Source organism: Pinus tabuliformis, chromosome 5_1 (genome assembly GCF_031772625.1).
Source record: "Pinus tabuliformis cultivar Carrire ecotype Pingquan chromosome 5_1, CPIR1, whole genome shotgun sequence".
In the NCBI taxonomy this organism is placed as follows: domain Eukaryota; kingdom Viridiplantae; phylum Streptophyta; class Pinopsida; order Pinales; family Pinaceae; genus Pinus; species Pinus tabuliformis.
In genome coordinates, this window is record NC_142305.1 from 70,959,216 (window position 1) to 71,031,304 (window position 72,089).

Consider the following 72,089-nt stretch of genomic DNA (forward strand, 5'->3'; position numbering starts at 1 on the left):
ATTTCGCTTTGGATTTTCCATTGGGAGGTTTGAACGGTGGCTTTCTGGACTGATCCTCTCTTTCATTCTTACCCTTGTTCCCAATATGAATTGCTTTCACGCTGGCTGAATCAATAGGGGTTGGTTCAAACAATAACAATGAATGGCTAATATAATTATGCAGTGAGCCAATATACTTAGTTACAACTTCAGGTGCATCAAGTGCAATACCAAAATTCAGTGCTTGCTTCCTAAATTCTTGTGTAAAACTCTGAACATCCTGCCCTTTGCCTTGCCTTAAGTATTGCGAATTCATTAAGGCTTTCTCTTTGTATCCTAAGGGATAAAATTGTTCCTTTAATGCATAAGTGAAATCAGACCATGAGGAAAAGAGCTTACCCACATTTTTACTGCTCCGCAATTTGCTCTCCCACCAAACGAGAGCTGTGCTGCCCAGTCGTAGAGAGGCCAGCTAGATTTTTGCCTCATCCTCTATGATTTGGTGAATCCTACAGTAAACCTCAATCTGCCTGATCCAATTGCTAAGCTTCTCTATGTTACTTTCACCATTAAACACAGGAAGATCAAATTTAACATCTAATTTAAAAAAAGGTTTCTTAGATGCATCCTTTGGATTTCTCTGATTATGGTGTTGAGAGGAAGAAGAACCTTCACTCTCAGAAAGAGGAGGGGCTCTTCTCCACCATTCCCATGTGCTGACACTTGTCCTTTTGGGTTCCTCTCTTCTGCTTTTTCCAGTTTTATAACGAGCTGACTGATATTTTCTGCCCTTGAATAGAAAGATTTTCTAAAATTACACTCCTCTTCAATATGAGCTTCGTCTTCAACCATGTTTCTTCTCCGAGGTGCATGCCCTGCTTTTGGATCGAAACGTTCTAGATTCCCTTCACCTCTTTGAAGCCTGCCTCTTGTTAGCATAAAAACATGTAATTCACATCTAAAAATCCCTGCTCTGATACCACTTGATCCAGGATGTTTTCGCTTATAGATGTGTAGAAAAGAATCACATGTAAAATTGCAACTTAACACAAAAATGTGCACATAAGAAAAGAATAATTAAGCACATAAAAGGCATAAAAGAAGACACCAAGGCTTCATAACGAAGTTCGTCCAATTTGGACTACATCTCTAGGCCTAGCTCAACAATGGGGAGGCCTTTCTTATTAAATGGCATGAAAGAAAAGAGAATTACATTCATCAACTGTCCACAAGAGGCTTATACCTCCAATCTGCAAGATGGCCTATGAAATGGATGCCTGATATGGAGAGGTAAGCAGCACCAAAGCATCCGTAGAAATAAATGGGGCTAGATTCATGTAAAAACTGTCCCAACAGACAAGTATGTGCTCTCGGCCTCCTGCCAATGAAACAACGTGCTCTTCGAAATGCCTCTTCTCGTTCTCTTTCCATAGATCATGTATTATAATGGGTTCTTTGGATAGAATCCCATTCAAATCGGGGCTTGCATGGTTCATAATATAGGTCAATGTCATGGAATGATCGGCGGGTGTAACCGCCTCTTAAAATGGTCCTTTTATCGTTGAGGAGATAAGGCCTTAAAATCCCAAAAACACTAAAAATCTACCCCAAAACCATTTATCTTGACTTCAAAAAACATAAAATCGGGCACACATTTCTTATCGAGTCCGAGATGAGGTCGCAATTGGCGTATCGAGGGTGTAAAGTCCTGATTATCAGGAATGACTGACCACTGATTGCAGATCGTCAATATCGGCGTCAGCCGATTGCATCGGTGTTCCCTCATATATCGGCCCGATAATTATTCCGCTAGTCGTGTTATCGTTGATCGCACCCTACCACCGCCGATATACATATATGTAAGACCTCCGATACAGTTGCCCGCCGATCTACCAATTCGATTTAATCGAAGATCGATGATTGGGGTTTCCTCAGTGCCTTTCCTAAGTCCACCTTTATGCAAACTCCGATTGTGATTTTGCGTAAAGGCTTAAGACCCATTTTCAAAGGAAAATCCTCATTTTCTTAACGATCAAAGAAACCTTCCCTGTGCGATAACTTCATCATCCGAATTCGGATTGAAGTGTCGTTCACGTCGTTGGAATCAGGATGACGAGACCTACGCTCTGATCTTGAGTTGACTTCCTTCCAATAATTTTGATTTTTTGAGTTTTTCCATGCCTGTGGATTTGAAGATCCACCTGGATTAGTCACATAGTCGAACTCTATAGTTTATATTAAATATACTTGTGAAATGGTACGACAATATTTAATGCTCACTTATCCTTTCGGGTGGTTTGTTGCCACCGCTGATATACATATATGTAAGACCTCCGATCTGGTTGCCCGCCGATCCACCAATACGATTTAATCGGAGATTGGTGATCGAAGTTTCCTCAGTGCCTTTCCTAGGTCCACCTTTATGCAACCTCTGATTGCGATTTTGCCTTAAAGGCTTAAGACCCATTTTCAAAGGAAAATCCTCATTTTCTTAAGGATCAAATCAACCTTCCCTGTGTGATAACTTCATCATCTGGATTTAGATTGAAGTGACACTCTCGTCGTTGGAATCAGGATGACGAGATCTACGCTCCGATCCTAAGTTGACTTCCTTCCAGTCACTTTGATTTTCTGAGTTTTTCCGTGCCTGTGGATTTGAAGATCCACCTCGATCAGTCACATAGTCAAACTCTATAGTTTATATTAAATAGACTTGTGAAATGGTACAACAATATTTAATGCTCACTTATCCTTTCGGGTGGTTGGATGCCATTACCAATATACATGTATGTAAGACCTCTGATCCGGTTGCCCACCGATCTGTCGATCCGATTTAATCAGAGCTCGGTGATCGGGGTTTCCTCAGCACCTTTCCTAAGTCCGCCTTTATGCAACCTCTGATTGCGATTTTTCCTTAAAGGCTTAAGACCCGTTTTAAAAGGAAAATCCTCATTCTCTTAAGGATCAAAGCAACCTTCGCTATGCGACATCATTCAAATTCGGATTGAAGTGTCGTTCGCGCCGTTGGAATTAGGATGACGAGATCTATGCTCTGATCCTGAGTTGACTTCCTTCTGATCACTTTTATTTTCTGAGTTTTTCCATGCCTGTGGATCTGAAGATCCACCTAGATCAGTCACATAGTCGAACTTTATAGTTTATATTAAGGAGACCTGTGAAATGGTACAACAATATTTAATGCTCACTTATCCTTTTTGGCAGTTGGTTGCCCTAGAACTGGGAAAACACTGGATCTGGAGCCTTCATTATGCACCATAGCTAGCCCTCCATGTATTGGTAAGTCTGATTCAACCACGACTCTCCGACAGTCTCCATATCGAACAATGTATGTGGATGCCCGCTGATCTAAGATTCTTTGCGGTTTGGTAGTTGGTCATTTTTTGCATCTCTGAATTAGAGGGTTACATTCCAGTCCACTGTTAAGCTTCTTCTCAGGTGAGCATTCCTACATGGTTACTCCTTTCTTTCCATCACGGATTTTTCCTCCTCTGTCTTTTTTGCAATGGAACTTATGAGTGTTCCAATGTTCCGCGGGTTTCCTTTCGGTGTTGTTCCTACTTCCGGGTGCTGCTGGATGGTTATTTACACTTGGAAAGGTATGAGTTTCCCCTCATTTAGCTAGCTTGTTGTCCCTATTCTCGTTTTCAGTTTAATAGTTCTTTAACTAGCTCTTACTCTTATGTTGCTTACCTGTCTAGGTTTCACCGGGGTTTTTCAAGCTTTTCTTGTTTGTTTGGTAATGGATTGGAGCTTCTTCTCAGCCTACCGGACCCTGCAGACTTCATGCAAGGAATCACCAGGTAATGGCATAGACAATTCGAGCAGTTGTTGAGGGTTTAGTTTTTTTGGAAGAGGGCTTTAACAATTTTCTCCGGTTATGCGTAGATTCTGACTGTATAGATTTTTAAACCGGTCTTCTAGTTTGCGAAACAGCCTTAGGCTGTGTTAAATGTTAATGGCCTTGGACCATATTCTTGAGAGAGGAATTATTGTTGATTTTTTGTAAATTTGAAACTAAATTGTTAAGGGTTTGCGACCAAGAGTATTCTGGGTTGTTTTTTCTTTAATTGCTGATGAAACTAATTTAGGAATTTTGTGGAATTATAGAGAATGGTAAGTCCTATGAGTCTATCTATATATGATGAAACGCTTGGTTTCGAAGATATTGTCTTTGCTTTATTATTCGTATATATTTAACTGTTTAGCTCTTATATATCAAACGATTTATTTCTATATGGTTAAATGGATTCACCTTATATGTATGTTTAATTGGGATTCTTTGTGTTGAGGTTTATAATTTTACTCTGGTTGTCATTCTGGATTGTATTAATCCTCACCAAATTTCTCTAAGGATAAATTCTTGTTTAAATATGGTAAGACTCCATGAATCTTTCCCTATAATGAGCTAGGTTGTCCTATATAGTTTTTGCTCCGGGTTCTATACATTTACATTTCTCTTTTAATATTTTTGCCTCTGTTATGACTTATGTACCATGGGTGGTCATGAGCATGGTTTCCATACAATATTCTTTGCTCAATTAGAATTCTAACCAGCATCTTATAGATGTAGACTACTATTCATTTTCTGCCCTATTTATAGGGTTATTCAAGTTCTTTATTTTCTTCTACATCTTTTTATGTCTGTAGACTACATTTCATATTTTAACCTATCTACTGGGTTTCTCATGGTCTTTACTTTTTCCTCTGAGGTTATAAAATTATTGTACAATTATAGAAATAATTACTTTAAATAAAAGGACAAACAATCGTTCTAATTGATAGAATAAATCTTATAATTGTTCCTCTAGTTAGTTCCAGAGTATACGTATCTGTATGTCACTAATATTATTATTGTCCACACGTTACATACCTTAATTTTCTTGTTTTCCTGCCAACTGTGAGACTTGTTGCTCCATCCTCACTATTCAACTTGAGTCTCCCCCGTGCTATTGTCTCACAGGATTTCTCCTTAACACTTATAGTTTTGAATAATAACAACTATCTGTTCTTAACTAGACTTAACTCCTTCAGCCTGTCTGTCCTTCTAGCACAATGTACGTGTTCTCTGAATTAAAATCCTTCTTTGATCTCACATACACCTATCCTCTTGATCTCTCCCTTGGGAATAAATCTCCAAGGAAGTAGTTAGTGTTAGGTAACCACCTAGCCTAAGTACTTGTGTTGTGGGGGAAAGTATCCAACTCGGAATGACCCTAACCCACTCTAAGGGTGACAGTTCCTTAGCAACAGCTGAAAGCAAAGCTATCTAAAGTTTCTTCTTTATGGCATGCAAGAGATAGAAGGAAGAGATCCACTTACCGATGTCTTGCGCAAATGGTCGATCCAATCTCCTTCGTTTGCCGCTTGCTCCCAGATCCAAGTCTTTTCACGGGCCCAGCTACACGAGATCCTGCAAATAAGACAAGAAAAGGAAACTACAAGAGGCATACATTCATAATCGATTCAAGGATTAGCATAAATCAAAGACGCAAGTAAGACAATACACCATTGAAACGCATGCGAATAGAAGAACCTCAGATGCTTTATTAATATATGGAAGTAAGGTTCAGGCGGTGATACAACCATGAAAGGTCCAATCCAGCATCACCTTCCCGACGGAGAGAAATCTCTTCTTCACCTCCCTCAAGCAATCACCCAATACTCACAACTGTAAACCAACAGCAATTCTTTGCACAAAATTCCGGCCTCCAGATCCCATGGGATGAGATCCTTATATAGAGTTTTGGAGTGAAGATAAGTCAACTTGATGTGTGACTTGTTGTCCTCTTCAACTCCAGTTGTTCTTCAGTTCTTCACTCGGAGTTTCCACCTTCCACTGGGAGTTTTAGAAGCTCTTAACTCATCATTAGGCGAATCTTATGATCAAATGTCTTTTTGGAAGCTTCCTGGGCACTGGCACATTGAGAAAAAGATTCCTCCACATGTCAAAGTACGCCTAGCGCAGGTAGCCTTTGTTGCACTTGCTATGCAGCGCAGGTACACCATAGAGCTTTTGACATTCAGCGCAGATGCTTAGTGGAGCAGCTGCTTTGATCCAAAATTGACCTGTTTTTGAGTGTTTTTCAGTGGAGAACTGATTTGTAGTGCTGTGGTTTGCTGACCTTGTTCCTCTAGGGGTAGGAACAACATGTTTAGGGACTTTGGATCCCTCAGATTATTGACATTTCATGCTCTATGCTGTAAGGCACAAAAATGTCTATAACAGTTGCCCCCTAAAGTATGAGGTCGTTTATCGGGTGAAATGCTTTATTAGGAGGATCCGAAGTTCATTCAATCGTCGGGAGGTGACCTGTAACAAAATACAATACAATACATTATCTTTTCATACTTTCTTTTCATGATCTAGCTGATGCGGGCATTTCCCATGCTCAGCTTTATAAATACATTTGTTGTACATAAACAGACGATCGTCTGATAATAAACTGATAATTCTCTGCTTTTAATTATCATTCTTTTAGTAGGATGATCATCTGCTGCACATGTCTATGTTTTTATCTCCTCAATATATATCGCAGCCCGGATGGATGAAACTAGATCCGGGGTCTTCAAACTTGTCCAACCTTCACTCTAGTACAAGTCGATCCATGTGAGAATTTCTTGAAGTCGAACATGGAAAGACATCGCTTGATTACCAGTCAATAATGTAAACTGTTAACAAGCGCGAGAGGAATCACCGATAATGATGATGACCCTCAAGGTACTGCAGCACAATTCACGTGGTGTGAATATAGGATCTAACATCGAACACCACGCAAAGTCTCCTGGTCGAAGGTCATTAATGTATACCTATCGCCGGGAGTGAGAAACTTGCCATTGAGGCATGCAAGCTTCAAAGTACTGAGGGGGTGTTCCTAGATCAACTTCTTGGATAATGAGCTGATGTCGACAAGAAGTGATCCGTCAAAGGAGGGCCTTAATGAATCCCACATCAGTGACACGGAACGGAGCTAGTGATGATGGTGAAAACGATTTGTGAAATATGATTCAGGGTGGCAGTCATGGAAGGATGAAAGATGATGTACGGTAGTGGATGGGACCCGGTTGACACTTTCTGAATGAAATCTCTTGAACATATAACGACACTGATGTTATGGATCGGTAGCATTACCCCATGTATGGATGGTATGGCGAGACCATGGTGAAGGGACCGGTGAATGATAATAACCCAACCCGATATTTACGGAGGCAAAAGTGTCATGTTCAAGAGCGAATTGCTACCATTAAGCTTTGAGGTTCTTCCCAATTTTCCCCAGTCATTTCTGACCAGTACCTCTTTATTTTTGTCAAGCTTGAGGAGGATAACATATGCTTGTTCTATAACCTGCCCTTCGGGCAAGCCCATCGCTATGTTTTAACGAGCCTAGCGATAGGGAAACTCGTTCTCGTCTAAAGACAGGTTTGTCGCTATCTAATATTTTTAACGAGCCCAGCGACAAAGACAACTCGGTCCTTTTCATTTTTAGAGAGTCTGAAAAGGGTACATAAAGTGGACTCCAGGGGTCCTTTTCCGTCATTTAATCCCTTAAGTCCGAAAAAGTATAAAACAATACAGAAGGGATGAATGTTCGATATCTTTATCGAGCCGAACTAGACAAGCGCTCGATCTTTTTGTGCAATAATCCCTCAGGTCCAAAAAGATTAAAATCTAGAGGAGGGATAGCTCTTCCGGTCCTTTTAACGAGCTGGAAGGCCAAAACTCGGCAAACTTTTCATATTTTACGAGTCAGTGAAAAGAGCTCAAAGAAGACTCGTATTTTGAGGAACGAGTGATAAACAGGGATAGCAGCAGATTCCAGGTACAGGTTGGAGTTTTCCAATCACGGCAGTGTCACAAGGATGGCTAGGTGAAATCACTCTTCGCAGCTGTTCCTCAAAATAGGTAAACAATCAAGTGGAGGTGAATGATCGGCCAAATGAAAAGTGGAGGTGACGGTGCAAACACGACCAAGGCTTTTATGGCTGATGGATTTATGGTCTCAAATGGTCATTTACCGGTTCATTTTTTCTGGATGAGCTTGAACTCTGGGGGAAGCTTGCTCACAAGTTATGTTTATTTTTTAACGAGCATGAACTATGCGCTAAAACTGCTCGGTTTTGCGTTTATTTTTTAACGAGCATGAACTTTGCCAAAACTGCTCGTTTATTTTGCATGCCCCCAACATCATAATAACGCATGTCAAAGGAGGGTGCCCCCCAAGCTTCATTGCATTCAACTTGGTGGTTGGAATGAAGGTTTACCTTTGAATTTTGAAAAGGGGATTTGTTTCATTTTTTAATGAGGTTGACACAATAAAAGAACTATCCTCATGACTCCTTGTTTCATTTTTTAACGAGGTTGACACGAGATAAGAACCGTCCTCGGAGCCCACTGTATTTATAGTATTTCCATTAGGGCGATGATCCATGCTGACAAAATATTTAGGAATCTTCCGAATCCATTGGATATAGAAGATTTCATATTGTAGGTTTCCACTGTGGCTACTTCCGCCAGATTACCCGCCGGCGGTAGGGAAAAAGTACCCATTAAGGCAGGGTCTTTTAGGAGACCTACTCCAATATTTTGGAGCGATTGATTACTTTCATGGATCATTGTGCTACTTCCCGTAACTTGAGAACTGTTGGGGAGAAATGTTTGTTGGTCGACGATTGTAATTTTTCCTTGAAAAGGAAATACAATCCTCCTGAAGTAGGTCGACACAACTGCAGCCATGGCATATATCCAAGGCCTTCCCAGTAGGATGTTGTAATCGAGGTTTCCATCGATTACTTCCACATCAACTTCTACTGTTTTGCCCCCCAGTTCAACTTGCAAGTTACTTAAAATCCCGTATGGAGTGTATGATCGTCCATCAAATGCTTTTAATGTCGTTGACGATTTTGACAAGGGTGGTGAGCCTAAATTTTTCCAGCAACTCATCGACATAAGACATGTAGATGCCCCCTCATCAATAATTGTTCGATGAACAGTTTTGTTGAGGGCTTTCACTTGAATAAGGAAAGCTAGTTGAGCTGGTAACTGAGGGTCATATCCTTTATGATCAAAGGCCACAAGATTGGAATCCATTGGGCCAATCCCACTTATCGCTGATAGTAAAGCTTGCTCTTGGGAGGGGCAATTTTGCGGTACCTCAAGTGTCGACATAGCGGACGACGATTGGGCCAGGTCCTCTACTATATTATAATTCTGTGCTATTTTTGCACGAGGATTAAATTTCGATTTGTGTACTACTCCCTTTGGCGACTTTATCATTGGTTCAGGAATGATGGGTGGCACGACTTTGGTCAAAGTTGTTGTTGAACTACTAGGTTGTTTGTTCGCCTTGTTGTTCAACTGCTTTGGATTCCTGTGATCTTTATTCCTTGTCAAAGCATTATTTTGCTGCTTTGAGGTGGACAACATAAGCACTTGGGATCGGGAAGCATTTTGATTAGCAACCAGATTTTGTCTTGGATTAGGAAACGGATCAGTCAATACTGCTGGGGTTTTGGAACTCTTGAAGAGTTTCTTAACTTCAGCTATATGTGGACAATCTTTCGTCCAATGATCCTCATTGCATATATGACACCCTGTCGAGGGTTTCCCTTTCCTTTTCTTTTTCTTCTTGCCCCCTGGTTGCTTCAGTTGTTTGCCCTTGTCGGTCGACATGGCATTTAATTCTGAGGCAAGAAGTTCCTCATTTGCATTTTGACTAGAAATTTTACGTTTTCCAGTCACGCCATTACTGGCGTGAGAGTCAGTATTCGATTTAGGAGGGGGAGGAATTGAAAATTCAGGTCTAGGGGCATCAGGTATTTTGTCATAGAGCGTGCCGGACTGAGTATATACTAAGTCTAAATATTGAGCGCGAGCAATGACTTGCTCCTCTGTTACGACTCCTCCCTTGGCCACATCTTCCGTTATAGGCGGAAGTAACGACTTTATAAACCATTCAGCTAATAGCTGATCAGGAACGTATGTTTTCACCATCCTACGACGACGACGCCACTCATGTATATGATCGGATATGTGAGTAGCTGTCGTCTGTTTGAAGTTGGTTAGTATTTCGGTCCCTGTTTCATACCTGATTGGCAATTGAAAATGGGTTAAGAAAGTCGTGGCTAAGGAGCTGAAATTGTCGAAAGAGGCTCTTGGCAATTCAATGTACCATTTAGCCGCTGGACCTGTCAATGTCCTCTGGAAGAGGCGAAGTCTTATCGAATCATCATTTAGAGTGTTCGATGAACACCACAGATGAAAAGTCATGACGTGATTCGACGGGTCTTCCCCCGGATTTCCATTGAATTTAGGAATGTCCGACGGAAGTTTATGCGGAATTGCTGGCCACCAAGGGGCATAAGCAATTGGATCATTCGTCAGCCGGTTTAGATCTGGTAATTCTAGAGTTGCTACAAAGGGCAACTGTTGGTTCAGGTTAGGTGAAGCATATCCAGGATAAGATGGTATCGCCTGAGCAATGGGTCTTTGCAGACCAGCATAATGCTGACAACTTTGACAAAGTTGATGGGCATAACCATTATAGCATGGTTGCCCATTACTTACAAAGACTTGTTGCTCAGGTCCTTGATATGATTGCTGGAATGGCGGTTGTTGAGATTGAACCAGCTCTGGTTGTTGGACCATTTGCTGTTGACCAATATTGGATGATTGACCAAGATGAGGAGTCACAGTACTTGTTTGAGCCTGAGTCGCTCCAGATAAGGAGGCACTACCCTGAGATTGTGATTGAGCCGCTAAGACAAGAGGTTGTTGTATTACAACAGGTAGCACTTGTACTTGCGACGCATTCACCATAGCAGGTGTGGTGGTAATATTCGACGCAGGGTGTACTGGTTGCATTGAATATACAACTCTTGGTTGTTGGGGCAGTATTGGTACCCAACCGCTGGATGTAATTCCAGTTTGACCTGAACCTTGTTGTAAACTCCCATATGGTTGTTCTCCGGGAGGGAACAATGAAAGAGCATACTGCCCTCCATATGGTGGAAATCCAGTACTTAAAGGGTAAATTGGCCTTTGAAGACACATTGGATCAATTTGTTGAGTTTCAACATAAGAAGTACCAGATGATAATCCGGATGGAGAAATAGGAACTAACCATATTTTCGTCCCTGATGGGACTCCGGCTTGTTGTTGACAATTTGCCGGGACAGATGGTATACCAGCGAACATCGTTGGAGTAGCAGCAGGAGGCTCTGCTGTTGCTGTGTCGGACGACACAGTCCTAGATGTCGACGGTTGTTCAGACATATCTAGTCTATCCGAAAGATTTCTTAGCGATTCTACAAGAACTTACGATGCTAAAAGACTAACTTCGAAGATCAACGCAGGAATAGGAGGTGATTATGTTCCGTTTAAAATGAATTTTATATGACGACGCTTTAGACACAACTTGCTTTTTCACTTTTTAAGAGTCGAGAAAAAGCTAAAGATGACTCTAGTCTCCTTCGATGTATTAACGAGCCCGAAGTGACAAATGCTCGGATGGACTTTTTCAGTTATAGAGTTTGAAAAAGGCCAAAAGAAACTACTCTGGAGTTCTAGGCAGAGGGTGTGCCAAACCTTTCGCGAAACCACAGAATACGTTTTACGGTACGAGTGGTCGATCTTCGTGAATGCTGTGTTCACTGCATCGCGATCAGTAGGGCGGCCGACACGGCTTCCTATGGATAAAGGCTTTGTCCCTATAGGGGTCCCCCAATATACGCGACGGTACGTGGGGGCACAAGTCCGTATTAGTGCTATCGTCCCTCAGGAGGAATCACCCACCTTCGTAGAGATCGACAGTCACTATGTTTAAAGACGCCGGTTCATGTCTCTACCTAGACCTCTACTGTGTTTCGTTATGTTTCAAAGCGTTGTTAGATAAATTCAGTTCTTTTTAGGTTGATCTTGCTTAGCAGTTTGCCTTTATGGATCACCACGTGATGTATGATACAACTCCTAAATGCAGTCTAAGAATGATAAGCAAGCTTTTTCAATTCTTTCAACTTATGAAAACCTTAACTACTGAAGGAAAAGAAAGACGTCAACTTTTCAAACAGATCATAGAGCACACACTGATGCACTTTTCCTAAATCGAAATGCAAACTGTCAAAATGCACATGCACAATGCAAGTATTTCTTTTCTTCTTCCTTAATGTTGATGTATTACAAAAAGAAAGTTTTTGTATGATTTCGAATTCAATTTCAAGCGAAAGCAAACAAGTTTTGTCCAATAATCAAAAGAACACCTTAAGATTCACTCGTTTCAACACAAGAAATACTGAAATTCGAACCATATAACGAAAGCAAATGCTCAAGCAGCTATGAACAACAATAAACTAACTCTTAGAATCACAACGACACTTTCTCATAGGTCTAGATCCAAGAGGTCATAGCAAGACTAGTTCACTTTCGCTATGGGAAACTGTGAATGACAGCAAGAAATACAATAAGAACAATCACGGTTTCTTCATACAACTGAGGCAGAATGAAGGCAAAGAGAAGTGGTTTCAGCTGGGTATACAGGTTGACAACAGGCTGCAAAACAATACTGAAAACTGGGCAACAGACAGTGGGGAACCCCAGTTGCACAAGGCAAAACTGGATTAGCGCAGGTGCTGCATTGTCAATCTGAGATGCAGCGCAGGTAGCCCCTTCGGGACCTGCGTTGCAGTGCAGGTAGCCTTTGTTGCAGCTGCACTGATGAGACAACTCTCGTCTCTCTCAGATTCCGGGTCACAGTTTGCTCAAAAATCAATGGTTTTTGGCCAAATCAGAGGCTATCAGCCAAGTATACACTAGAGGATGATTAAGGAAGATGAACACTATCACAAAGGGCTAAAAAGAGTCCTTGTGGATCAGCTCTTCAAATCATAAACATGCCCAGCACTGAGCTAGAGTAGCTGCCCTCTACTTTGCATTCGAAGGATTCGAATGCAGTTCGATTCGGTACTCCCTTTGTTTAGGAAATGAATAGCAAGAAACATAAGCTACCAACAAGACACGATCCCCAGCAGAGTCTCCAGTCTGTTGTGGGGGAAAGTATCCAACTCGGAATGACCCTAACCCACTCTAAGGGTGACAGTTCCTTAGCAACAACTGAAAGCAAAGCTATCTAAAGTTTCTTCTTTATGACATGCAAGAGATAGAAGGAAGAGATCCACTTACCGATGTCTTGCGCAAATGGTCGATCCAATCTCCTTCGTTTGCCGCTTGCTCCCAGATCCAAGTCTTTTCACGGGTCCAGCTACACGAGATCCTGCAAATAAGACAAGAAAAGGAAACTACAAGAGGCATACATTCATAATCGATTCAAGGATTAGCATAAATCAAAGATGCAAGTAATACAATACACCATTGAAACACATGCGAATAGAAGAACCTCCGATGCTTTATTAATATATGGAAGTAAGGTTCAGGCGATGATACAACCATGAGAGGTCCAATCCAGCATCACCTTCCCGACGGAGAGAAATCTCTTCTTCACCTCCCTCAAGCAATCACCCAATACTCACAACTGTAAACCAACAACAATTCTTTGCACAAAATTCCGGCCTCCAGATCCCATGGGATGAGATCCTTATATAGAGTTTTGGAGTGAAGATAAGTTAGCTTGATGTGTGACTTGTTGTCCTCTTCAACTCTAGTTGTTCTTCAGTTCTTCACTCGGAGTTTCCACCTTCCACTGGGAGTTTTAGAAGCTCTTAACTCATCATTAGGCGAATCTTATGATCAAGTGTCTTTTTGGAAGCTTCCTGGGCACTGGCACATTGAGAAAAAGATTCCTCCACATGTCAAAGTACGCCCAGCGTAGGTAGCCTTTGTTGCACTTGCTATGCAGCGCAGGTACACCATAGAGCTTTTGACATTCAGCGCAGATGCTTAGTGGAGCAGCTGCTTTGATCCAAAATTGACCTGTTTTTGAGTGTTTTTCAGTGGAGAACTGATTTGTAGTGCTGTGGTTTGCTGACCTTGTTCCTCTAGGGGTAGGAACAACATGTTTAGGGACTTTGGATCCCTCAGATTATTGACATTTCATGCTCTATGCTGTAAGGCACAAAAATGTCTATAACAACTTGACATATGAGAAATGTAAAACTGTCATCATTCTAACATTTCACTTTCCATGTAACTTTAATAAAAAATAATTACTGCCATCATTTTGACATTTCACTTTCCATTAAACTTCTAATAAAAAGTAATTAGTTATATAAACTTTAATAGTATTCAGTTTGTTCAAATGCAGTAAATAAATATTTACATTCACTGGGGACATCACACAATTTGACATTTATTCCAATTTAGATTGAACTTAACTAAGAAGAAAAAAACATTATTGAATAGAAAAATATTAGTTTTTTTAATATTATAACTAATAATTTTAATAACTTCATAAATAATTTAAGGTATTAAAAATATAAAATATACAATATTTAAAGTTATTCATATTTAAATATACCTTATTTAGTAGAATTTGAGAAGCCATTTTTATTTAAAAATGAGAATCAAGAATTAAACCTACTTTGCCCGAGTTTGTGTTTAAAGATTTACATTCATTCATTTGTATATAATATGAAATTAAGAAATTTAGTTAAATTTTGCATTATTTTTTAAAGTTTAATAAAAGTATTACTTTTAATTATAGAATGATTGGGATTAGATCCAATTTATTTTAGTTTTATGAAATTATTTGGAAAAGAAGATTATCATATGGTTAAAATGTTATGATTAAAGAACTAAAGATTATGTTGAGTTTAGGAGATATCATTCAAGTGTGAACCACATTGTTACTCTTAAGGTCATTGTGAAGGAATGTCAATAATAACAAAATTAATCTTTCTTGTTTTTTAGTTGACTTTAGAAAGCCTTTTCACACAGACAAACTTTTGGAGAGGTTGGAAGAAATTGGTTCCTTTTCAGTTAAGGGTTTCTATGACAAGGTTGTATGAGAATTTTATCTCCAACTTTAGGACCGCTAAGCATTGGTTGGAAGAAATTAGTTGTAATATTTGAGTCAAGCAACGATGTCCCTTGTCCCCTATACTTTTTAGCATATACATTGATAAGCTAGAAGAGGGTTTGGAAGAAGTAGATTGTGTTGAAATCACACTTATTGGTATAGTCATTCTTCTTCCTTTTTTATGTTGTTGATAATGTTCTTTTAGCAAGGAGACCTTGTGGTTTTGGAAAGCGACTAGTACCTTCCAGTTTTTGTGCGCAAGATGGGTATGACTGTTAATACTCAAAAACTAAAAGTCAAGATAAATAAATGCAGAAAGATCACATATGATACGTTTATATATGGAAAAAAAACTTATAGGGACATTCTTTCCAAAAATATCTTGGAATTGATATATGTCACAAGCTCAACTATAATTATATTGTTGATAAAAGGATAAACTATTATTTTATTAAGGATTTGAAAATAATTGCAAGTTAGTTGATCTTTGAACATGAGAAAATAACTATTCTTTGAGACTTTCATGACCCTTGTTATTTAATATGGATATGAAATTTGGGCATGCAATATTTCTAACGAGCCATGGAGGAAAATAGAATAGATCTAAAAGAAATTTATAATATATAATCCTAAAAGGAAATACACCTTATCCTATCCTCCTTATTGAAGTACCTTGTCATTCACCCTTCCTCAATTGTTTTTTTTTAAGTATTCCATAGTCAGAGTCCTATTAATTCTTAGATGCATCAATGATATTTCTTTATTATACAGCTTGAGTGCTCTGGGTACTAGGGTTCTGTAAACCCTACGACTGCGCTGCCTACATTCCCTGCACTCCTCCAGATCCTTGCAGAACGATCAGCTGCCATCAACCAACAAACCGCCTTTGGTTCTCCGCCAAGGCAATGGGCTTCACCCAAGGGGGGGCCTCATCGCCCTCCCCATCATCCACTCATAAGCCTCAAGGGAATTCTAGCTCTCTGACTTCTGAGCTAGGGCACGAAGTAGAGAACAATGATCGCCTTCAAGGGCAGAAGAATACAAACCCATCCACGCATGCGACAGAAGAAACCAACGGGAATTTGGAGGGATCCCCAGAAACAGAGGATAGGCCCACGATCACATCGAACACCTGCAAGCCAGTGGCTGCTGTACGGCCCAAGATCGAACTGCCAAGCCATAGGGTCAATGGACAAATCCAGTTCATGAAGGACCATGCGCTTATTGGAAAGTTTATTGGCTTCTGGCCGACGGAAAAGGCTCTGCATGGCTGGATCTCAGCCAAATGGAAGCCTAAAGGCCATGTTACCCTGCAACTAGGACCCAAAGGGTTCTTCACGGTGATCTTTCTATGTATAGAAGATAGAAACCGTATCATGAATCAAGGGCCCTACTGCTTCAACTCAGTGGACCTCTACCTAAGAGTGTGGGTGGAAAGGTTCAACCCAGACAAGGAAGACCTTAGTTGGGCTCCAGTATGGATTAAGATGTACTCGCTTCTGGCGGAGTACTGGGATGAAGATTCTCTCAAGGACATAGGAAATCGATTGGGGGAGTATGTAAAATTGGCGGAGGAAACGAAACTGCGCAGATACACCTCCTACACCCGTATTTGTGTCTTCATGCGTCTGGACAAACCCCTCCCGGACTCGGTAAGTCTTCTTCATGATGATTTCGAATGGGTTCAACCCTTAGATTATGAGCATGTCCCATTTCACTGCCATAGATGCCATGCATTGGGTCATCTCTTCAGAGATTGTCCTCTCAATCTCAACTATGTCAATGCTGCACCGTCAGGGCAGACAGATCAAGAAGGATTTACTAAAGTAGCCTCCCGTAAAAGATCTCACAAGAAGCCCCCCTCAGGGAAAAAACCCTTGCCGGATGCTGCCTCCATCCCCTCTACCAGCAACAGTTTTGAGGTCCTCGCCGATCCCTCAGCTGACCATCTCCTGCATACCCTCCCTGATCCTGTGCCCTCAGCCACCCCTTGCATGTCAGTTCCCCCCCGGACTCACCCCAGAAGGCAAGCAAGAACTCCGAGGAAAAAGAGAAAGATATGGAGGTGGATGACACTCCCAGTCAATCCTTAAGCCATGCTTTCATTGTGGATGAGGAAAATCAAGTACAACAAATGGAGGAAGATCCTGAGAGCATTGACCTAAATGGTCTTGATATCCTGGCAATGGAGAACTTTTGCAGGAAAATGGATTATGACAAAATATCAGAGCTCCAAATCAGCAAACTAGAAGTCATCATCGCTAGAGCGTACCAGCAGCAGCAGCTTGGCATCCAACTGGGCAGTCAATGGGACATAGGCTTACCCCCCAAGGATTCCAAAAAGCGAGGGAGAAGAACAGATCTCCAGCGGACAATTGCGCTAGGGAAAATTCTGGTGGAATCAGGCAGGTATGCCAAGCTAACTAAGTACTACAAGCCCACCCACAACAGTGAACCATGAAGCTGATCTCTTGGAATATAAGAGGGCTCAATAGCCCTGGGAAAAAAAGACTAATAAAAGATGTGATTAAGCAGGAGCAGCCACAAATTTTCTTTCTACAAGAAACTAAGTGTAATAATAGTGCTATAGCAAATATTCTATCTAAAGCTTGGCCAGGATGTCACTCGGTGGCAGTGGATGCCACAGGGGCTTCGGGAGGATTGGCAATTGCTTGGAGCACCCAAGTGATTGAGTTGAAAGACATTCATGCAACGCATCACATGATTCAAGCAAACTTTCACATAGTAGGGACTAATGTGTATGGGCACTTGACCAACGTTTATTTTCCCGAAATAGCCAGTAGGAAAATTGCAGCTCTTAACACAATAGAAGAACTCAACAGCAACAGAGTCCATCCGCTGTGGATAGTAGGAGGGGACTATAATATGATAACCAAGATGGAAGAAAAGAAAGGGGGGCGTGCAAGACTGGAGCAGGAGGTTCCCTACTTCAAGGATTTTATATATAACAATGCTCTCATAGATATGCAATTTTGCAATGGTACGCATACATGGAGCAACCATAGAACTGGACGACAGCAAATAGCATCCAAACTTGATAGATTCCTCCTTTCTGACAATATAGTGCATCTAGGCGGAGATATATCAGCTTCAATTCTCCCATACTCAGGCTCAGATCATTGGCCGATCGCCCTCCAATGGTAAAGACCAGGTGATGTAAAAAGGAAACCTTTTCGCTTCGAGGCTTTCTAGCTCTCACACCCCACATTAGAAGACTTCATCAGATCTGTATGGACCTCCTTTCCCCCACCAGGCGGTTCAAAAATGTTTCAGTTCCAGAAAAAACTCAAATTCCTTAAGACCCAAATCAATATTTGGAACAAAGAGACATTCGGCAACATCTTTCAATCCCAGCAAAGTTTAAACAAGGAGATGGCAGAGCTCCAGCAACATATCATTTCAGAAGGACACAATGAGGATACCCTGGCTCAGGAACTACGCATTCATAACCAATTGGAGGAGCGAAGGAAGCAGGAGGAAATCCTATGGAGACAAAAATCAAGGATTCAATGGCTGAAAGAGGGAGAAAGGAACACTAAATTCTTTCATCGAACCACTATACCGCGAAGGATGCACAACACTATCTCTTTCATTCAGAATCCAGAAGGGGAGAGATTGGAAAATCATGAGGAGATCGAGCAGGAGTTCCTCAGGCATTTTAAGTAGGTTCATCAAGAACCCCAACTGGACAGAACTCCGGCCATAGATAAAATCATCACTAATGTGCCCAAACTCATTACAGCAGAGCAAAATGAACTTCTCTTACATCCTATCATGCAACAGGAGGTGGATACAACAATGCAACAGCTCAAGGAAGGCAAGGTCCCTGGCCCGGATGGCTTTACCACAACGTTCTTCCAATCCTTTTGGGATCTGATAAAAGAAGAGGTTTGGAAAGTGGTGGAGGAATTGCGCACCGAACACTGGCTTCTTCCCTCCCTTAATTCTACCTTCATGGCGCTTATCCCCAAGGAGGAGATCACCAGAACACCAGACAAATTTAGGCCAATTTCACTTTGTAATGTCATATACAAGGTGATAACCAAGGTGATTTCTAACAGGCTGAAACCGTTTCTACCCATGCTCATCTCACAAAACAGTTGGGCTATGTAGAGGGGCAGCAAATCATGGACGGAATCATACTCTCTCATGAAGTCATACACTCCCTCAAGCACTCCAAACAAGCAGGTATGATCCTCAAGCTCGATCTCTCAAAAGCTTTTGATAAGCTTAATTGGTTATACATTCAAAAAATGATATCAGCTTTCGGTTTCTCACATATGTTTGTGCACTGGGTCATGAGCCTCATATCTTCCACTTTTTTCTCCATCCTCATTAATGGCATCCCCTCCCGTCCCTTCAGGCCTTCCAGAGGAATCAGACAAGGTGATCCCCTTTCACATTTCCTTTTTGTATTGATGCCGAAGGCCTGGGTCATCACATTAAGCAAGCCCTCCTCTCCAATCATCTCAAAGGTCTGTCCATCCACAATCTGCCTGCGATTTCCCACCAACAGTTTGTGGACGACAATATGTTGTTTGGGTACCCCTCTGTTTAGGAAGCCTCTCTTTTCAAAACCCTGCTGAATGATTTCTTCGAAGCCTCTGGCACTTGCATCAATACGGCTAAATCTTAGACCTACTTCTTCCATACCCCCCCGGTCACTCAATTTTCCATTGCGTGTATTCTGGGTTTTACCATTAACACCCTTCCCTCCAAATATCTGGGTGCCGCTCTAATAGCTTCCGCCTTAAAGCACGCCTCTTGGCGCACTCTCCTTGAGAAGCTAGAATCACGTTTAAATCTCTGGACTCATAGAACTTTGAATATAGCCAGTTGATTGGTCCTAATCAAAGTGGTCCTTCAGTCTATGCCTCTATACCTTTTTTCTATCTTGGCAGCGCCCAAATGGGTAATTAAAAGAATAAAATACCTTCAACGCAACTTCTTGTGGGGAGCCACTGGAACCAATCGCAAATGGGCCTTGGTGAGATGGACAATATTCTGTAAGCCTAAAGAAAAAGGTGGCATTGGTCTAAGGGACCCAAGTCACAGCAACTCAATCATGTGTGCCAAAATATGGTGGCAATGGGTAACAACACCCAGCAAGCCATAGGCAACCATCTGGACAGCCAAATATGCCAATCTCAGGCCGCCGGAAGATCTGATCAGGTACACTCCCACAGTGAAAGGTTCCTTAATCTGGAATGCTGCCAAACAACACTACCTAATGATCCAACAACACAGTTTTTGGGAAGTGAGGAATGGACGATCGGCGCGATTTTGGATGGACGCATGGAACCAGCTGCCAAAACTCCATAACATCCTTGAAAAACATCCACACAGATACAGGGAAGGACAGTTACAAGAAGAAGTATGGCAGAATTGGACCCAGGACATGAATCAAGGATACCGACAATGGAAGAACAGCAATAGAATAATCGAGCATGCCAATCATCAAACTCAGCAACTTCTGGAGGAGGAGCTCAAAAATCGGCCTATCAGATGCTCGGAGGACAAGGATATCCTCCGTTGGGGTTACACGCCCAGGGGTACCTTCACAACCAAAGAAGCCTACAAGCTCTTATGCATGGACTCAGACCCCCCAGATCCCATTTGGAGTCGAATTTGGACCCCAGGCATTTGGCCCAAGATCTCTCTTTTCCTTTGGCTGGTGGGGCATCGCAAGATTCTTACCTGGGATAATCTCAGACGCAGGAATTTTCATGGACCCTCTAGGTGTGTCAACTGCAAAGATCAGGAAGAAACCTTTCAGCACCTCCTTGCTTCCTGCCCTCTGGCCAAATAACTGTGGGACAAAGCTAGCTTCCGATGTCAGAGAAATTGCAGAGGTTTAGCAGACATCCCCGACTCCCTTCGCCAATGGCACCATACCCCCTACAAAAGTGGTACTCTCAATCACCTGTGGAGAATAATCCCTGGACTCCTCCTCTGGATGATCTGGAGAGAAAGGAACAAGAGCATATTCAAGGATCAAAGTTCCCCTCCAGAAATCTTATGGGGCAATTTCTGTCACAACCTCCAGGAGACCTTGGCGATAGGCAAGTGGACACAGGAAGATCTTCCCTCCACCGACGCTGAAAAAGCCATCTGGGCAAATTGGAATCTGAACCTCCAACTGGACGCTCACTCACCTCCCATGATAAGGAGCAGTCATAGCAGGAAGGACTCTTGGACCCCTCCCCCTAAGAACTCCATCAAGCTCAACTTCGATGGCACCTCTAAGGGCAAACTTGGAAATGCAGGATTTGGGGGTGTTTTTAGAGACTACAAAGGGATTCCAATCCTCCCCTACTTTGGGAATATAGGCTGGGACATTAATAACTCGACGGAGCTAGAAGGGCTTTCGCAAGGGCTCCTCCTCTCCAAGAACTTCAACTTCCAGCCCCTGGAGATTGAAGGGGACTCCCAAATCCTCATAAACATGGCCAAACAACTTCAAAATGGGACCCATGCGATGAAAATTGCTAATAGCTAGAGGCTTGAGGCCAGACTGGAGGCCATAGAACACCTCCTCCACAACAATCATGCCATTAGTTTCAATCATACCAAGAGGGAAGGGAACAAAGTCGCGGATCTCCTGGCTAATTTGGGAGTGGAAGCAAGACATACCATGTTATTAGGCACAACTGACATAATTCAAAACCATGACCATGCCCAGGAATTCACCAAGTTGGTTCAAAGCGATGCAGCCCCCCGATGCGGGTGAATAGGGAGGCGATCAGTGTGATGGGACAGGGGTGGTGGGAGGCAGCTTGACACCTACCCACCCTGTATGTGAAGAGGAAAGTAAATCGGGGGAGAGCAGCCTGGCATGCAGGCCATTACATTCTCCCGTTAAGTGCCACAACATCCACTGTTAATGCATCGGCTCTCGCATGCTGTGACCTGCAAGCGATGGTGGCCTTCATCAATGAGGCAGTTATGGTGTGGGTTAATCGAGAAAGGGAAGACAATTATAAGGAAAAGTAGGGTAATGCTAGCGCGATGCAGCTAGGTGAGGTGTTAAGCTGGGTCCTCTCTGTCAATTCTGAGCCTGAAGCAGAGTTGCTGTGTCTGGTTTGTGCTATTTCTCTCTTTGGCACTGGCTGGAGTTCGAGCTCTGGGAAGTGGCCTATGTTTTCGAGTCTCGGGTGCATTGGTCCTGTTTCGAGTAAAGATTTTGGAAAGGAGGGGGGGGACTGCCTCTCCGCTTCCACTGGCTCTGAGGTTTTTAGTCTTAAGGTTGGCAACATTCCCTCTGTTATGTTATCTTCCTCCCTCAGCTCGAACCTCCAGGACATTGGCTCTGTTCTGAGCGTGGTCGTTCAGTCCTCTCCCACCGTTGTGGGCTTTCGAGGTTTCAGAGTGGTGTTTGGTGGATTTCCGTCGGAGGCCCCTCCTATTATGGCCCGCCTTCGACAGAGAATGGGTTGCTGCTGAGGCCAACCCAAGTGTGTCCCCAATGACTCCAATTCGGACTCGCCGGCCACTAGCGAGCTGTTCACTCGGCACTATCTGAGTACCCGTAGTGGGCAAGGAAGGCGCCGCGCATCCAATCTACCTCCAGGGCCACCCTCGACAACTAGGTATGCCATTTTTACTTTCAACAGTTCGCTTCATCGGCCACGGGTCACTGCACACATCACGGTGATGTTTTGTGAAACCACGCAATTGGAAGGCACTAATAGTCATATGGGAGTTTCAGGAGCTGCTGATGGTCCTCCCCCTGCACTCTAGCTTGGCATTGGTATGATGCCACAGCCTACACAAGCGGAACCAGGGAGAATTATTCGAGACACGGAGATGCAGCTTGCCGATCCCGACCCCTCTGCTCAATTCAATGCTCCTGGTGAGTATGAATAGGAATTCAGATGGTTTTGAATTGTGGAGGAACAACCTGATGAGTAGCATGCTTCTGTTGGAGGTAATCCTCCTTCTTTTTGTTCCAGTTTTGGATATCCTCGGCTGCTTCTTAGTCATCTGGGTTTTGGGTCTCTTCCCGCTGCTGACGAACGGATCTCTTGGTTTTGATTGGGATGTATGGGACTCTATGGGTGGTTTTGTTTTGGTTATGGGTTTCTTCACCTCTAGAAGGAGGCTCATGTTGGTTTTTTTTTTGGAATGATGGCTCTTCTTCAGAGCATTGTACTGACTTCGGTCACCCTGTAAATACATTCTCTTCCACTTAATAGAATTAATTTTACATAGAAAAAAAAGGATATTTCTTTATTATACATGTATATACATTTGTTAAGGTATAGAAGAAGCATTTATAAATCATAGGTTTACCCTGTAATGACCATACCCTTAATTGTTCTACTTGTCATTTCTCCTATCAACCTATATACTCATATCCCATCTTATGGAAATAAATATCTAAGCCTTTTTGAGTGGAATATTTTCCCCGAAAGCTATCATTACCTAGCTACAACCCACCAAGTTATATATTTATATATGTTCATAGAAAAGTTCTTTATCATATATACCATATGAATTTGATTTCATTTACCTAACTTCCATTTATTTAACTTTTTGTGCTACCCACCCCACATACCTTGAACTAGGTTAAGGGAGAGACCCTCTCTACCCTTACCATGTTCGCATTCAATATGGTTCAGACTCATCAATCCTTTGGGTTAATGAAACTCTGCCACATTAGAAAACCCATGTGATCACTCGTCTATGCATATTTGATTGATGGCGCTTGATCAAAAAGACACTAAGGGTGGTGAATTCCTGGAGGAAATCAACAACTGTCAATTTTCCTCCTAACCCTAAGTGTATGAATCCCTTGGTTATTTTTTCATTTATGTCGTGATCGCCTGTAGTGGAGAAGGTTGCGACGCATCTACTCTTCCTGTTCCTTCTTGGTATTACGTTTCCGTCTCCCCAGAACCAGAGTGCTAAAGCTCTAGATTCGATGGGGGATTTCCATGGCAACATTCGTGGTGCTATAGGGTAGTCTCGCGCGCCCTTCATACTTAATCCTCTCCATCGACCGGATTTCAGGGTTTGATGGCTCCTTCTTGGGTAAGGTATCTAGTTTTGTCACAGCTTTACTTTAAATAGCCTTGACCTTAAGGTTACCATTTTATCCATTCTTTTGAGAAGATGTTTATTCCTCATTGCAGGCAACTGTTTTGACATGATGGTGGCTCTTCTTTGTAGGGTATTCTTGCATCGACAAATTTTTGGAACTGCCAGTGCCTCGCCCACCAATGTCTTCATTTTTATGCAGGGTAAGATGGGTTCGGTTACTCTCGACCATGTTGCATTTTGCTTATTTCATTTTTTTTTCATTTGTTTTCCCCTTCATGAATTAATATTTAACAGGCCAAGGTTTCTTGCAGGTCTCCTTCCCAGCGTCTAGCGGTCGAAGAACCCCTCTCAGGAATATTTCTAGATTGACTAAGTTCCTCTACACTTAGATTGTCATTTTGTTTTCTAAATTTTGAGTATTTAAACTAAGGACTGTTGCATCCTTTACTTGCAGGTAATGTCTCCTCCTCTCAGGAGCTTCCTAGTGTTGTGAGAGGGTTTTCGTCTACAATCATCAACTAATACTTTGTTATTCTCCTCTACTAGGCCGGTTTTAGATTCCTTGACTTCTCTAATGCTTCTATCTAGCTTGGACTTCCTACTTGGATGACTCTAATACCCTGGTCGCCCCATTTCTAGAAGTGGGTCTTTTCTAAGTTTTATTTTTGTTTTGGAAGTCATTGAATAATGTCGTTAACTACAATTTAGTTGCCTCTTTAGTTAAATATTGAATTTGATGTTAAGGGCACCCTCTAATTCCCATAGGGGTCTCACATTTGTAACACGATTTGGGTAGTGGGTTTTTTTCATATGCTTTGGAAATATTAACCTTCACACAAATGGGTTATGAGGTGGATGCACTATTTCTATATCTTGTCGACTATATCGCCTGCATAAATTGATTTAAGTTTTCATACGTTGTCTTAAAATTATTAAAATGTATTGTGTCTAGAGTGCCATCTTATTATCTGCACTATATGACATCCTTATACATATTGGGTTATTTGCAATTGGTTGTCTCATTTAAAATACGTGTTTGGAGACTTCTAGTTCCTGTGCATAAATCATATGGTAGTCTATGTTTGTTTGCTATATGTTGCGCTTCTATTCTTTTTCAATGGTTACAATAATTTTTTCCTGAACAATTATGGTTTATGGTTAATGGAAGTTTTGTGTCAATATACTGGTTATATGTTTTTTTCTCTTTTCGCTTGTGATTCTGTTGTTGGAATTTTTGGGAAAAGACATCAAACTATTCTACTTTCGCCACATACTGTGAACATGGTCTTCGTTATGCAACTATCTAAGTTTCTTCCCTTACGACATCAGTCTTTAGGGCCTTTGTCTTCCTGATGATCATATGATGTATTCTTAATATCTATTTCGTATATCAGTGTACTGAGATATTTTTATAGAAATGTTTTCTTACTACAATTTTACTTAACTAATATGCCTTCTTCAGTTTGGTCTATACCAGTGACTCTCCATAGTCCACTACAATTATTATTTCATTCAATACTTAGGCGTAATAATCCTGCTCATGGAGATTTCTATTTTCATTGCAACATTTAGATGTCCTTGAATCATAAATTTCTAGAATCACTCAGCTTCCCTGTGATATATGAGGAAGAATACCAGTTACAGGATGATGACTATCTTCCTGGTACATCCAAGTTATCCATATTGTGTTTAGAAAGATACTTACAGTTTCCTTCCATCACAGTTATTTTGATCCCCTTTGCTAGGTGTGCCAAGAAGCAATATAGGACACAGTGGCCTACAACCTTAGGTTGCCTTGGCTGAACCTAGGTTCCTACAGGATCTAGGTGCAGTCTCAATCCTATACATATACATTTTCCTTCAGGATCTTCTAATGAAATTAATTAATATAGTTCATTTTCTAAATAGAGTAAGAATAAATAATCATATATGTATTCATTGCATGAATAGATGATAAGCATAATTAGTTTATTGTATATATTTCCTCAAAATCACCTGCATGATTAATTCCATAAACATATTCTGCATTATTTCATATTATCATAGTATAAATATAGTATTCATTTTCGTATATTAATAGGTCCCATACCATCTATGTGTTCGCATTATGACATAGGTTTGGCACTATGGCTCAGGTGTTGTCGTTGATGGAAACTCACTCAAAGAGCAGATCACAGTTCAGGCTCTCAAAATGAAAGAAAATGAGGTATACGCAAGTTCCTCTTGACTAAATCGTGTATACATGCGAGTGTACCGATCAAAAGGCACGTATACATATGCATGCACTTTCATGCAAAGAAAAGCACGTGCATGTGGGAAAACGTATGGTTGTTCCATGGTATTTAGTCTGACATATTTGAACCTATGGTTTTGGTCCTTGGTATTGCATCCAAAGTGTTGAACCTAGGTATTGAGTCCCTAGTATTGGATCTCTATGGTTTTGGACGATGGTTTGAGTAAGGCCTAAGTCTATAAAAAGGGAAGGAGATCGTTTGGCAAGGGAGGAACTGAAGCATTGAATATCTTATGAAGAGCAAGGCCTAGAATACTGTCATTGGTTATGGTGAATAACTAGATCTGAATCAAGGAGGAACCTGAGCGCAAGGAGAAGGATAAGTTCTATTGATGGGTTAAGATCTTAAGGCGGTTTGAAGAGAAGTATCTTTCTGTAATTTTTGATATGTTATATTTGGCGCATGACGTGGTCTATAAATATGATAATCTGGGTATAGCTAATGTTTGAATAAGTAAAAAGGATAAATTATCTTTTATAGATCTGTATGTAGGTTCAACACAGCAAAGGTGCGTATACACGCTGGTTCACTAACTTAAAACAATGCATACTCACGATGGCCTTGATACAAAAGCGTATGCATGCAGGTTCCACATATTGAAGTAGATTATATCTCATGAAATATGTTTTAGCTGCTCCTATTTATTGCTGCAGTGTTTTGGGTTCAGAGTTGGTATTTGGTTACTGGTACTGTTTTCTAGTTACAGCATTCTGAGAAGTTATTGGTTGATTCAGTATTTTTTTGTACAAAGGAGTTTGGTTAATGCAGATATACTTGATGTTTGATTTATATTCATGGATCTAGTCTAAAAATTTATGAAACGTGGTCCTTGGAAGAAAGGAGAAGGTTGTAGCCTTCTGAAGGTTAGCACCTAGGTACTAGTACCTCAGCTAGTACAAGAGCTAAGGGTGTTGTAGCTCCCTTCCAAGAGAAGCTCGAGAATGAGAGAAGGTTGTAGCCTTCTGCAGGTAGTAGCCTGTGTACTGGTATAAGACTGCACCAGTACAGAAACATTGTAAAAATAAGTTTTTAATTGAAAGAAGATAGAGACAAATTGCAGCAGGTGGCTTTCACCCACATTAGGTTTTCACCTTATATCTTGTGTTCTTATGTGTGATTGCATGTTTTGTTTTACTGTTCCTGGTTACTGTTCATATGGTTTGATGCACAGATTAATGATCAACATCTGAAGAATAATTTAAATTACAAGTCTGCTTATATACACGTGTTTCCTTAACTGATGTTGCGTGCATACGCGGTATTTACTAATTGAAGTAGCGTATACAAATCTGATCGTGAAATGAAAAATAATTTACCTGATAATACTGATTCCCCCCCCCCCTGCCTCTCAGTATTATTTCCAACACTATGATGAATTTAATTAAGCATAATTTCTTAGAATTTCATATTCCTTATGCTAAGTAAATCTACAGATTAATGATAATAACAAACACACCATCATGATTTTTACTTAGTAAACATCCATCTTTCGATATGCATGACTATTAAACCCCATTGTAGAACAGACAAAAAATATAACCTTGTAACATAATTTATAACATAATTAAAGCAGGTGAATGTGTACGTTGTTACCAAAAAGTTACTTTCTGTAACCGAATCACACTAGTTAGAACAATTTTCCTCCCAACCATGAACCTTTTCTGCTTGTTCCCCTAGAGCTGAGATCGAACATTTTCTCCCAAAATCAACAACCCCTGTTGGTCTGGTATAGATTTTATTTATATTTTTCTTTCCTAGCAGAATTTCTAAAACGACACCCTGTGTTTTTGGAATATGCTTATCCTCAACCTTGGATTATTTTTATGTTAAAATGATTTTTTTATTTTTAGTTTTTTTCATCCTTTAAAGCCTACCCTTATCTTCTATGATGCTTTTCCACCCCTTCCAGTTTTTTTTCTCCACTGCGCTAGGTGATTTTGCTAGATTCATTTCTCTACTTATCCAAAAAATCACCTAGTTTCACTCCAAGAGGATTTTTCTTTGGAGTGACTTGGGAAAGTTCAACATTTTCTCCTCTTTTCCTAATCCGATCCCTTCTCTAAGACAAACGATCAGGATAATGATCTCAATATTCTTTTGTTATTTCCATCTAATTCATTTCAACCATATTAATTATTAATTCCACATAACTATTTACATTATCATAAACATGACTTGGCCAACATGCCATTATTACCATTATTTTTACTACTAATTATACTGTCTTAGTCATTATGACTTTACAAAGCACAAGAAAAATAGGGATATTACATCTCCCCGCTAAATAAAAGAACATTGTCCTTGGTGTCTAATTCTTGGACATCTCGAGTGCTTTCCATTCAAGATAATTTTCTTTCATATGGTCTTCCAATTCCCAGGTGGCCTCTTCGGGGGTAAAGTGTTTGCATTGCACCTTAACCTAAGACACTACCCAATTACAGAGCACAATCTATTTCCACTCCAAAATACGAAGTGGTTCTAGTAGAAGGTCTCCTTCAGGCTCCACTTGTAACACATTCCAGTCAACTATATGAGAAGGATCATGAACATAGTTTTTCAATAATGATACATGAAATATATTATGAAATTTAACATGACTAGGTAGAGCCAATTTTTATGCTACTAGACCCACATGGTCCAGGATTTCAAATGGTACACAGAACCAAGGTGCTAGTTTTGCACACTCGCCAGTTTTAAAGGTACTCTTTCGAGGCTTAACCATTATATACACATGCTCCCCCACTTGGAATTATTTATGAGTCTGCTTCTGGTCTGCATAACTTTCTTGACGATCTTGGGCAAGTTTAATATTTTGTTGAATTTTCTACATAGTTTATTCCATCTCTTCTGGAAGTTCAACTCTAAGAATCAGTTTATCTTCAGGTTGAATCTAGCTGAGTGGAGTGTGACATTTTTTGTTGTATAAGGCTTAAAAATGACTCATATTGATAGTATCCTGATAGATATTGTTGTAGGCAAACTCCATTAGATGCAAGAATTTTTCCCACTTAGTGGGTCAATCCATTGCATACATTCATAACATGTCCTCCATAATTTGGTTTATTCGTTCCGTGTGCCCATTGGTCTGTGGGTGATATAAGGTACTAAAATTAAACTTAGTACCCAAACTCCCAAACAATTCCTTCTAGAAGTTGGAGGTGAACTTGGCATCTGAATAAGATATTATCATTTTTGGGATTCCATGTAAGTTTGAAAATATCCCACATGAATACATTAGAAATCTGAGCAGTACCAAAGATGGATTTTACTGGAATAAAATGTGTTTCCTTAGTTAATGTGTCTACCACCACCATGATAGAATCGCGTTTTTGTCTCGTTCTGAGTAGCACAATCATGGATATCACCTCCCACTTCCACTTTGCAATGGGTAGTGGATTCAACAAACTTATTGGATGCAAATGCTCCACCTTCACCTGTTTGCATTGCAGGCATTTGGATAAGTATTCCACCACCTCCTTCTTCATGCCTAGAAAAAAATATGTTTTCTTAAAGCAGTAATCATCTTTTGGCAACCTGGGTGGCTGACATATGGTCTCATATGGAACTCATCTAGAATCATTTTCCTTAGTGCTGTCACTTCTGGAACATATATCCTATTTCTATATGTCACTAACCCCTTTCGATTGATATCATATTATGTGTTTTCTCCTTGTTGTACCTTCAGTTTTAATTCTACATACTTTGGGTCCTACTTCGTTGTTACTTGTATGTGTTCTTCTAAATTTGTTTTTACTCTGCTTTCTGCAACAGCCTGAACCGAAATAGGATATCTACATAGGACATCCACGATTTTGTTTTCCTTCCCCTTTATGTCCTAAATTTCCATGTCAAATTCTCTTAGGAAGGCTAACCATCTTGCCTACCTAGCATTTACGTCCATTGGATAAAGAAATATTTTAGACTGATATGATTAGTTACCAACACAAATTGTTTTCCTAACAGCTAATACCTCCACATTTTTAAGGCATGGATGATCGTAGCTAACTCCAAGTCATAGAAAACATAATGTTTTTCGTGTTTTTTCATTTTTCTTGACTCATAGGCTATAACTGCATTATCTTGTAAATTCAACCTTCCCAATCCTTCCAAACACGAATTTTTACATACAATAAACTCCTTATGCGGGTCTTTATATTTAGTTCAGGGGTTGTTGTCAACATGTGCTTTAACTAGTCAAGAATTTGTTGACACTTTTCACTCCATTCAAATTTAGCCCCCTTCTTCTGCAAGGAAGTGATGGGGTAAGCCAACTTAGAGAACCCATGTACAAACCTATGGTAGTACCCAACAATTCCCATAAAATAATGAATTGTTGGTACATACTTTGGTATCGACCAATTCATAATGGCTTTAATTTTTTCAAGATCTACTGCCAACCCCTCTTTGGAGATGATGTGTCCCAGATATTGAATTTGAGTTTTATAAAACTCACATTTACTACCCTTTGCATAAAGCTGATGCTCTCTGAGAATTTTTAACACCAATATTAAATGTGTTTGGTGTTCCTCCTCATTCTTTGAGTATATTAAGATGTCGTCGATAAAGACTAGCACAAATTGATCCAAAAACTTGTGCAGTACATTGTTCATGAGACACATGAAAGTGGTGGGCGAATTGGTGAGTCCAAAAGGTAATACTAGGAACTCATAATGACCATAACTCGTTCTAAAAGTTTTCTTGTATATATCCATGTCTTTAATGCGCAACTGGTGATATCCTGTTCACAAATCTATCTTGCAAAAAATAGTAGCCCCTCTTACTTGGTCAAACATGTCATCAGTTCAGGGAAGAGGATATTTTTTTCTTATATTTAACTTATTCAACTATCTATACTCAATACACATTCTAAGTGTAACATATTTATTTCTAATGAACAATATTGGAGCTCCCCACAAGGACACAATTGGCTTGATATATCCTTTATCAAGCAGCTCTTGTAGTTGCAATTTCAACTCTATTAACTCTAGGGTACTCATTCAGTATGGGGCTCTAGACACTGGAGTAGCACCCGGTACCAATTCAATGGAGAAATCAAGGCTTTTATGAGGGGGTAGTTTGGGAATTTCTTCAGGAAATACATCTAAGAAATCTCCCACTATTGGTAGCTAATCTACTCCTCTCGCTTCAGTCTGTTGTTTCTGCTCTTCCACTTGTGCTACATATACTTGAAAACCTTTTCTTGTTATTCTTTTCAGTTGTAGTGTTGTTATTTGCCTTACTGAAATTGGTTTTGGTTTTCCTTTCATGAGAACTGAATTCTCGTGTTGGTCTACACAACTCACTGTTTTTTCTAAACAATTTACTACAACTTTCTATTTTTCTAACCAGTCCATTCCCACAAAATGATCATATGATCCTTTTTGGAAATAATACTAAGAGGGGGGGGGGGGGGTAAATTAGTATTATCAACTTAATAACTTTTTCTTTTCATACTCAGATTTATATACGCTACTTAAAAGAAGGGAACTCGCGTGTGGATGCAACTATTCTAAAGGCAACCAATGTATATCCATTGAGCTTATGATTAAGTTAATTCATCATTTGTTGATATTTAATCAATTCATCAGTACTTAATTAACCATTTAAACAGTAACCATTTGCAATAATAATCGAATAATCATTCACACATAAGAAGCACACATGAACACCAAGATTTAAGGTGGAAACCCAATGTGAGAGAAAAAGCACCTGCTGATATCGTCTCTGTCTTCTTTTAATATAAGAAAAAACTATTTACAATCTTGTACTGGTTTAGACTCATACCAATACACTAGCACCCACCTGCAAAAGGCTACAACCTTCTCTCATTCTCCAGCTTCTACTAGAAGCGAGCTACCAATCCCTAGCTCTTGTACTATCCGATATGTTTACTAGTACGTAGGCGCCAGCTTACAGAAGGCTCCAACCTTCACTCATTTTTAGCTGCTACTAGAAGGGAGCTCCAACCCCTTGGCTCTTGTACTCGCCGATATGCTTACTAGTACGTAGGCGCTAACCTATAGAAGGTTACAACCTTATCTCATCCTCTAAGGACCCGTTTCATAAATTTTTCAGACTGGATACTCTTGGTACATAAAAACACAATATGAAGGCCACATTTCATCCAATTTTCATAATAGACCCATCAGTAGCATTGAAGCTCAAAATCAATCACCACTGCAATACAACCAATCATTGAAAACCCATCATGACCGAAGTAGATTACAATCAATCAATCTGAACATTTAGAATGCTATCACCAGAACACAATCACCAGAACATAGAGCAGAACCTAGAAATTTGCATCAACAACCAAAAGCAACTACAAATTCAAACATCATATTTCATAATGTATACACTACTTTGAAGTATCGAACAAGCGTGTATACACACCTTCACCAAGGCGAACTAGTGTATATATATGCAAATACTAACTTAAAACTTCACAACTATTCCAGCCTTCAGTCATACCCAGATCATAACATTTACAGAATAAAACATGCGTTAGAAATCAAATCTAGCCCAACCAATATTAGATCATTCAATTGAAATTCATTTCAGGTTTCATGATCCTGATCGAACATTGAATTCAAGGTGCACAAAATATTTCAGATCATTTCATAATCATAGCCCCTGCAACATAAAATATACTTCAAATAGAAGTATTCCTAAGTAACCCTTACACTTGCACACATGTTCCTTTGATCTTCTCCTCCTTATATAGTTTTTGGCCTTTCTCAATACCTTGGACCAAAACCTTAGACCAATACCTCAAACCAAAAACCTCGGACCAATACCTCAAACCAAAACTTTGATTTTCCATCCCATACGCTCTTTTCCTTATGTGAAAGTGCGTGCATGTGTATATGCTCCTTTTGTTCTATTAACCCATGTGTGTACACTGCTTGGACAAGGTGAACCAACATATACTTCTTAAACCATTCTCTTTCTTCAATCTCTAGAGTCTGATCTGTAATCCTTGTTAACCTGTTGCACCGTGAACTGTTATAATTCATCATATATGTGAGTTTCCATCAAGGACAACACCTATATCATAATGCCAACAATTCTAAAGGGAGGATGTTAAAATTAATATCGGTGAGATATTTGTTTAAATTTACTATGCCCTACTTTACCATATGAGTCACTTTCTTTTCAGAACCAGTGGTTAATTGTACTGGCCAAGGGTGGTGAAATGTTTATGGTTTTAAACCACACTTTTCCACTATCTAGGGGTTTATATAACTTAAGCTAGCCCCAAGGTCTATTAAAACAGACAACAGGATGGGTTTGAAGAATACCTTCTATTTCAATCATGGTAGATTTATGTTTTTCTTGTCGATCTTCCAGAGCTGCACTGATTCTTGGTATACTCCGAGGCACATTAATTACTATAGAAGCTTCAGGTGCTATATGAACATTCTAGATGGATTTGGGATTGTGTGGACACTCCCTTAGCAAATGGGGTTTGCCACAACCCCAACACTTTAATGGCTCTCTTTCTTTACCCCCAAGATACTTCTTGTTACCTAACGCTACATGCCTAGAGCCCGTGTAAGATTTTTTGGATGACTTAACTCACTCATGTTAATCTTCTTCCGCTGGTGGTCTTTACCCATTTATTTTAAATAAGCAGGTTTCTGTCTTTTTAGGCTGGCCCCCATCTTATTTTTATCTTTGTTCTGCCAAGGTCGAGAGCCCTCACATCTATTTTAGAGCTACTGATAACAAAGTCTTTCCTTTCTTACCGCTTCATCCATCATCCTCGAGTTATCAAATTCAATTCTTTCTTTATATATAGGTGGTAAACAGTTCAGAAACCTTTGAACCTTTTCCTTTTCCTCTCGGATGTAAGGAACATACCGAAGCAAATTTGTGAACTTGGTCACAATTTCATCCATGGTAAGTTGACCCAACATCAATGCATGGAATTCTTTGGCCTAATCATCATAGTATCTCTCATTCAAATAGTGGGCTTTGAATTTCTGCTGAAATTTCTCCCATGACACGGTTTTTCTTCTAAAAAATGTACCATCTTCATCTCTTCCCACCAGAGAGTGGCTTTTCCTTGCAAATAATAAATTGATAGTCTTGCTTTCAGGTTTCTTTCATATTCATATACTTGAAAGTATTTAACTAGGCTTTAACATCTTCTTCTTTCTCTCCGTCGAAAGTGGGGGGTTTTATCTTCTGGAACTCTCCCTAGAGTTCCTTCCTTTTTCTTACTTTCTGGTTCCTGGAATCCATTTTTTCAGTTTCCTCCTCGCTTTCATATTTGTCTAGTGACAATCTTGATTGTTTCTGGTTTGACCGAACTAGTTTTGCACTCTTATGATTGGACTTCTATGTCCATTCTCTAATCAATTTCTCTTGCTCCTCACTAGATTTTATTAATCATTCATTGTTGTTCCTCAACTGCTCCAGTTCCTATTGTAAATTGTGTATTACCCCAGCCAACTGGTCAGGAGAGGGAATACCCCCTTCCCCTAGCTCCATGTACAACTCTTCTCCTCCTATAGTGTCTAGATGAACATTCTCCATTCTTCACTCAGAGGAAGATACCTGTACACAAACAATTTTTCCCATTATTACAAATTTTGTTTCTGGAATATGTGATGGAACCTCTTTTCATGCCTAGTCCGGGGTCTGATAACATTTGTCATGGACCCTTCCTGTTTTTTCTTTTTTTTTTTCTTTTAAGTATTCCATAGTCACAGCCTTAATAATTCTTAGATGCATCCATGATATTTCTTTATTATACATGTATATAAATTTGGTAAGGTATAGAAAAAGCATTTAGAAATCACTCGTTTACCCTGTAATGACCATACCCTTAATCATTATACTTTTCTTTTCTCCTATCTATAGGTTTTAACCCTATACAGAAATTACCTGCATACGAATTCTAAGAACATAAAATAAACAATACGAGAGCATAACACATAAAAAACATATACACAGAGATTTTCCCCTGGATCCCAAAACCGGGACTACCAGCTTGATTTTTCATTATGTTCCTTTCAATGTTATAATACATATTTATACACGCCGAAGCATCCAATACCATGGAATGAAAACCATCGTGTCCAATACCATGGACTGAAAACCATCGCGTCCAAAAATGTTATGAAACCAGTTCAAGAAAAAGATAGAAAAGATAGATCAGCACCTTACAATTCAGCCTCTTCGAGGGGGCAACCTCCTTTACATTACATAAATGAACAATTCTTGGATGATACAAATGAAAAGACCTCCTTTCTATATATAGGAGTGTAGGGGTCATAACATAATCAGAGCCGACATAACAATAATAATGTAAGGGCACAATAATAACAATAGTGGGCTTCTATGTGGCACAATAGTAACAATATGGGCACTACATGGGTACATCAATATAATAAGTGGGTTGTACTAATAACAATAAGCGGTTACACTAGTAGTATAGGGGCCTAACATGTCCCTCTTCTTCAAAAAGCGTTGTCCTCAACACTTGAGTAGTTCTAGATGCTTCTGTATAAAGTTCTTGTCCTCCCATGTGGAATCTTCAGCGGGTAAGTTCTTCCACTTGATGATATACTCTGAAATTGATCGATTTTGTAGTTGTCAAGTTCTTGTTTATGTGACTGCTCCAGGTTCCAATATGATTTTTCCTTCCTCTTCAATTTATGGCAATATTGTTTGAATTGGTATCTTTTGCAACTTTTGAATAAGTGGCCACGGTTCTTCATCCTTCTTCCATTCATCCCTTGCTTTGTTTATCCAATCTGGTTGGATAATAGAAATAGCACAAAACAATGCTTCCAAATCCTCATGCTTGAAGAGTCTTCCCATTCGGTAAGGTCGCCATTTTTTAAGTGCATGTAGTATTTCCAACATTTCATTCTCATAAATAGCTTGCTTGAGATGTAGCAGTAAAAATACCCAATCACCTACATCAAAACATTTTTTACTACGATGTTGATCTACCTGTTGTTTCGTTTGATTTTGCACTGAAGTGGCGTTATCCTTTAAAAGTTGGAGAACTTGTTGTTGATGCTCGATGTGATCTTTCTCTACTTGAACATTTTTCTTCTTGATATGTCCTTCTATCTCTAGAGTTTGAGGAGTGGTAATTTCTTCCAATCCTTTACAAGATATGGTCGGATTCATTTCCTGATGCTCGATGTGATCTTTCACTTCTTGAACATTTTTCTTCTTGATATGTCCTTCTATCTTGATAGTTTAAGGAGTGGTAATTTCGACCAATGAATTACAAGATATGGTTGGATTGATTTCTTCTTTCTCGATGTGATCTTTCACTTCTTGCACCCTTTTCTTCTTGATATGTCATTCTATCTTGAGAGTTTGAGGAGTAGTAATTCTTGCCAATGCTTTACAAGATATGGTCAGATTCATTTCTTCTTTCTCTGGGGTGGGTTTCTGGTGTATATCCTCTTCTTTTGATGTTTCTTGATCCTTTTCTTCCTCCTCTTCATATTCTACGTAAAATAATTTCTTCTCAGCACACTTATGACCTTTAGTGCATTTGCTATCACAATTGTAACAAAGCCCTTTTTCTCTTTTTTCTTCCAATGGTTGTGGTGCAACCCTTGTTGGTTGTGGAAGGTTGGGATAAACAACACTTCCATATTTAGAGTTGTGAGGGGTATGCTTCCTGGTTTCCATAATTTTTCTTTCCACTATGTCACAAAGCCCTTTTACTCTTTCCAATTGTTGTGGTGTTGCTCTAAAGAAGGTGTTGCTCTTTGCATCCTCATAATGTGCTATCATTTCCTCTTTGAAAATTGACCACGTAACAAATTGTTTACGAGAACAAAGCCCTTCATACCATAAAAATTGATCCGGTTCTAAATATGAAGATGCAATACATACCTTTTATAACAATGGTACACCATGTATATCAAAATATTGCTCCATCTGAAGTATCCAATTTACCGAATCCTTGCCATCAAACTTCCTCATCTTTCTTTTTCTTGATTTAAGGAGCTCGATCTTGAAACGATTGTAACTCTGTATTTTCAGATCTTTAAGTTCTGAAATTGCGATGTGTAGTAGACCTCTGTGTCCTCTTTCCAATGCCACCAGTCTAATCCAAATTGGATTCTCCAAGAAAGAGTTATGAACAATCTCCCAAGATGACCTAATTATAGACCTTTCTAGAAGAAAAAACTTTTATGAAGTGCCACGTGTCACGGTTTCGACCTTTGGCTCTGAAAAATATATACAAGAAACTACAGTTTGTCGTCTTTCTGTACCTTCTTACGAAATTTCAATCCAATGCTCGAAGAGAAAGTTACGATGATTTTCCCTAGGTCACCTGTTTGGAATGTAATTCAGGAGTCTACAAAAAGACCAACTTCCGCAAATATAGCATGAAAATCTCTGAAATTTGGACCCAAGATTCAAAGTGATTGCTTCTCAAACAGTTTTTCTTTTAGCTTCTGAAACGTCGCAGGAAAAAAGTTATATTGAAAATGCCACGATGACCTGTTTGGAGCAACGAAACCCTAGAATCCAAAGCTCTGATACCAAATGTTATGAAACCAGTTCAAGGAAAAGATAGAAAAGATAGATCAACGCCTTAGAATTCAGCCTCTTCGAGGGGGCAACCACCTTTACATTACATAAATGAACAATTCTTGGATGATACAAATGAAAAGACCTCCTTTCTATATATAGGAGTCTAATGGGTCATAACATAATCAGAGCCGACATAACAATAATAATGTAAGGGCACAATAATAACAATAGTGGGCTTCTATGTGGCACAATAGTAACAATATGGGCACTACATGGGTACATCAATATAATAAGTGGGTTGTACTAATAACAATAAGGGGTTACACTAGTAGTATACGGGCCTAACAAAAAACATGTGCGAAAATCATGCACAAAACCATAGGTGGGTTCGCCCAACCTAACATAGGTTCCAAAACCAAAATTTTCCGAGGCGTTGCCATGGACCCCATAGAGTGGGGTTACCTACACCCCTAAAACCCCCTGTGACCCCCCCGCTATGCAATCAGTGCAACGAAGGGGGGGCTCTGCCCCCCCTCTAACCCCTCGGTTAACTACGTGGGCTAGTCGTTGAAAGAATATAACACAACCCAAGATTCTCCCACTTGTTTTTTTCTTTCCACAGGGGTCCACAAGAGATCTTAGTCATTTATCCAGCCCTTCAACACCCATTGTTTCTCTACACCAAGAGAACTTCTTAGAGCTCACAGATTTTGTCAATGCATCTGCAGTATTCTTCAAAGTGTCCACCTTTACCAGCAACACCTTTTTGTCCTCTATCATATTCCTCACAAAGTGATACTGGACATCAATGTGCTTTGTCTTTGAATGATATGCAGGGTTCTTTGCCAAGAATATTACACTTTGGCTGTCACAGTCTATCCTTATAGCTCCCTATACTAACCCCATACTTGAACACAATCTCTGCAATCAAACTGCTTCCTCGCTTGCATGAGTGGCTGCCATGCATTCTGGCTCTGTAGTTGATAGTGCCACTACAGATTGTTTCTTACTCATCCAACTGACTGCACCTCCAAATAGGTCAAACACATACCCACTTGTAGATCTTCTCTGATCTAGATCTCCAGCCCAGTCTGCATAAAAAAAGCCATGGATATCCAAAAATATATCCAATCATGCTCTTTCTTGGTAGCACAAACCAAAATCACTAGTGCCACGCAAATACCTGAAAACCCGCTTCACTGCTGTCCAATGCTCCTTCCCTGGTTTTGACATAAACCTGCTCAATACTCCCACTGCATGTGTAATGTTTGGTCTAGCACAAACAATTGCATACATCAAGCTACCGATTACACTTGCATATGGAACATGGGACATATCCTCTTCCTCTTCTTGTGTCTTGGGACACTGTTCAACAGATAAGTTTACACCTATAGGAATAGGAACCTTCACTAGTTTACTATCCTGCATATTAAACGTCTGCAGTATTGTCTCAAAATACTTCCTTTGGTTTAAATAGAGCTTCCTCTTTGCCCAATCTCTTTTAATTTCCATGCCTGAAATATAGTTTGCAACACCAAGATCTTTCATGTCGAATTTGGAGGACAATTGGGTCTTCAAATCCTAGATAATTTCTTTGTAATTTCCAACCAGCAACATATCATCCACATACAAGACCAGACAAATAAAATAGTCACCAACTAATTTAAAATACAGACAGTGATCTGCTTTGCTTCTGGTGAAGCCAAGTCCCCGTATAAATGTATCAAATTTATGATACCATATCCTTGGTGACTATTTTAACCCATAGAGAGACTTATTTAACTTGCATACCAGTTCTTTCTTACCCTTCACCACAAAGCCTTCAGGTTGCTTCATGTAGATCTCCTCTTCCTAATCCCCGCGAAGAAATGTTGTCTTCACATCCATCTGTTCTACCTCAAAATTAAAAGTGGCAACAATAGATACAAGTAATCTAATAGAAGTTACCTTGGCAACATGAGAAAAAATATCACCAAAATCAATTCCCGACACCTAGGAATAACCTTTTGATACCAACTGATCTTTGTATTTCTCCACCTTTCCTTCTGCATTTGTCTCCTTCTTGAACACCCATTTGCTGCCAATGGGTTTCCTTCCAATCGGCAACTCCACTAGATCCCAAGCCTCATTTTTGTGCAAAGTTTCCATTTCATCAATCATGGCCTCTTTCCAGAGTTTTCCATCCTCTTAATCTACTGCTTCCTTCATAGTTTGGGTATCATCATCAATAATAGATAAAAAATAGATAGACTATACCTTTCTGGCTGCCTTCTTTCTCGAACTGATCTTCTTACACCTGGAGTTTGTGGCTCTTTATCTTCTGATTGCTCCTCTACTGTAGAGTCTGATTCTTCCTCCTTTAGTTCAAACTCTATCTTCCCAGGTTCCTTTGGTTAGACTTCATGTTTAATAACATCTTTCACCTCTCTGAACACCACATCTCGGCTGTACACAACCTTCCTTGTTGCTAGGTTCCAAATCTTATAACCCTTTAAACCATCCTTATACCCAATAAAGATGCACTTTTCAGATTCACTATCCAACTTGGTTCGTTTCTCCTTTGGAACATGTACATATGCATCACATCAAAATACCCTCAAATGTGAAAGAGAGGGTTTCTTACCAGTCCATACCTCTTGTGGAGTCTTATCCTCCAACGCTGATGAAGGTGATCTATTGAATAGGTAACATGCTGTCTCCACCACCTCTGCCCAGAATTCTTGTACTAACCCGGCACCACTGAGCATGCTTCTTGCCCGTTCCATCAACGTCTTATTCATTCTTTCCGCAACTCCATTTTGTTGAGGTGTATATTGAGTAGAATTTTGTTGTGCTATACCACACTTCTTATAGAATTCTTCAAATTCCTTACTGCAAAACTCTCCACCGTTATCTATCCTCAGCACCTTTATCTTCTTCTCTGTCTAGTTTTGCACCAGAGCCTTAAATTCTTTAAACCTGTCAAAGACTTCAGATTTCTTCTTAAGGAAATATATCCATGTATTCCTTGAGAAGTCATCTATAAATGATACATAGTACATAGACTTACCCAGTGATGGAACCTTCACAGGTCCAAACACATCACTGTGCACAAGCTCTAAGATCTGTTTCGCCCTCTTAGCACCAGAGGGGAAGCTCACCCGATTCTGCTTCCCATATACACAATTTTCACAGAGATAAAAAGCCAAAGAGATATTACTCATACCTTCTACCATACCTTTACCATGAAGTATTCGAAGGCCATTCTCCCCAATATGTCCAAGCCTTTGATGCCACAACATGGTCTTCTCTCCAGAGACCACTAGATTTTCTACTCCACTTTCAGGAACCACAGAACTATTGCACCCATCAACAACAGCGCTAGATTTTAGCTTGTACAGAGTTCCAATCCGAACTCCCCGCATCAATACCAGTGCTCCCCGAACCATCTTGCAAGGATCCTTCTCGAACACTATTTTTACACCTGCATCATCCAACTTGCATACAGAAATCAGATTTCTGGCCAATGCAGGAATATGCAGAACACCCAGAGGTGTTCTAACCCTTCCACCTTGCAACCTCAACTTTATTTTTCCACGACCAATGATTCTAGCCTTCCTATCATCCCCTAAGAAGACATCACCACCATCATATTTCTCATACTCATAGAACCACTCTCTATGGGGAGTGAAGTGAAAGGATGCACCTGAGTCAATCAACCATGCCTCATGATCTACATGTGTACTTGAAGAAGCCAAGTACACATCCCCACCTTCATCTGAGGTGGTTTTCGCCTCTACAGGAGGAGCATCATTAGATCCCTTTCCTTTATTAGGAGACTTAGATTTACAGTCCCTTTTGTAGTGCCCTTCCTTTTCGCATTTCCAACGCACCACCTTTACAGGTTTTCGTGGAGATTTAGATCTCCCTCTAGATTTAGATCTCCCACTCGATGACTTATTTTTGTTTTTGTTCTGGGACCGTCCTCGTACATAGAAGGCATCACCATCCTAGCTCTCCATATTTTTCCGTCTCATCTCCTATGTCAGCAAGGATGAGACTATTTCGTCAAACTGCAAGGCAGTTGCATTGCTACCTATTGCAATACCCAGACTATCCCACGAATATGGTAGAGAACACAACAAACTGATGCACTTATCTTCATCTAAAATTTTAATATCAACAGATGCCAACTGACTTACCACAGTATTAAATGCGTTCAGATGCTCTATCACCGAGTCTCCATCTTTCATCCTCAGGTTATACAGATTTTTCCATAGGAATAGTTTATTCAGCAGAGACTTAGATTGGTACAAAGTCCCTAACTTGTCCCACAAAGCCTTCGTCGTAGCTTCCTATGATACATTCAGCAATACTGAATCTAAGACACACAGTCATTTTTTCTCTTTACCTTCCGATCCAACTTCTTCCATTCTTCATTAGACACTCCCGTTGGTTTAGTACCCGGATCTACCGCGATCCACTGATCTTTATCCACCAACAGATCCTCCATCTTGAGTTTCCAAAACTCAAAACTCTGACCATTAAATTTCTCGGTCTCTATCTTTCCACTACTCGCCATCTTCTTTCACCACCAGAATCAATCTCGCAGACCTCCCACTGGACAGGGTATACGACAGGCCCGAGCGAAACCCCTTAGCAACAAAGGCGTACCCTTGAAGCGAAAATAGCTTTGATACCAAATGTAGGTTTTAACCCTGTACATAAATTACCTACATACGAATTCTAAGAACAAAAAATAAACAATGCGAGAGCATAATACATAAAACACATATACACAGAGATTTTCCCCTGGATCCCAAATCTGGGACTACCAGCTTGATTTTTCATTATGTTCCTTCCAATGTTATAATGCATATTTATACATGTCGAAGCATCCAAAACCATGGACCGAAAGCCATCACGTCCAGTACCATGGACCGAAAACCATCGCATCCAAAAACATGTGTGAAAATCATGCACAAAACCATAGGTGGGTCTGCCCAACCTAACATAGGGTCCAAAACCAAAATTTTCTGGGGTGCTGCCCAAGAACCCATAGAGTGGGGTTACCTGCACCCCTCAAACCCCCTGTGACCCCCTTGCTACGCAATCGGCGCAACAAAGGGGGGGCTCCGCCCCCCCTCTAACCCCCTGGATAACTACATGGGCTAGTTGAGGAAAGAATATAACACGAACCAACACTATCAACCTATATACTCATATCCCCTATTATGGCAATAAATATCTAAGCCTTTTTGAGTGGAAGATTTTCCCCCAAAGCTATCATTACCTAGATACAACCCACCAAGGTATATATTTATATATGCTCATAGCAAAGGTCTTTCCCATCTATACCATATGAATTTGATTTCATTTACCTAACTTTGATTTATTTAACTTTTTGCGCTACCCACCTCACATACCTTTAACTAGGTTAAGGGAGAGACCCTCTCTACCCTTACCCTATTTTCTTTCAATATGGTTCAGACTCATCAGTCCTTTGGGTGAATGAAACTCTGCGAGGATACAAAACCCATGTGATCACTCCTCCATGTATATTTGACTGATGGAGCTTGATCAAATCGACTCTAAGGGTGGCAATTTTCCAGAGGAAATCAACGGTTGTCAATCTCCCTTGTAACCCTAAGTGCATGAATCCCTTGGTTGTGTTTTCATTTATGCTGTCATTGCTTACAGTGGAGAGGGTTATGACCCATCTAATCTTCTTGTTTCTTCTTTGTATTAGGGTTCTGTCTCCCTAGAACCAAAGTGTTAAAGCTCCAGATTCCATGGGCGTTTTCGATGGAGACATTCATGATGCTACAGGGTGGTCTCACGCACCCTTGATACTTAATCCTCTGCACTGAGTGGATTTTAGGGTTTGCTGGCTCCTTCCTAGGTAAGGTGATTGGCTTTGTCGCAACTTTACCATTAAACATGCCTTGACCTTGAGGTTATCGTTTTAGCCATTCTTTTGACACGATGTTTATTCCTCACTGCACGAAACTCTTTTGACAGGATGGTGGTTCTTCTCTGCAGAGTAGTCTTACACCAACAATTTTTTGGAACTACCAATGCTTCGCCCACTAATGTCTTCATTTTTACGCAAGGTAAGATGGGTTTGTTTACTATCAACCTTGATGCATTTTCCTTATTTTGTTTTTTTTTCCTTTTGTTTTCCCCTTCATGAATTGATATTTAATAGGCTAAGGTTACTTCTAGGTCTCCTTCCCTGCATTTGGCGGTCCAAGAACCCCTCTCAGGTATATTTCTAGATTTGATAAAATCCTCTACACTAAGATTGTATTTTTTTTCTAAATTTTGAGAATTTAAATTGAGGACTATTGCATCCTTTACTTGTAGGTAAATTTTCATCCTCTGAGGAGCTTTGTAGCACTGTGAGAGTGTTTTCATCTACAGTCATGAATTAATACTATGTTTTCCTCCTCTACCAGCTCGGTTTTAGATTCCTCGACTTCTCTAAGGCTTCTATCTAGATTGGGCTTTCTACCTGGATGACTCCACTACCCTGGTCACCCCATTTTCAGAAGTGTGTCTTTTCTCAGTTTTCTTTTTGTTCTAGTAGACATCGAGTAATGTCGTTAGCTACAATTGGGTTGTCGTTTTAGTTAAATATTTAATTTGATTTTAAGGGTGGCCTCTACTTCTTGTAGGGGTCTCGCATTTGTAATAGGATTTGGGCATTGGGTCTTTTTCATATGATTTGGAACTGTTAACCCTCACCCAATTGGGTTAAGAGGTTGATGTACTGTTGCTATATCTTGTCAACTATATTGTATGCATCAATTGATTTAAGTTTGCATACGATGTCTTAAAATTATTCACATGTATTGTTTCTAGAGTGCCATCTTGTTATCTGCATTATATGACACTCTTATATACATATTTGGTCATTTGCAACTGGCTGTCTCGTTTAAAATACCTGTTTTACTTGAATTCTAGTTCCTGTGCATAAATCATATGGTAGTATATGTTGCTTTACTATGTTCTATGATTTTATTCTTTTTCAATGGTTACAATAATTAGTATATGTTTCTTTACTATGTTCTATGATTCTATTCTTTTTCAATGGTTACAATAATTCTTTCCATAACAATTATGGTTTATGGTTAATGGAAGTTATGTGTCAATACAATTGTTATATGTTTTCTTCTCCTTTCACTTGTGATTCTTCTTTTGGAATTTTTGGGAAAAGACATCAAAGTATTCTACTTTCGCCACATACTATGAAAATGGTATTCATTATGCAATTGTCTAAGTTTCTTCCCTTACTGCATCGGTCTTTAGGACCTTTGTCTTCTTAGTGGTCATATGATGTATTCTTAATATCTATTTCGTATACCGGTGTACTGAGATCTTTTAATAGAAATGTTTTTTTACTATGATTTTACTTAACTAATTTGGTTTCTTCAGTTTGGTCTATACCAGTGACTCTCGATAGTCCACTACAATTATTATTTAGTTCAATACTTAGCCGTAATAATCCTGCTCGTAGCAATTTCTGTTTTTGTTGCAGCATTTAGATCTCCCTGAATCATAAATTTCTAGAATCCCTCAAGTTCCCTCTGATATATGAGGAAGAATACCGTTACAAGATGATGCCTATCTTCTTGGTACATCTAGGTTGTCCCTACTACTTTTAGAAAGATAATTATAGTTTCCTTCCATCACAATTATTCTTCTCCCCTTTGCCATGTGTGTCGAGAACCAATATAGGATATGGTGGCCTACAACCTTAGGCTACCTTGGCGAAACCCAGGTTCCTATAGGTTCTCGTTGTAGTCTCAATCCTATACATATAATTTTTCCTTCAAGATTTTCTTACGAACTATTAGCGCTGGAATCTGCCTTAGGCTGAGGGAAGGCGAGACTCAAGGCCACATCAAACCAAGCTCAGCGTCGTAGCTAGCCCTACGAGGACAGGAGAGGGCTCTCTCCGGGTCTATCTCGGCCAAAGGTCTTCAAAGGAGCTGAGATGACTTATAATGGATATTGATTTTAGGCTAGTAAATGGATAGGTAGGTTTTATTTAAATTTTTTTGGGATTTTGTTGGAGAAAAGGGAAAAAACAAATTTGGGCTTGGGGATGAGACCAAATCTTTGCAGAATTCGAGTTGGGGCAAGGTAGGTAGTAGCTTTAATGCTTTTTGATCATATGTATGGATAGATCAGAATGACAAGGAGCTGAAAAGGGTAAAGGGAAACAGGGATCCTCTCCAGACTGGTGAAAACATATAAAACTAAACAAATTTAAAGGCAGAGCACTGAAATAAATGGATTCTACCTCACTTACTCATTCATTTAGTTTCAGAAGCAAAAGAAGGGAATGTCATACATTAAAACATTAAAGAACTTACAAATAACTGAGAGAACACACCATCAAAACTGAAAACCACATGAATCCCAACAGGTGTTGCAAAACCTCTAATCTTTCCTTAGCCAAAATGCAGAAGATATGTACAATAGTGTGCCAAAACTTTCCCAATAGTCCAACCCTTGCTACTGACTGAAATCTACATAATATAGACCATGCCAACCCATCTCCTAGCCTCTATGGGTCGAGCTCCTCCTTCTAGGAGAAGTTTGAACTAATTCCAAACATAGAGCTGAAAACTAGGCATCCAAACATCCTGCCTCTAAAAGAAGGGAAACTGATTCATTACATTAAATTTTTTCTATTTTGTGAATGAATCATCTAGAATAGGTAAATAAGTGCCAAATTTGCATCATATACATCAAATTACATCAAGATAAGTCACATACTACGTGAGAAGGTGAAACGGGTGAAAACTGGCCGAATTCCTGAGCTGGAAGATAAAAATTTGACCAAAAATCTCTACGCGTCACGCGCCTGAGCTCTATGCATGTGCACCTTTCAGGCTACTTTTGGGGCACTTCCCGACATCGAAATCAAGCTCACAATTGCTGGTTGGAAAGCCCTGGATGTATTCTATCCAGCCCAAGCAGAATTTCCCAATTTGGAGCTCATTTGCCCCTTCAAAATTTCATTCTCCCACAAGTACTTCCCACTGATGCAAAAGGTGGCGGAAAGGTGATTTTCATGGTGTTTTTGATCCTTTTGATCATCCAAAACTTGATGAAATGCCTTGGCCATACTAGAGCATGCATAACTTACCATGAAAAATCCAAAATTATAAAGCTTTCCTCCAGAAAGTGTCCCAATCATAAGCGCACACGTCGACGCGCTACACGTTGGGCTGAAAAATCTGTTTTGCAAGCCAATAATTTCCAAAATGACAAAAATTTCTTTGAATTTTCTCAAATTCAGAGCGAAGTCCCTCCATCATGTATCATACTCAGCCACCAAAGCCTCAGCCAAAATCCGAAGTGGATTATGCCTCTTTCGCTGTTTTAGTGCTTTGCTCAACCTCCTTTTCAAAATATTTATTTTTGCTTTGGCGACATGCATGCGAGCCCAATAGTGATGTTTCATATGACGGAGCATGTCTTTGTCTCTATTGGCCTTCGCCAACAACTCCTCTAGATGCCGATTGATTTTCTCAAGCCAAAATTGCCGCTCAAAAGGTGTCAAATCGCCAGGTCTTTTCCGGGCCAACTTTCGGTCTTCACGGATTTGTCGCAGCTCTATAAGTGTGTGCTGGTCCTCTAGCTGCTTATTACGCTGCTCCAAATATTTGATCAGACATTCTGCCTTCAGCAACTTCTCATTCAAGCTATAAATCTCAGCCTTCTGCTTTTGGATGACCTCTTTCAGTTTCAAGCCAGGATAGCTCCCATCCACATCACTGAGTGTAACATCAATATCATGGCCTCCTAATGGGCTCTCCTCGTGCATCGGCCTCCTGCCTCTGTCCTGAACCTGTACCTATGCTGAAGAAGAAGGCGAGACCCTTCCATGCCATGTGGAGATAGTACTTGTCGTGTAGCTGCAAATAAGGCCCTGTGGCCTCGCTGGTATGTCACATACACTAGAGCACTAATATGCTCGGTCTCAGGAATGTCAAACTAATGTGAAGGCTCTCCCTCATCATGAACCACCTCGGGAGGCGGCTGTAGCGCTGTGAAGAAGTCATGGGAGATGAAATCCTCCCAAGTAATGCCTTGCTGTGTGAGCTGTTGTACCGCAATGATTTTGATCAGCGCGTAATGATATATACTTCTATGCTGCTGTGCTGGGGTCTTCCTCTATACAAGATATGTCATCCTCTCTATATTGTGATACATGAAGTATGGAATGCTCATCATACGTACCCTCGTGAAATGCATCAACAAACGAATATGGTATGTATAGAGGCGCGAGAATCTGCCCTCACAACTGAAATATCGAATGATAAGCTTCTTCAAGGGTGCAAACTCATCCTTTAGAAATATGAATGGAAATACCCTGCTTAGCTGCCTTATAAACCCAGGTTTGATGTATGGCTCATAGTAGAATATATCTAGCTACTGTCTTTTGTTCCATTCCTCTCCTACATTTGGTATTCCGGTGGCCTGAGCAATGGTTTCTGGTGATAGAATGAAATCTACTCCGGCAAGATTTACATGGCCATCATGTAAGTGTAGAACAAATAGACGAGCTAGCTCATGATGATGATGAGTTTGTTAAATCAGCTCACAATAGTGGTAACATGACTGATAGCGAAAACAATCCATTGCAAGTGAGAAAGCATGCTATTGAGCCAAAGAAGTAGGTTCCTCCCTGAGATGCTTACCACTTTTGCCACTTTTATGAGACCTCCGTGGTACATTAATTTCTGCTGTGGAATCACTGTCATACTCCTGTTCATAAACTGAATCCATCTCTGACATTGTGCTGAAATCAGACTGTTTGCAAAATGTATGCTGATATAGGTATAGTGAAGGCAAAAATTTCAGTGTATGCTTTACTCCTCAAATATGTCACATGTGTATCAAAGTATCATAGGAAAGCCATAATGAGAATAGTTTTTTCAAATGAGTTTGCCAAAAAAAAATAGTGTGAAAATGACAATGGCCGTAATAATGACAGCAGTGATGTAATGGCAAAGAGAGGGCGTGAGGCCAAGGTTGATAATGAGCATGAACACCACTGAAAATAGATGACACAGGCATATATTAACCCACACAGTCCCTAATATTTGCTTCAAACCCTAAGAAGTGAATTTGGAAATAAACATAGGGTTTTACATTTCACACTTTTTTCTCCACATTCAAAAGACCATAATCATGTCTAAAATTCACTGAGCAAACATAACGAACCTACTTGCAAGTAGTTGGAGGCAATTTGGCATGAATCTGGACGAAGGAGCAAAAATTTTTGGCTCTGAATTTATATGCATGACGCGCTTACCCAATGCACAGCGCGCAGTATGTGCGTAGCCCGCATGCAATTTTACATAGGCCTGTGAATCCCAGTGCGTAGCGCCCCTGCTCTATGTGTAGCGCACACTTCCACTTCAACTCCACAACCTTGAAACGCTTCCACTTTGTCTTCAACACTCTGATTTGGTTTTGCTTTGGGAAACTTGTGAAAATGATTTGTTTTCCATGCTTTATATGGGTTATAAAATATCGCATCAAACCATAACCCACATTTATAATGTTTGGCTTTTGTAACTTTACAATTTAATGCAATTTTTGAACTTTTGCACATTTGGCTTTGGCAAACATCAGAGGCTTGCTATGAAACTTCTTATGGTGAAACAAATACATCAATATTACAAAAACTAAATTTGACAGTTGCCAATTCAAAACAGAGTTTTGAGCTAAAAATGTCTTCAAATGTTTTTGGGACTAAAAATATGAAATGGGAAACTTTCAAAACCAACATCATGGCCTGCGAGCTTTTATCACATGTATCCAAAGACTTGAAATCCTAGACTCTAGGACTAAATACTCCTTTTAATGAAAATAATCATTTGTGACTGTGATGACGTGACCTGAACTTCAGTGATTTTTGAGGAATTTTAATTAGCCTTGCAGGTACAAACGTGAGGAAAGACAAGACGACCAGACCCTCTCGTCAGTCAATGGCATGCCCCTAGCGAAATGCAATGAAGTGGAATGAGCGAGACACCTAAGAATGATATGCAAAAAATAAAACAGATCTTTGATGGAGGGTTGTAAGGACCGACTCTAACATTGGCTCCAATGGGGATGGTAGCTCCAAAGAGGTGCCAAGAACGGCAGATCACTGGGTTAGCTAGACAGTGCCTTTCATCCATTGGGCTATGGAGTCATTATTTCAACAGACAACACAAAATATTTTGACATATTTATTGACTGAAAACTTAACTGAAGACTGACTGAGACCAACTCCGACTTAAAACTAAACTGACTAAATAGACTGACTGAAAACTGAAATCTTTCTTCAGAATTATAGCCTTCACTTCGGGCCCCAGACTGAAGAAAAGATCACAACACACACTTGCAGCGAAACTAAAATAAAATGGTATTTACAATGATAAGAGAATAATAGAAAAACTCAGAAAATGTACCGCTTGAGCAGTCGACCATTGACCAGCCCTCCTGGACAATATTCCCCTTTCATCTCCTTAAGAAGAAAAGCGTTCTAACCCCGAAATGCTACAATCTTAAAAGGACCTTTCCAGAGATGTTCAAACTTGTCGTGCTTGCCCTTTTATTCATTTCTTGCATCCCACCTCAAAACTATCTCATCCAGCTAAAATTTACCTGTTTTAGCTATTCTGTCATAGATCTTCTTTATGCGTTCTTATAACTTGAATGTGTTTTGAAAGACATCCTCCCGTGTTTGCTATAAATGAATCATCTGATTAAGTCTTCGCTTCATATGATCTTCCTCGTTGCCTGCTTCTTGAAGCAATTTTACTACCGGGACATCCAGAGATGAAGGAAACATTGTGTCCACTCCATACACCAACTCGAAAGGAGACATCCCAATAAATTTCTTTTGACTCACTCGATCTGCCCAGAGTGCATGTACCAGCTTCTTATGCCAACTTTTCTTGTTCATTTCCAGCATTTTCTTAATGATATTAACCAAAGATTTATTGGAAGACTTCGCCAATCCATTGCCTTGCGAATGATAGGCGGTTGAGTGCCCCAAAGTAATATGATATTTACTACAAAACTCAACCATCCTCTTTGAATTGAAAGCTGCTGCATTATCAGTTATTAACTTATTCGGGCAACCAAAACGAGACAAAATATTATTCTCAAGGAATGAAACTATTACCACATCCGTAGCTTGCCTGGTGGGAATTGCTTTGATCCATTTCGTAAAGTAATTTGTTCCCGTGAGAACCCATCTATGCTGACCTGAAGAAGAAGGATGAATTTCACCAATAAAATCCAACCCCCACTACTGAAAAGGGGCACTCACCTCAATGGGCCTAAGCGGTAAAGGCTGTAATTTTTGTTTCCCTTCAAAAATCTAGCAATTATGATAGCTCTTGATAGCCTTAAACACATCAGCAAACAATGTCGGCCAATAGTATCCAGCCCTCAAAAATTTTATTTGCTGTTGTTTTCCAAAAAAGGTGACTGCCACAATCGGCTTTATGGAAATCTTCTATGACATGCTTTGCTTCTTCTTCCACCAAACAATTTAACAAAACGCCACCAGGATCTTTCCAATAAAGTGCAGAATTTAAAACACAAAACTTAGCAGCCTTCAACTTAAGAGTTCTCACTTTGTTTCTAGCCATACAAAGTGCTGTAGACAATTTTTGAAGTACATATATGATATCCAAATACCACGGAGAAAGAACAAACATTTATGATACATGAAGCGAAGAACTTTCCTCATTTTCATCAGACAAGGCAGCGATCAGATTTATGTCTAAGACGTGTAAATTTGATTCACCCATCATTTTCACCAATCCCTAACCTTTAACAAGCTTTGTGGGCCTTATCTCCACATCATACTCCAGCAAAGCTGCTATCCATTTGCCACGCCTTCCCTCTGGGTCGGTTTGAACCAAAACATCTTTGACGGCAGCGTTAGGAACATAAGCTAAAATATGAGAATGCAGAATGTACACACAGAAATCTTTCAGTGCTTTTACAAGTGCAAGGGCTTGTTTCTCGATAATGTTGTATTTCAAAGCAGCATCTCTTATGGTCTGGCTGAAGAAAGAAATGGGTCTCTCATGCTCATATTTTTTTCGCATTAACACAACTGCCATAGTATGCTCCGAAGCAAAAGAAAACAATATAAAATCCTGAGTATAATCCGGGCTGATTAGAACCGGAGCTAAAGAAAGAACCAATTTAACTAAATTGAAAGATTTCATAGCCTCTTCCGTGCATGACACTTGGCTATCCTTCTTAAGCATGTTTGTAATCTCCCTAAGATGCTCAGAAAGATTAGGAACAAAACGACGCAAAAAATTCATCTTACCATTGAACGATTGAATCTCCTTCTTATTCCGGGGCAAGCCAATTTGTTGAATTGCTTCCACATGTGCTGGATCGATACGGATGCCATCCTTTGAGATAATGTGCCAAAGTAGTTTGCCTTCATCCATGGCAAACAAACTCTTCTTAGGATTTAGGGACGCACCATATTTTCTGCACTTTTCGAAGACAATTTTCAAATGAAGCAAGTGTTCATCATCTGATTTGGAAAACAAGGTCAAATCATCAAGGTACACCACTAAGAAGACATCCTTCTCATTTGCGAAAGCCAAGTCCATTGCCCGCTGAAAGTAGCACCCGCATTTTTCAACCCGAAAGGCATTTTCGCATAATGAAAGGTTCCCCACGGAATGGTGAACGCTGTTTTGTCTCGGTCATCTTCATGGAGTAAAATTTGGTTATAGCCAGAATAACCATCAAGTAGTGACATGCGTGATGCTTCGACTACTCGCTGTAGTATGTGATCCATTTTGGGCAGCGGATAATTATCCTTCAATGAAACTTTTTTGAGATTCCGGAAATCAATACACAAACGAATCTCACCGGTCTTCTTTTGCACAGGCACCAAATTAGATATCCAATCAGAAAAGCAGATGGGAACTGTAATTCCTAATTTGTACAGCCTATTTATCTCCTTCTCAATTGACGGCAGCAATTTTGGATTAAGCCTTCTTAACTTTTGTCTGAAATGTTTTTGATTAGGCTTAATAGGAATGGTATGCTGAATTATATTTGTATCATATGTCTTCAAATCAGAATAGTCCCAAGCAAACACATTAGCATAAGATGACAACAAACTGATATATTTGACTTTTACCTTCGGTGGCAATGTGTTGGAGAGCTTTACCATTTTCGGATGCTCAGCTGTTCCAAGATTCACGTCTTCAACTCCCTTTTCTGTTGGCTGCAATGTCGGTTTGCAGGCTACGTCATCATGATCAAAGAGCTCCTCTAAAGGTATCAAGCCTTTAGGAATCACATTGTCCTTAAGCTGCAACACTTCCATTTGATTTATCCGGACCTCATCTTTACCATCATCATGCTCTACATCCATTGAAGTATCCTTGAACTTACCTTTGTTTTGCAGAAAATCATTAATTTCCTCATCATCTTGAAAAACTTGCCAATGTCTCCGATTGTCTTGGACAGTCGGACGGTGCTTCACATGGATTTCAAATTTATTGCTTGAGTTCATAGAAATCTTCAAATTACTGGCTGCCTTAGCAAGTGCATCTGCAATGCTATTTTGAATACGAGGCACACACGTCAATGTATAATCTGAAAACACCTTCAGGATATCTAGAACAACATTCCGGTATGCCTGCATCTGAGGAATTTTTGTTTGATATTCACCTTTAACTTGCTTAATCACCAACTCGGAGTCGCCATATATTGCAATCCTCTTAGCATTCAGCTTTCTTAGAATTTTCAGGCCAGCGATCAAAGCTTCGTACTCAGCTTCATTGTTCAAACAATCAAAAGCAATCTTGTAAGAACATACCCGCACATTAGTAGGCACTTTGTCTGAGGCAGAAAAAGGACTACGTACCCAAATACCAATCCCAACACCGTCATTGACCACTGCTCCATCAAAATCCATGGTCCACAAACCATCTTCCTCTTCTACCAAGTGCTAAAATGTTGTTTTCTGTAATTTTTCTACTTGCTGTCCATTACCTCCAGCTGATTGCTCAATGGTGTTTTGTTGTTCTTGTCGTTCTTTCTTCAAAACTTCTCTGAAATTCTCTGCTATTTCTGGAATATCATCTGCTACACCTAACTGACTATCAATATCATTGAAATTATCTGAATAAAAAACAAAAGACTCTAGATCTGTATGTACATAATTAACTGGATGATTAATTGGTTTCTCCTTGCTGGTGATCATGTATTTCATTTTCTATTCCCGGTACAACTTTCTCATTTGGCCAAACATGGGAATCGTTGCATAGGAGAAATCAAGCTGTATTGTTCCTTGCAATTTTCCTCCCCAAGATCTGGAAAGGAGCATACCAAAGCAGGGAGGAATGTCAGCCATGACAACATCCATCAAGACATTCTTTGCGGGGATCTGATCCAAACTTACAACCAAGTATTTAATAAGACCAATACATCTCACCCTGCTAGAATCAAATGAGTAGATATCATGGTATTTCCTGGTGATGTCCAAACCCAACTTCTCCATGATAGCTTTCGGCATAAGATTGTGGGATGCGCCGGAATCAAACATAGCATTATGCAACATAAACTCATGCACTCTCAAACTGATATAAAATGGAGGTACTTCAGAGTCACCACTCAATGCTGGTCCAAAAATCAATTCTGGTTGATCATCCTCCATGCTCACCATATTAGACATTGGGTCAAAATTCAGAATTTTGGAGACTTGACCTCTATAGCTGCTGTTTTTCATGAGCTCAGTCAAAGGAATGGATACCTTCAATTTAGAAATTTCATTTTCTAAACTAAAAGCAGAAGTCTTTTCCACCTCTTTGGCTGGAACATCTTTCTTTTCAAGTTTATCCTTTGATACAATGGGCTTATCTACCTTTTCATTTGCTGGTGGAGGCTTGCTAGTAATAGGATCAACACTCTCTTTTCCTTTATTTGGTGCGGCCGATGTTTCATCTTTGGATGCTAGAACTTCTTTTCTTTTCTAGACTGGATTGATGAGAAAATTTCTGTTTCTAAGTGAATACTAATGCTACTGGGCGGACAAAGCATGCATATAACCTCTCTGATACTCATCTGACTCTTCCTCGAGAACTGTATCATTTGCCAAGATAAAATCTGCATCATGCTGTACTGCTGAACTTGCTGCATTTTCATCATCTTCAGTGATAAATGTGGGCATATCATCAGGAGTAAAGAACTGATTTTCTTCCCCAACTACATTATCTTCATCATCCGATTCTTGACCAACAAAATTCTGCTAAAGATTTGTCTTTACTTGCTGTTGTTTTGTTGTCGTTTCTTGTGCTCGCTGCTCATGTTGTTTGATCCTAAATTGAGGCTATTGTTGGCCACAAAAATTAGGATTCCGAATCTGCGGTTCAGGCTTATCAAGAGATAACCTTTCAATCATCTTTTCTACCTTGCGGAGAACTTGGTCTGATGTAGAGGCTTCTTCTTCTATTGAGACTTTCTTCTCGGCTTTCATTCTAGCTCTCTTATCATTCAAATTTGCCTCAACACTAATGACAATTTTCTACATTTCTTCTAAGGTAGGTGGATCTATCTCCCTTAATTGATAAGCCATGTCCGAATCAAAACCATCTGGGAACTTAAGCAACGTTGATTTTCTAGTTGGTTTTAAATCATCTGGAATTGCATTATACACCGCGTTAAATCTCATGCAATAGTCTTGAACGGACTCTCCAGCATTTCGTTTGATCTTAGTATATTCAGATTTGATTTGCAGCGGATCTTTCTTTAATTCCCAATGTTCCAAAAACTGTCTCTTCAGATCTTCTAATGTAGGAACACTTCTGGCCAGCAAAGCTCTGAACCATTTCCTTACCTCACCACCAAAGGTCTGCATGAATAACCTCATGGTCACATTCTCTTCATCAATCTCATGGAGATCGAAGAAATCCATCATTTTGTCGACACGTTTCTGAGCTGTGATATTCTGATGTGTGCCATCGAGCAAAGGAATTTCACTTTGATAATCTGCGGGCATGTCATTCAAAACTTGAGGCAGAGCGAGAGGTGAAAATTGAGCGGCCATTGCCCTTGGCAGATTTGGTCTGGGGGTTGTTGGAGGAGTGGGTGTAACTAAAGTATGAGGAGTATGAGGAGCAGAAGAAACATGGGATGAAGAAAGGGAATTTACTGCAGACTTTTTATATGTGATTATAGGTTGCAGGGGAATAGTGGAAATGAAAGGCGGTTCGGTGGGAACTTTCGAGGCGGAAGTCGTGATAGAAGATCCAATATTTGCAGATGCAGATTCTAGGAAATCAGCAAGATTTGAAAACTGAATGTCTCTATGAAGGTGCCGCAAGATAAAATTTTCAATTAATTTATTGTTTCTTTCAACTTCAAGAGCTATAGCAAAGTCAGGATTTGGAACTAGAGAACCAAGTGCACTTTCGGATTTGGTTTTAAACAGCGACAATTCAAACTTCTCGTCAAAATCAAGTTCTTCAAGATACTTAAAAATTGCAGGACATGAATGAGATTTAAACATGGGAGTCACAGAGCTCTCTTGACGAAGGAGTCTCAGAATCAAATTGGGATTTTCGTAAACAGGAGGACGATTAGGATCTGGATTAGCTCTGGTATATCTCTTTGAAGCCAGTGTGTCATTTTCAAGAAATCAAAGGAAATAAACAACATTTTTAGCCTGTTAAACTCTAATCTTATCATCCAAAAGCTTAGAATTTGCAGATGTACTGGGGTGTTTCAAGTGTCACGATTACAAGCTAGATTGGAGATTGACTGAAGTAGCGTTTATCTACTTGCGCTAATGCAAAGCAAAAGCGTTTCGAAGGCTACCTAGCTAATCTTCAGGCTCCGTCTGTAGCTTATGAAAGAAATGACATCAACAAGAAAACCATTTTTTCCCCAGTATGGTCGCCACTATGTTAGCGCTGGAATCTGCCTTAGGTTGAGGGAAGGCAAGACTCAAGGCCACATCAAACCAAGCTCAACCTCGTAGCTAGCCCTATGAGGATAGGAGAGGGCTCTCTCCGGGTCTATCTCGGCCAAAGGTCTTCAAAGGAGCTGAGATGACTTATAATGGATATTGATTTTAGGCTAGTAAATGGATAGGTAGGTTTGATTTAAAATTTTTTGGGATTTTGTTGGAGAAAAGGGAAAAAACAAATTTGGGCTCGGGGATGAGAACAGATCTTTGCAGAATTCGAGTTGGGGCAAGGTAGGCAGTAGCTTTAATGCTTTTTGATAATATGTATGGATGGATCAGAATGGAAAGGAGCTAAAAAGGGCAAAGGGAAACATGGATCCTCTCCAGACTGGTGAAAACATATAAAACTAAAAAAATTTAAAGGCAGAGCATTGAAATCAATGGATTCTAACTCACTTACTCATTCATTTAGTTTCATAAGCAAAAGAAGGGAATGGCATACATTAAAACATTAAAGAAATTACAAATAACTGAGAGAACACACCATCAAAACTGAAAACCACATGAATCCCAACAGGTGTTGCAAAACCTCTTATCTTTCCTTAGCCAAAATGCAGAAGATATGTACAATAGTGTGCCAAAACTTTCCCAATAGTCCAACCCTTGCTACTAACTGAAAATCTACATAATATAGACCATGCCAACCCATCTCCTAGCCTCTAGGGGTCGAGCTCCTCCTTCTAGGAGCAGTTTGAACTAATTCCAAACATAGAGCTGAAAACTAGGCATCCAAACAACCTGCCTCTGAAAGAAGGGAAACTGATTCATTACATTAAATTTTTGCTATTTTGTGAATGAATCATCTAGAATAGGTAAATAAGTGCCAAAGTTACATCATATACATCAAATTACATCAAGATAAGTTACATACTACGTCAGAAGGTGAAACTGGTGAAAACTGGCCGAATTCCTGAGCTGGAAGATAAAAATTTGACCAAAAATCTCTATGCGCTGCGCGCCTGAGCTCTATGCACCGTACGCCTTTTAGCCTACTTTTGGGGCACTTCCTCACATCGAAATCAAGCTCACAATAGCTGGTTGGAAATCCCTGGATGTCTTCTATCCAGCGCAAGTGGAATTTCCCAATTTGGAGCTCATTTGTCCCTTCAAAACTTCATTCTCCCACAAGTACTTCCTGCTGATGCAAAAGGTGGCAAAAAGGTGATTTTCATGGTGTTTTTGACTGTTTTGATCATCCAGAACTTGATGAAATGCCTTGGCCATACTAGAGCATGCATAACTTACCATGAAAAATCCAAAATTATAAAGTTTTCCTCCAGAAAGTGTCCCAATCATAAATGCGTGCATCGACGCGCTACGTGTTGGGCTGAAAAATCTATTTTGCAAGCCAATAATTTCCAAAATGACAAAAATTTCTCCAAATTTGCTCAAATTCGGAGCGAAGACCCACCATCATGTATCATGCTCAGCCACCGAAGCCTCAGCAAAAATCCAAAGTGGATTAGGCCTCTTTCGCCGTTTTAGTGCTCTGCTCAACCTCCTTTTCAAAATCTTTATTTTTTCTTTTCCGACATGCATACGAGCCCAATAGTGATGTTTCATATGATGGAGCATGTCTTTGTCTCTATTGGCCTTCGCCAACAACTCCTCCAGATGTCGATTGATTTTCTTAAGCCAAAATTGCCGCTCAAAAGGTGTCAAATCGCCCGGTCTTTTCCGGGCCAACTTTCGGTCTTCACGGATTTGGCGCAGCTCTATAAGTGTGTGCTGGTCCTCTAGCTGCTTATTGCACTGCTCCAAATATTTGATCAGACATTCTGCCTTCAGCAACTTCTCATTCATGCTTTCAATCTCAACCTTCTGCTTTTGGATGACCACTTTCAGTTTCAAGCGAGGATAGCTCCCATCCACATCACTGAGTGTAACATCAATATCATGGCCTCCTAATGGGCTCTCCTCATGCATCGACCTCTTGCCTCTGTCCTGAACCTGTACCTGTGCTGAAGAAGAAGGCGAGACCCCTTCCATGCCATGTGGAGATAGTACTCATGGTGTAGCTGCAAATAAGGCTCTGTGGCCTCGCTGGTATGTCACATACACTGGAGCACTAATATGCTCAGTCTCAGGAATGTCAAACTAATGTGAAGGCTCTCCGTCATCATGAAACACCTTGGGAGGTGGTTGTAGCGATGTGAAGAAGTCACGGGAGATGAAATCCTCCCAAGTAATGCCCTGTTGTGTGAGTTGTTGTACCACAATGATTTTGATCAGCGCGTAATGATATATACTTCTATGCTGCTGTGCCGGGTTCTTCCTCTATACAAGATATGTCATTCTCTCTATATTGCGATACATGAAGTATGGAATGCTCATCATACGTACCCTCGTGAAATGCATCAACAAACGAATATGGTACATATAGAGGCGCGAGAATCTGCCCTCACAACTGAAATATCGAATGATAAGCTTCATCAAGGGTGCAAACTCATCCTTTATAAATCTGAATGGAAATACCCTACTTAGTTGCCTTATAAACGCAGGTTTGATGTATGGCTCATAGTAGAATTTATCTAGCTGCTGTCTTTTGTTCCATTCCTCTCCTACATTTGGTATTCCAGTGGCCTGAGAAATGGTTTCTGGTGATAGAATGAAATCTACTCCGGCAAGATTTACATGGCCATCATGTAAGTGTAGAACAAATAGACGAGCTAGCTCATGATGATGCTGAGTTTGTGAAATCAGCTCACAATAGTGGTAACATGACTGATAGCGAAAACAATCCATTGCAAGCGAGAAAGCATGCAATTGAGCCAAAGAAGTAGGTTCCTCCCTGAGATGCTTACCACTTTTGCCACTTTTATGAGACCTCCGTGGTACATTAATTTCTGCTATGGAATCATTGTCATACTCCTGTTCATAAACTGAATCCATCTCTGACATTGTGCTGAAATCATACTGTTTGCAAAATGTATGCTGATATAGGTATAGTGAAGGCAAAAATTTCAGTGTATGCTTTACTCCTCAAATGTGTCACATGTGTATCAAAGTATCATAGGAAAGCCATAATGAGAATAGTTTTGTCAAATGAGTTTGCCAAAAAAAAAACAGTGTGAAAATGACAATGGCCGTAATAATGACAGCAGTGATGTAATGGCAAAGAGAGGGCGTGAGGCCAAAGTTAATAATGAGCATGAACACCACTGAAAATAGATGACACAGGCATATATTAACCCACACAGTCCCTAATATTTTCTTCAAACCCTAAGAAGTGAATTTGGAAATAAACATAGGGTTTTACATTTCACACTTTTTTCTCCACATTCAAAACACCATAATCATGTCTAAAATTCACAGAGCAAACATAACGAACCTACTTGCAAGCAGTTGGAGGCAATTTGGCATGAATCTGGATGAAGGAGCAAAACTTTTTGGCTCTGAATTTATATGCGTCGCACGCTTACCCAATGCGTAGTGCACGGTATGTGCTTAGCGCGCATGCAATTTTACACAGGCCTATGAAGCCTAGTGCGTAGTGCGCTTCTGGTGTGTAGCGCGCCTGCTTTGTGCGTAGCGCGCACTTCCACTTCAACTCCACAACCTTGAAACGCTTCCACTTTGTCTTCAAAACTCTGATTTGGTTTTGCTTTGGGAAACTTGTGAAAATGATTTGTTTTCCATGCTTTATATGGGTTATACAATATCTCATATAAAATATCTCATTAAACCATAACCCACTTTTATAATGTTTGGCTTTTGGAACTTTACCATTTAATACAATTCTGTCTTTGGCTTTTCACTCTTTTTCAGAATCTTGGGCTGATGAAATGTTTTGATTTTTTGCAGAGGTTTTGGCATTTGGATTTGGAAAACATCAGAGGCTTTCTGTGAAATTTCTTATGGTGAAACAAATACATCAATATTACAAAAACTAAATTTGACAGTTTCCAATTCAAAACAGAGTTTTGAGCTAAAAATGTCTTCAAATGTTTTTGGGACTAAAAATATGAAATGGGAAACTTTCGAAACCAACCTCATGGCCTGCAAGCTTTTATCACATGTATCCAAAGACTTGAAACCCTAGACTCTAGGACTAAAGACTCTTTTTAACGAAAATAATCATTTGTGACCGTGATGACGTGACCTGAACTTCAGTGATTTTTGAGGAATTTTAATTAGCCCTGCAGGTACAAGCATGAGGAAAGACAAGACGACCGGACCCTCTCATCAGCCAATGGCATGCCCCTAGCGAAATGCAACGAAGTGGAATGAGCGAGACACGTAAGAATGATATGCAAAAAAATGAACAGATCTCTGACGGAGGGCTGTAAGGACCGACTCTAACAAAAACAAAGGCTATTATCTAGTGATATTAATTAATATACTTCATTTTCTAAACACAGTAAGCATAAATAATCATATCCCCATTCATTGCATGAATCGATGATAAGCATAATCAATTTAGTGTATATATTTCCTCAAAATCACCTACAAAGTTAATTCCATAAACATATTTTGCTTTATTTCATATTATAACCGTATAAATACGATATTCATTTCCATATATTAATAGGTCCTGTACCATCTATGATGAATTTAAGTAAGCATAATTTCTTAGAATTTCATATTCCTTCTACTCAGTAAATCTACAGATTTAACCATAATAACAAACACACCATCATGATTTCCACTTAGTAAACATCCAAATTTCGATATACATGACTATTAAAATCCACTGAAGAATAGACACAAAATATGACCTTGTAACTGAATTTATAACAAAATCAAAGAAGGAGAATGGGTACACTATTACTAGAACTTTACTTTCTTTAACCAAATCACACTGGTCATAACAATTTTCCTCCCAACCATGAACCTTTTCTACTGGTTCCCCATGAGCTGAGATCAAACCTTTTCACCCATAATCAACAACCCCTGTTGGTCTGGTATAGGTTCTATTTATATTTTTCTTTCCCAACAGAATTTCTAAAACGACATCCCATTTTTTGGGAATTTTGTTATTGTCATAGACTGGGATTTTTTTCTGATAAAATGATTAGTTTTTTCCATTTTCATCCTTTAAAGGCTGCCCTTATCTTCTACGACACTTTTCCACCCCTTCCAGTGTTGTTTTCCCACCACACTGGGTGATTTTCCTAGATTCCTTTCTCTACTTATCCAGAAAATCACCTAGTTCTACTCCAAGAAGATTTTCTTCGGAGTGACTTAGGAAAGTTCAACATTTTTTCCACTTTTCCTAATCTGTTCCCTTTTTCCAGGATAAAGGATCAGTGTAATGATCTCAATATTTTTTTGTTATTTCTAGCTAATTCATTTCAACCATCTTAATTATTAATTCCACATAAATAATTACATTATCATAAACATGACTTTTCCAAACTTCCATTATTACCAGTATTTTTACTATTAATTATACTGTCTTAGTCAAGATGAATTTACAAAACACAAGAAAATGAGGGATATTACATAACTATTCCATTCATTGAGTGCATGACTATGACTAGGTATTTTATGAGTAACAAAAGGTCAAACAACATGGAAGACAAAAGGTTTCCTAAAATTTCTTTTCACTTTAGCAAAAACCACTATCTTTGGTTCAAGCTAGGATGGCATAAGTATCCCTAACCTTGGCCGAACCAATGAGGGATAAAGGAGATCATTTTGCAAAACAAGAAAAATATAAAAAATAGTATTACATCAAAAGTTAAGGAGAAATTGTTCGGTTACTAAGAGTTAGAGAGTAAAAGGAAGCTAGGATATTATACAGAGATGATGAGACCATAACCCAAAACTCAAAAGTATATATTTTTCTTGACTAATGTAAAGAAGAAAATAAGCATTGCTAAACTAGGAACACATTTTAATGATCTCCATAGTGGATCTGGGTATTGCTCACTTCCCAAAACACTATGGGATGAAATAGTTTGTGACCATTGTAACATTAAGATGGTTGAAGATAAAGTGCAATTTATCTTGTAATATCTAGTTTATACTTAAATTAAATTTAAATTTCAAAGTATTTATTAGACTACCAACCTTCTTGACCATTTAAATTAATGAAACTTTATTAATCTTAGAATGTTTCTTTTAATATTTTTCTAACATAAGAATAAGATTCTAAAAAATTATTTTTTATCATTAATATTATCAATATTAAATTATGTTATTTTTGTTTTATTAATTAATAAAATTAAGATATATAATTTCTTATATTATATTTAGCTTATATTTAATTTAATTATTTTAAGACATAAAACTTATAACTTAACATTTGTAGTTAACTTAAACAACCTATCATTAGCAATGTCACCATATTTTCTTATAACAAAAGAAATTCCACATAATTTCTTACATTGATTCCATTTGAAATTATATTGAATATAATTTTAATCTATGATATTTTCCAAATTAAAGTTTGCAATTAAATTAAATAATGAATCATTACTAATGTGAAACCATAATTTTTTAACTTATTAATCAATAAAAATAAAAATGATATTATTTATATTTATATTTATATATATATATATATATATATATTTATATATATATATATATATATATATATATATATATATATATATATATATATATATATTTATATTTATATTTATATTTATTTATATTTATATTTATATATATATATATATATATATATATATATATATATATATATATATATATATATTACCAATTGGGATTATTGTGAGTGGTTGGATAGAATGATTATTATTTTCCCATCCAAGTTCAAATTACCACTAGTGGCATGATAAGTCATAATACCCTGATAAATATTGTTGTATTGGCTTTGATCCTTGTGAACTCTTGAGTATACCTGTTGGCTTACAACATTATTTTTACTAGTAGGTCCAAGTTTGAAGAATTGGGATTTGAAACCTTCCCAAAAAATTTTAACACATTGAACAAAGTATTTTGAGGTCCACAAGCTCACTTTTCTAAACGAAATTTTTTTGGGTCCAAAAGTTTAGTTTTTATAGAACCCTGGAATTATTTTACACTTAGAGACTTTTCCAACCGTGTAAGAAAAACTGAATCCATTCGCTCTAAGGAATTGAAGCAATTAGCTTGCAGGTTTCATATTTACTGGTGGGTTTGAGTTTATAGAATTGGGGTTGAAACCTTCCCAAGGAATTTTGACACGATAAACAAAGTGTATCGAGGTCCAAAAATTGTCACTTGTGTCAGAACCTTCCTTCAACATCATTTTACGCATCGAAACCTTTTTAACAGTGCAAGAATCACCTAATATTTTTGAAAAACCATATCGATTACATATCAATATTTTTATCACTTAATATTTTTGAAAAACCATATCGATTACATATCAATATTTTTATCACTTTATCTAATCATAATTACGTAGGTATGACCATTTTCGGTTGTAAATATTATTTTCCTTTTGTAATTATTATTTCCTACATTATAAAATTTCATTTTTCAATACAGTGACTACTGAAACATGATAAAATAATTAGGGGTAACAGGTGTGAGGTGGAGTTTGCGGTAGGCTAACAAAAATCAAGCGAAAACATATAAGTTTAATATAATTACAAATATACTCATTTTCAGATATTATAAAATTATATTAGGCTATCTTTAGAAAGGTACTAGCCAAAATGACTTGCTAATCAACTCTATTTTCCTCTGTATCAAGATCTTTCTCACTCAATTTTTATAATATCAACGTTTTCACATTATATAGAATAAAAATTCCATGGAAGATGTAATGGAAAATAAGGGAATAGCCATAGGTGAATCATTGCTTATTAATGATCAAATATCCTATCTTCCCATCGCATGATCATGCCCATATCAATAAAATGAAATTTCTATGTACTAATACTTAGTCACAGGGTTGTTATAATCGATATTGTTTTTTGGGTGGTGGTGGACATCTCATCCATCCACATGCATCCACATGCCCCCCATGGAAGGTTATAAAGAAATTACCATCCCTTTATTATTAATAAGGACATGATTATGGGTAGATGGACTTAAATTACAATATAGAGGAGGTGAAGAGAGGAAATTTAAGGTCACAGTGGATGAAAGTGGGTGGAAAGATATAATTCCTTTGTGTGAGATATCTTCAATGATTTCAATTTTCCTTTGACACTAGTAGGCAAATATAATGCCATGATAATCCATGATCAAACAGTTTGAGGTGATGTACTTTTATCATGATTGATGATGGGAATGAGAGTAGTCAATAAATCGAGATAGAAAAGATGACTGGGCTATCAGTGCCCCCTATGGAATTCATCATGTTAAATTATTCTTTATCAACCATTGTTTGGTATGATTTCATTTCTTAATGGTTTCTATATGGCTTTGTGTGGTATGTTGTCCAATTTAAAATGCCTTATGCCTAGTAGGTAGTCATAATTTGATGGGTTGTGTTGGCATGTTCGTGTTTCCATTAATGTCACCTATTGTATGTCATGTACTCATTAGTCAAGATGTATTATTTTGAGTTTGTTATGTACTTGTTGAAGGTTGTCATGATGATGTAAAATGTTCTCATAGTATTAGAAGGTTTGTAGAGGAGGTGTCATGATGTGAAGGCCTTATGTAAAGTTGAGCTACATCTTTGATAGAGATCACATTGATGTTGTGTGTTGAGTCTTGTTGCATCATTAGATGGTATCATGATGTTTAGATGAGCTTGGAAGGATGCTTTGCAGGCCATATCAAGCCCCCGGAAGCTCTCCTACAAGTTTGAGGGAAATATTTTTATTTTAGACCATAATCTACCCCAACCACATGGATGATGGCTTATGCATTTGGTTGAAAGGATCTAACTTCACCCTTCCAGTTCTTTGTGTGCGGTTGCAACCAAAATTTCACTGATTTGTTTGTGTAGTTGAGAGGAAATATGAAATTTTCTCTATATTATGTGTGCATAATTGAAATTATTTTGTATTTGGCAAAGCTCATGATCAGAATTTTCTAGAAAGAGGTTGAGACAAGTCATGGGGCCTTCAGAAGTTGATCAAAGTTGAAAATATCAAAGGGCTCGTGGAGTAAGTGGCTTGATTAGGTCAATAAATCTATCTTAATCAAATTTGAAGCTTGTGAAAACGTTTTGGGTGAGCTCCATCGTCTAAAGAATTTATTGACTTAACCATTTCTAGAATTTTCAAATATGAGAAGGAAAGTTTATCATTTGGTTGATTCTCTTATATTGTGCGTGAGTGAGTGTGTGTGGACAAAAAGTGGACAAACTAGTCATTATAGCTGAGAGTTCAAATCTTCAAGATTATCATGTGCTTAAGAGATTATTCTCCAGTAATGTTTCAATGTTGTGTGCAAAGATTGAAGATAAGTTTGGAGGGAGTGTGTGTGGAGATTTTTTCTCTCATTTGGAGTGTGGAATTTTGGTTGCATGAGTGTTCTCATTTGATGTTATTTGTGTTTCATGCAGCAGTGTTTTCAGTTCTGAAACATATTTTCATATTGCAGAATTGTGTGTACTTGGAGTAGGGGCTTCAAGCTAAGTGCATGTTGATTGTCTATTATAGGAGTGGGTGCTCCAAGCTAGTTGTGGCTACCATTTCACATTTCAGTCAAGGGGTGGGTCCTCCATTCCTATTGGTGGCTAGATGATGTAATGTAAATGAGAATATTTTCAAGCATTAGATAAGAAGAAGAAGCAACAAACAATTCAGTGGTTTTTTCCCCTCAAGGGGGGTTTTTCCACCTAAAATCCAAGTTTATACATGTTATGATTGTTTTTGTTTTTAATGTGCATGCGAATGATCTTGTTGCATCTATTTGAAGTGAATCTCTGAATAAGTTTTTAACTCCAAAAATATTATTATATTTTCGTAACACTCATTCACTCTCCCCCCTCTCAGTGTTACTTGTGTTTAAAAAGTGGTATAAGAGCCTGATATTTTGCTACAGCTTGACTGCTGAAAGGAGAGATTGAGAAGTGACAATGACTAGCCATAATGTGATGCTTCCATTTTATGGTGAGAACTACAATTTATGGAATATGAGAATGCAAGGGAGCGTGATGAGTTTAGGTGTTAATGTTTATTCTACTATGGTGTCTTGATATGTTATTCCTGATGTTCTTCCATCAAATCCTGGTGGAAATAGGATCTTTCAAAATAATTCCAAGGCTAGAAATGTTATTTTGGTAGGTCTTAGTGAGAATGAGTTGATAAAGGTCATGCATTGTAAATAAACTAAAGAATTTTGAGACAAACTTGAGAATAACTATGAAGGTGATAATAAATTCAGGAAAGTGAAGCTCCAAACCTATAGGATGAGGTTTGATTGTTTGAGAATGGACGAATATGAATCTATTGGAGAGTATTTCTGAAGATTTGAAACAATGGAAGATATGATCAAGAGCATAGATAAAAAACTTGAACGTGAGTTCATTATTCAAAAGCTATTGAGGTCTTTACCAACGAGATTTAACACTAAGTTTTCTGATATTGAGGAGATATCTAACTTGAGCACTCTCACTATCGAGCAATTTCTTAGAATTATTACAGCTTATGAGATGCACATTGTAGAAGAGAGAATTAAGTCTAGTGAAGTAGCATTCAAGGCCTCCAAGAAGGTCAAGGGTCTTACCAAAATGCTCAAGAAAATTCCAAAGAAAATCAAGGAAGAGGAATATTATTCTAGTAGTGAATATAATGAAGAATTTTCTCAATACTCCAATAAATTAAAGAGAGGTTCCGGAAATTATAAAGGAAAGCTTCCTTTCAAGTGTTTCAAATGTGGAGAAGTTGGACATTTCCTTGCAAAGTCTCCACATAAAAAGGGTGAAAGGGAGGAGATGAAAAGAATGGATAGAACTCATAAATTCTAAAAGGTAAAGCCCAAAAGAGGAGTTACGATTCCAAAGAAGAAAGTGTAACTTCAAAACAAAGTAGTGAGAAATATTCATTTGAAGGAGAAGGGCACAATGAATGTGTTATTATGTTTTTTGAGTCCAAAGAAGAATCATATCTTGAGGATGAAGAGTTTGATTATGAAGGTGAGCTCATTACTGCATTGATGAGTTGAGCAAGGCTAGAAACAAAAAAAGTTGCTGAAGGAAGAAATACACAAACTAAAGGAGAATAAGCCTCCTTTGGTTGATAATTCTTCAAAGACCCAGTTGGAAGAGCTTCATAAATTCAAGGAAGATTTATTGCAAGAAATTATGATTCAACAAAACAATATGGCTGATTTGGAAAGAGAAAATGAATCCTTCAAGCAAAATATTGGTGGAGATCCAATTACATGCACCCCTAAAGAGGCCATCATCTACCTAAAGAGAAAATTGGAACAGGAAAAAATGAAATAAAATGTGCTTACTAATCAAGTAGAAGAGTGGAAAGAAAATTGTCACAAACATGAGGAACAAATTGTTGCATTAAGGGCTAATCTATCAAAAGAAGAATCTAAAGCATATATAAATAAAAAATTTATGAAGGGATATGAAACCTTGCAAGATATTATTAACATGCAAGGGTCATTGGAAGAAAAAACTAGTTTGGGCTTCAAGCCTCCTCTACAAAATTTCAAAGATGAATCAAGTACCAGTTATGCAGATGCCTTAAAAATGAGAGAAAATCAAGAAAATAATGTAAAAACCAACAAGGGTGTGAAAAATAATGGAGCTACAATTAAATTATTATAAAATCATCAAGTAAAGCAAGCAAGATCCTCAATTTTCACTCCTCCATCATGGCAACAAAAATTAAGCTATCCTACTCTATTTTATGGTTATTATTTTGCATGTAAACTTTTTGGACAAAAGGCCATAAATTGTAGGTTGAAGATGTTTTCAAGAAGAAATGTGGATAGATTAAGAGTTGCTCAAAGACTAAATACTTTGCATGCTAATGGAAATAAATATTTTTCTCCACTAATGAATGAGATCGAGAGTTTCATATCCAATAACGTTGGTCACAAACCTAATGAGTGGAGATCTAAATTTCCAAACTCCTCCATGTAGCACACATAATAGAAATCTAGTCAGCAGAAAGTTGTGAGAACATGGAAGAAGAAGATTCAAAATTTTGAAAATTGTGAGCTTGGTTTGATAGCTCATGATCAACATGAGCAGTGGTTGATTGATAGTGGATGCTCCGAACATATCACTGATGATAAGAGAAAATTTTGCAACTAAAGGAATATGAGAAAGGAAATGTCATTTTTGGAAATGATATGTCAATACCCATGAAAGGCAAAGGAGCAATTAGATTGGACAAGAAGACCAAAGCTCAAAATGTGCTCTATGTTGATGGATTCAAGCACTATCTCCCTAGTTTGAGTCAGATGTGCGATAACGGGCATGAGATGAAATTCAAATCTAAAGATTAGAAATGAAAAATTAGGAAAGTTGGTGGCAAAGGCCGTTAGAAGTGACATCCACATGTATATATATTATGACTCCAGGCACAGTTTCTGCACGAGAAAAATAAAAGAATATTGGCTATGGCATAGAATATTAGGTCATGTTAATTTTGATAATATAATCAAAATTAGAAATATTGGAGTAGTTAGAGGACTACCAAGGTTAGCTAAGCTAGATAGCACAATATGCATGTCATACCAATTTGGGAAACAATAAAAACTGTAATTCAAATCCAAGGAGTTCTATACAACTAGATCATTGGATCTAGTGCATATAGATGTATGTGGTCCTACAAGGAAGCAAAGTGCAAGAGGAGAGACATATTTCATATTATTTGTTCATGACTTCCTTAGAGCCACCTCAATTATGCTCATGCAGGAAAAATATGAATTTCAACAAATTTAAGTATTTTAAGCCACTTGTTGAAAATAAAGTTGGTTTGAAGATAAAGTGTTTTAGATCTGATAGAGGAGGTGAGTACATGTCCAAAGAATTTGATGATTTTCGTGACGAACATGGGATTAAGAGACAATACTCCCTATCTAGAACACCACTAGGGTAGTTGAGAGGAAAAACTGGTTGTTCCAAGATATGGCACGAGCTATGTTAGATGAGGATCTTGTGTTAGATACTTTTTAGGGAGAAGAATCTCAAACAACAATATATTTGGCTAAGAGAATCCTTCTTAGGCCTAATTGTGACAAAACTCCATATGTGTTGTTGAAAGGAAGACGAGCAAAAGTTGACCACTTCAAAGTATTTGGTAGCAATTTCCACATCAGGAGGACTTAAGACAAGCTTGGGAAGTTCAAACCAAGAGCTAATTAGGGCATACTCCTTGGTTATTCTTTCAAGAGAAAGGGATACAAATGTTACAACAAGAGAACCAAAAAGGTAATTGAATGTATTGATATTATTGTTGATGAAAATTTGGCTCAAAATAATGATTCCAAAGATCTTGTAGCTGATCATGATTTTATAGAATATGAGGATCACAAAATTTTTGACAAGGATGAAGAAGAGGAAGAATGAAGGAGAACCTACACTACAAAGATAGCTCTACCAAGTCACATTCAAAAGAAGCACCCAGAAAATTAAATTCTTTGTAACAAAGAACTTAGAGCTTAAACAAGGAGATATTTGTTGGCTATATTCAATTAAGCACATTTTGCATCACTGTCTCAAATAGAGCACAAAAAATTCAATGAGGCAAGAGAAAACCAAAACTGGGTCAAGACAATGAATGAAGGGTTAGATCAAATTAAGAAGAACAATACATGGTGTTAGGATATTCCGACACATAGGAAATAGTTAAGTTCAACTTGGTCTAGTATAGAGTTAGGTATAGAGTTAGGTAAAGTGTGTTTCTTTACCGTTGTACATTTTGTAACTTACAATCCGACGGTCACGATATGTAGTGATTCGACGGTTCACTCTCTCCTCGGTATTACCGACACTTGATCCGTGGCTTGACACCCGATTGGTCCATGAGTTCTATTTAAAGCGCATGGAGGGTCATTGTTCGTGTAATTAGTGCATGAGAGAAGCTTATGTAAATTTTCATTCTTTGATTAATAAATTGCTTGTAGTAGCCACGTTGGCGCAGGCCGTGGACTGTTTCCCTCTTTGAGGGTTTTAACCACGTCAAAAATACTGGTGTACTGGGTTTTAGCCATAAGGTTCGTTTTCTTTGCATGTCCGTGTTGGGTTTTGTGTTTTGTAGGGAAAAAGAGCTTTCTCAAGGCAAGCACGCAAACCAAGGCCCCCCCCTCTCTCTCTCTCTCTCTAATTTTTTGTATAGATCAATTGGTTCAAATCTATTTTCAGAAAGTATAGGTCTTGGGTTCAAGTCTCGATTTTGTGGGGGTGGATTTTTTCATTCCCGCACATTCGCGCACTTTGCCGGCAACTTCAACAAATTTTTTTCAAAAAGCCATAAATTCTTCATCCAGAAGCCTTTTTCAGAGCTGTTTTTTTTTAAAACAGCCTAATTTTTCGAGATCTATCCATTGGAACACTTACTTTCAGCATCTTCAGCTTCAGTTTTTTTTTAAAATGGAAAGTCCATGCCAAGTCATTCTTGACAACACTAACTACTTCCAATGGATATCCTACATGGAAGATTTACTTAGAAGTAACCAAAAGGCCAAGAGAAGAATAGCCACAGGCCAAGAGAAGAAACCAAAAGATGAAGACAAGGCTGCAAAATGGGAAAATAGACAAGATCAAGCACGTGGTTTGATAGGGATGTCTATTTCTCCTGATCTTAGATTCCATATTGCAGAACTTGATACTCCTCATGAAGCATTGGAACAAATCACTAAAGTTTTTAGGATTAAAAATGAAATTAGAGCCCATCAACTTGAAAATGAGTTGCTTACATTGGATCCTAATAATTTTTCTTGCATTGAAGATTTCTTGTCCAAATTCAAGACCCTAGGATATCTCTTGGAAGGTGTTAAGGTTAAGAAAGAAGATAGTAACCTTATTTATTCCATCCTTACTAAGTTGGGACCAGCCTACTCTGTATTTGTTTCCACCTTCCATTCTACAAGGGAAGCTTTCATTTGTCAAGGAAAAGACTACAAGGCCCCTTCCTTTGACTCTTTTTGTGATTCTTTAATAAGAGAACAAGAAAAACTCTTACACCTTGGTCTTCTTAATCTTGGAAATTCTTCGAAGAAAGAGTTAGCCGCCCAGCAGCAACCAAATTCAAAGAATCCTAAGAAGTCATATCATAAAAAGAATGGTCCTAAACCAAACAAGGGTCCTAAGCAAACTCAGCCTCAAAATGAAAGATCATTTCAGCAAAATGATAAGACCAATAAAAACAAATGGAAGAAGACTGATAGACATTGTAACTTTTG

General features: G+C 38.9%; 1 protein-coding gene across 1 annotated transcript; it reads left to right on the top strand.

Annotated features, from left to right (window-relative positions):
* Positions 1 to 17,420: 17,420 nt before the first annotated feature.
* On the top strand, positions 17,421 to 18,128 carry LOC149163498 (uncharacterized). Its single transcript, XM_089429149.1, has one exon. It carries the CDS (start codon positions 17,421 to 17,423, stop codon positions 18,126 to 18,128), a length of 708 nt encoding a protein of 235 aa, XP_089285275.1.
* Positions 18,129 to 72,089: the final 53,961 nt, after the last annotated feature.

Excerpts from the sequence above, each read along its gene's own strand:
- LOC149163498 (XM_089429149.1), top strand. The coding sequence starts at position 17,421 with ATGAAGCTGATCTCTTGGAATATAAGAGGGCTCAATAGCCCTGGGAAA.